The 72,089-nt window shown below is 43.0% G+C and overlaps 1 long non-coding RNA gene across 2 annotated transcripts; it reads right to left on the bottom strand.

The window, feature by feature from the left end:
* Positions 1 to 21,097: 21,097 nt before the first annotated feature.
* On the bottom strand, positions 21,098 to 24,605 carry LOC147654625 (uncharacterized). 2 transcript variants are annotated; one of them, XR_015282757.1, is made up of 3 exons: positions 24,305 to 24,605; positions 24,097 to 24,146; positions 21,098 to 21,664 (listed from the first exon to the last, which is right to left on the bottom strand). It is a non-coding gene; the product is annotated as an uncharacterized LOC147654625 (long non-coding RNA). The 2 variants fall into 2 exon arrangements; XR_015282756.1 differs by having other exon boundaries at positions 24,375 to 24,602.
* Positions 24,606 to 72,089: the final 47,484 nt, after the last annotated feature.

Genomic DNA, 72,089 nt, shown 5'->3' with positions numbered 1-72,089 from the left:
TTTCCTTTAAGGCCATACATTTGTGGTCACTGATGATGCCTGCTGAATGTCTCTTGTGAAACACATGTCCAAGGCTACATTTAGGTTTCCTGTTGAGATCTCAGAGCTGTTGATTCCTGGGTGATACTTGCCTCCAGCCCTCCCAGGTGTTGCAGGATGTTTGTTCATCCTGCATGGTGTGGATGCACACAGTGCTTGCGGGGCACCGCTTGCTTGTGACTAGCGGTGATGCCCTGATCCTTTTTTATTAACTCGCTGCTTTACCATCTTTGTCATCCTGTATTTTTCCACTGTCCTTTTGAATTGCATCCAATTTATTTTCAGCTTAATTTTTTTTTTTTCTTGTTTGGCTTTCTTTTAATGGAAAAACATAAGCTATATAGCCTGAAAATATATGGTTGTAGTACATATAAGGAAAGAATAACAGTTTGCATGTCATTCTTACCTTTCAACTGATTCAGCTGTCTTCTCTGGAGCTGCATGAAATTGTTGTTAGCCACATGGAATATTCCATCAGAACAGTGCCAATTTCCTTCTGCAGCCTCTCAGAAGAGCTGTGTTGTAATTAAGTTGTACTTCTATTGCCCTTTTAACCAAAGGTACCGTAACCGTGCTTGCAACTGGAAATTCACAAGGAAAGCTTATACCTGAGTCCTGGGTCAGTGATATCCCATATGAGGTGCTACTGAGAGGTAGTGATGCTGGAAGCAGCGCTGTCCTGTGGGACTGCTTTGGTGGGGGGCATAAGTGAAGGGATGCTCTGGGTGGATGGGTTAACCTTGTGCTATGTATCACATCAGAGGGAGAGGTACTGGCTCTGTGGACTCCTGTGTCTGTGCTTGATTTTCTGTGGTAGGGAATGCCTGTACCACTATGGAGCTGAGCTCAGCACCAGAGGTGTCTTCCCAGTGATGCAGTCCTTTAAAGCGCACACCGTACTTTCCTGCTCTTCTCCCGTGGCAGATGCTGTCTAGGCTTTATGGAATGTGTGTGCTGATGCTGTGATTTGGGTTGCCACAGCCCACAGGGAGCTGTTTGTCTCATAGCCCTGGGGGGCAGGGAAGGGTACAGGCTGCATGCCTGGTGTCCCCTGTGCAGGCCAGGGGCTGTGGTTCCGGTGCCAGCAAGGTGGGGGAGTGCAGACAAGATGCTGGGAGGGGCTCAGAGATGCATTTGTGTTGGCTGGGGCCTCTCTGCCCTGGGGCAGGCACTGAGGCAGGTATGGATGTCTCCTGCAGGAGTGGGCAGCAGTAGAAGAACATGAAGAGATGGGCACTGAGCATTCCAAGGAGCTGGGTGTCCTTGGTGGGTCTTTCTTCAGCATCTGCAGGCATTTTGTGGAGATCAAATCACTGGTGTCTCCTATATCATCACTGGAACAATTCAAGCAGAGCCTATGGAGCAAGAGGCCAGGCTGGCCACGATTGCTTTTGAGGCCATTTGGCTTAGCTCAGTCTTGGGAAGGGGGAAAGAAAAAGCCAATGGAGAGGTGGCAGATTCTCTGCTCCCATCACTTCAGAGTTAGATTAGATAATAGGAAGGAAGAAATTCTCTATTGTGTGGATGGTGAAGCATTGGAACAGCTTGCCCAAAGAAGTAGTGGAGGCCCCATTCCTGGGAGTGTTCTAGGCCAGGCTGGATGGGGTTCTGAGCAACCTGGTCTAGGGAAGGCATCCCTGCCCACAACAGAGGGATTTGGACTAGAAGATCTTTAAGGTCCCATCCAACCTAGACCAATCTATGAAACACTGTCTAACTCCTGCCTCAGTTTCTTGAGCACATTAATTTCCCAGGAGTATGGAGAGACCTAACTGTTACACAGATTAAACCAGATACAGAAACAGCAAGGGCTGGAGTGATGTGTCTGTTCAGCAGAAAGTGGGATATGGCAGGAGGCATAGAAATAGCAGTTTTAATTATAAATGAATTTCTAATGCAATTTGCACTTAATACATCTGGCACAATAATTTTTCCATGGGAACTTCAGGATGCTGGGTTGAACAAATTGAATGCAGCTTTCACTAAGTTGTACTAAGTTGCTCTAAACAATTGGATTTGTAATTCAGCAAATTCCTGACCTTTGGTGGGTGAATAAATTTGGACAGTAGGATAAATGCACAGACACAAAGATGCTTTTTGCTTGACATTTAGATACTATTAATGATCACAAGTAAAAGAATAAAATTCTAACAAATGCAGGTAATTTTGGTAATTGGAACAGTAATGATTCAAATTTTATTTTATATTTGCAAGTTTATCACTCATGTGAAGCTTTCTAAAGGAAATTGCAAAGCCAGACACCAAATTAAGAGTAGTCAGTTGGCTTTCTGTATGAGACACTGCCTGGAAATCACCAGACAGGAGAAGTTTAAACTCAGCCCACGAATGCAGGTTTCTGGCCTTCCCACAGTGTCATTGATCTTCCAGGTAAGAAGATCAATAAAGTCTAGTTTCTTGTCTCTGAGTTCAAATCTAGTTCTGGCTGTGGTTGCTAGTGATGACATTTTTGGGGCAGTGGTTGTACTCTGGTCAAATGGCAGATCTTGGGATCAGGCACCAGTTCTGAGGTTGTTCATTTAAGGTCAGGGACTCTTTGCAGATTGTTTTACCAGCTAGTAAACTGCAGAGAAGTACTTTGTGTTTGCTGATTTTATTTTTTTTTTAATGGATAGATGAAGGTGAAAAAGATGCTGTATATTTTCATCTTATATCTTAGATCCGTCCCCAAAAGTTAAGCTATAATATAGGGTATCAGAGAAAGGTGTTTATTCACCTTTATCATCTTTCTTAGAGATGGTGTAAGTCCAGCAGAACATAATGAATTGTTGTTGTTGAATCTATAGCAAATTTAACAGGGAATGAGGCATTTCTCATGCTGCTGTAAAAAGCTAGTTTGGTTAATTATAAGAAGGAAATGAACAAGAAATTGAGGAAACAACCTCCCAAGTTCATCACACTGGATAAAACAGCAAAGCAGATGGAGAGGAATGAGTACTTGAAATACTGTTCATGGAGAAGTTTAGTGAGTAAATAACTCCACTATCTGTAGACAAGTGTGAGCAGATTATTTTTATTTGGTTTTGTTAGGCAGGTCAGAAGCTAGAGGAGGATAAACTCTCCTGTGGACATGGATTTGTGATTTGCATGTGTGTCATTGCTTCTCCAGCCCCTCTGTGACTGGGAAGCATTTCTCAGTTTTTCCTTGCAGAAGATGAAAACAATGACAATTGCTTAACTATTTGGAAGCTGCAAGACTCTGTAAACAGGTAAACCTTTTTGTTTTTTACATAAAATATCCATGCAGCATCAGTCCCGAGTGAAGCTATAATGTGTTTAGTTACAGTGGTTGCACAGTGCCTGTTTAGTCTGATTACTTCTCCTGCTCTGATTGTCTTTTGCAAGTGGCAAGGAAACTTTCCATTTGCTGCCTAAAATGCAGGACTCCAAAGTGGCCAGCATCAAGTCTGTCTTCTTGGTGGTGCCTGTGTATCCTATGTTGTGTCCAGACTGGTCCCGGTCTGGGATCCCTGGAAATTGCCATCATTTAGTGCTGACTATCAGACTCTGCTGAGTACATCATCTTCAGGATACCAAATTCTGACATTATGCAAATTTTTATAATGGCTCAAGTCTTAATTTGCTGGCTCCTGTGTGCAATGAAACTAAGGGCTGGGAGCAGCAAACCCTGATCCTGGAGAAGACTCTAGGAAGTTTTTACCCCTCTCACTGTAGCCCATTAGTCCTTTCACAACACTTACAAACTGGTCTGAGACCATTTCAGTAATTGTTTTGAAATTATCTGGCAATGTGGCACCAAGATTTACAGCACACTTGTACATTTGAGCTGTGTCAGATCTTGGCAACTTTTATCAAAGTATCTGTGGAATAGGTGGGGTGCTGGTGTAAGGACTGTGCGTGTTAAACCTCTGTGCTGAATAATCTCTTCTGTATCAGTGCCTGGTCACTGAACTGGGTGTGCACCCATCCAGGGGAAAGTTTGCTGGAGCTTAGAGGGGAAATATTTAAAAGTCTTGTCCTGAACTCTGCTGTTTCACTGACCATAGAATTCCCTTCTGGGTTATGTCCGTTCCCAGGCTCTCTTGAGACTTACATGATGATAAATCATTCAGGACTTGTGACATGTCCTAAGTACTTGGAAATTACTCAACTACAGTCTATCTAAAATTCTGATTTAGTTTAAATGCATGCAAACAGTGGGAAGACAACAAAGGACATACCTTCAGGTCATTCACTTTTCTTAGAAACCTCCAGTAAATCCTCTTCTGGAAGAGCCTTTGATTATTAGGCCCCTCTCTGACCAAGTGAGAACCTTTTGGGGAGAGAACTGATGATTCGGGGAGCAGAGGATCAGGGATATGCATAATTCCATGAGGCTTTTTTGTAACTTGTGTGGGGTACTTCTGAGGCCTCCCCTGGACATTTCAGTGTAGCTGGTTTGATTCAGGAGCTCTTAGATACAATCACAGAAGCCAGATCCTGATCTGCAGAGTTTCCAGCTGTAGGAGCAGCAAAATTAATGTTTAAATTGTTTATTGTTAGAGGCAGACAAGCAAAATGCCATGTATGAAAGATTTCTTATAAGGGTCATGCTGAAGTTTTGTGGGCAAACTTGGAAACTTATAATTGCCTTGTAGATCAAGCCCCTTCAGCTGATTTTATTTGGATACCTCCCCCATTCCTGAAGTGCTCCCCTTGGATGTTTCCGTGGCTGGATGCAGCAATTGTCTGTCGATTGCTCAGTCAATAGGCAGCCAAAACAGCTGCCCTGTGCTGGATGCTAACAAGCACAGAGGCTGATCTTGCAGACCCTCCTAATTGAATTTTGCTTACAGCACAACAATCAATCAGGTAGGATGAGACCTAAAAATGGTCCCTATGCCTTTTTGTGTAGCTGTTCATAGATACAAAAACTGTGCTAGGGGGTGATGTCCTTTGCAGTATGAGAGAAAGACTCAAAAGTTGTGGGGATGTTGCTTGAATAAATGAACTCCAGGGTTTTATATCTTTCACCAAAAAGTCTGTCTGGATTCAACAGGGATAAAAGTAATGGTGAAAATAAATTACATAATCTACATTCTGAGGCAATTCTGTTCTTCACATGTGGTTTCTAGATCATCCTAGAGAAGAACTGGTTCTCCATTAAAATCTAAAGAATATTGCATGTGAGATGTGGTGTGTAATGTCTGTGGGCACACTGATGAAGGCAGTTGGTAGCTCTCCTGCAGGATCACGGTATCTTGGAGTGGATGGAGGCTTTCACAGCCCGCAGGGATTTGCTGTACAATGACTCCCAGTTGGAAGATTTAATCTGGGCTGATGCCAAAATATCCAAGAGATCACAAAATCACAGAATCCTTAAGGTTGAAAAAGACATTTAAAATCAAATCCAACAGTTAACCCAGCAGCACCCCCATGTTCACTATCAAGTCATGAGAACTTTGATTTCCTCCCCCTTTCAAATACTTTAGTCTATTTTTTAATGAACTATAGTGACTATACTAATGTGCAAAGAACAGCCCAAAGGCCTCCAGTTCACAGTGTCTTTTGGGTTTCATGGCAGAAATTGTCTTTTTCTTGTCTTGGACAAATGCCTGTTGTGTCCTTGGCACAAAACAGGTAGCAGCTACTGTGAGAATGCAGACTGCAAGTTTCTGTCCATATAGAGTGTGAACATTCAGCAAAGTTCTCAACTTGCAGGTCCCAGGGTCTGACCTCTTAAAAATTTTTTCCATCACTTACTCAACAAAATACCTTACCTAGAAAATCCAGCACATGCCAGGTTTTGTCAGAGCAACCTACACAAAAATTGTTAGGTTTTCTTGATGTAGTATGAACTAGGTTGAAACATTTGAGAATTTACTTAAAAGATGATAACATGGCACATTTAAAAACAAGGATTCTTGCTCTTCTAATTTTAGCAAACGAAGCTGCTGCCCAGGAGCTCACAGTAGGCGATGACATTTTCTTGAATTCTCTAGGTCACACTGCCCTGTTTTTTAATTGGTACCAAGCTGGGCTTCTAGAAGCAGCCAGGTATTTGGTCTAAAAACCCCCACAAAAGCTCTTTACCAAAATTAAGTTTTATTTCATTAAAGAACGTTGCCCAAAGTAGCACTGATGAGAAAACTGATAGTGGAAAAGAGCTTCTTTGGTGTTGATTGTAATTAAAGGCAGCTACATGGATGGCACAGCTCTTTCAAAATAACTTCTTTAACCAGTCTGGCTTTAAATCTGTATAAATCACTGAAAGACAAAATAAACTGTGTTTAATTAACAGCTTCTAACACAACACAACTGCTTTGGAGTGTTGCACCTGAGACCCCTGTGGCTCTGAGACTTGGGCTCTGTGGGAGCCTGACATGCTTCCAGTTGTTATTAGACTCCTTTTGAATCACTGATCTCCTTCCAGAGCTTTCCAGCTGTCCCATTTCATGTCATGTGTGATTGTCCAGAAGCTTTGGATGGTCAAAATGAGCTGGGTTGGGGGGGTTAAAGAAACCCTAAACCAAGACAGAACAATTTATTTTCCTTTAAAGCTAGTGCAGATCACTTGATTAAACTGGGTTTAGGGACTGATTACATGAGCTCTTATGCTGGAGGCTTGGAGGGAGCAGACAACTTCAAAGGGGGTAAGAGATGGGGTTGTGTGGAAGCTGACATTGACAGGAGGTGACTGACCAGCTGAGTGCAGTGCTGGGGACCTGGTAAGATGCCATCCCTGAGCCAGCCAGGACAGTGGGCTGGATCTCCTTGGGGCACAGCTCCCCGTGTGGTGCTCACCCATCAGTGAGCAGCAGTCTGTGCCTGAGGGTGGATGGGTGCTGGGGACAGCTCACCGCTCCCGCAGCTGTGTGCTCCTGCCAAGGTGCTCTGTGTGCTCCTGCCAAGCTTGACCAGGTCCCCTGGTTTGACATAACCAGCTGATTGTTGTCTGAAGCAGATTTTAACCTTCCCTCAGACTGCTCTGCTTTCTGAGGAAGATGAAGTAATCTGGTGAGCAACTGGGAACTATCTCTGCTGGTCTCACTAGAGCCAGGAGAGGACAAATTTTAATTGCTTTAAAAGCCATTTGAGCTTGTACCTGTTGAAAAACTCCTGGGTGCTCTCCCTTTTACTGTCTTTTTTGCTTTCTAAGCTTCTTTTCCTCATCTCAATGACTTCTGTACATTGCACATTTCCTTGACCAAAACATCTCTCTTTTTTCTAGACAGCACTGCTCTTCTGGGGTTTGGAAGGAAATGTGGGAGCATCACTGGGAGAGCATTTCTACTTGAGCCAAGTTGTTTACCAGGAAAAGAAATGGGGCTTGTTCTTATTCTGTCTCTCTATTCTACTTAAAACATAAGGAGCAAATGCAAACCTGAGCAGCTCTAGTAGTGAGACCCTCCCATCCCTACAGGGAGACTGCTCTCTGCTACTTCAGTGAGACTCCAGGTGCAGCTTTGCCACTTTGGAGGAGATAACCACAGTCTTTCCCAATCTTTGAGTTAATGGAGACATGCATGTGTGGATCTGCTTTGGGATGTCACTGTGATTTTTGTGTTGATTTCTCAGGAAGGATGGCAACTTGGGACAGCCCAGGATGTTTCTGGCAGCAATGGCAGATGGCAGCAGGTCCATCGGGGCAGGGTAGAGCTATGGTTTTTTCCTCATGAAAGAATGAAAAGCTGTGGGGCTATCTGAGCAGAGCAGCCATGTCTTTACTGCTTTATCCAGGAGTGAGATTTAGAGCAGGATTTGGGTAATAAATACAGGCTTCATGCTAGCTATTAAAGCAAACACAGAGTAACAGAGATAAGCCCGCTGCATTTATTCATGGATCAGAACGTAATATAGAGGAACACAGAAATACTTTGTCAGAGGAAATCTGCTCCTCTGGAGAGTACTTTTAATTGCAGTTGCTTCAAGGCAGCTGGACCCCATTTATGAGGTGCTGCAGGGGAGAAAGAGCTTGTGACCTCTTTTGGCCAAGATCAAGGGCTCAGACTCAAGTGACTGCCCCACAACAAGTTACTGCTCCTTACCTTCTGGTCTTGTTCATGTATTTGTTTTTAGCCATGGCAAACATGGAATAATTTAGCTTAATTTAGAGCCACATGTGAAATCTAATTGCCACATGTGTCCCAGAGGCTTGGAGTGAGCACAGGCTATTGCTGGGGCCTGGAGGAGGCTTGTTAAGCACAGCAATGACAAGCACAAGATGACCCTAATGTTTGCTTTGAGATGAGATAGGGCAAGGTAGTGCAGCAAAAGGAGGGTGCAAAGCAAGAGTGATGCTATTTAATCAACACCAGCCACCAGCTGTCTGACAGAACAATCCCTCTGCTTTGGGGCACAGGAGACTTGCAAGGAGAAGCTAATGTAGGATTTAAAAAGTTTGACTGAGAATTCTGTGTCCAAGAGACCGTATGAAAGAAGCAGAACAGGAAAAGAAGAGCTTAAAAAAGTGAAGCAAAATATGCTATGATTTTGATATGATGGAAAAAAGGATCTGTCAGGTAGGAGCTAAATGGAGAACGAGGCTGCCATAGTACAGCATTCAAAAAAATTATGGAGTGAAAGAGGGAGAAGTGGTATGTCTGAAACCAGCAGTCACCAGGTCGTGGTGTTGTCCATGAGCACCTCAGCTTGGGTGAGGTTAATTTTTACAGTAGGTGAAGAAAGAGCACTTTAACTAGAAAGGGAGGAATGCACTGATAAATCATCTGGGAAGGTTATAAAACATCAGCAGAGTTTTCAAGAACAAGCTACATGAACATGTGCCAGGGACAGGCTAGGATCCTGTGCGTCCCTGTCTTGGTGGGATCACTTAAATGATTTTTACAGTGTCTGATTCAGCTGGAATGAATATCATCTTTACTCCTGTAATCAGGAAATGAAATCATTAGTCATGGGAGGTCTGGGAAGACAACCTGAAATAAGACAACACTTATTGTCCTGAGTCTGTTTCTGCTGCTGAGGGTGTTGAGAGTGAGAACCAGAATGGTGGTGGTCCCTACACACAGGGGAAGTCTGTGTGGGTTAAGGAGGGAGCTTTGAGCTGAGGTTTAGGCAAAATTTTGACTACTGATGCAGTAACATGCATGTCTGTCTTAGTAAATCCTCCTCCCCATCATTGCTTCTGGTTGACCAGGGGCAAATGGAGATGGAGGGGTAGTTCTTTGGGCTCCTTCCATGAAGTTGCATCCCAGGTGGCATGGTGGGAAGGGATTTCTGGGGGATTTCATATGTGCACTAAGTGGGCTGTGACTGAGTGTGTTAACAGAAATAAATCCAGATTGTCCTTGAAAGGTATGTATTACATAGCTTCTGCCTCTCAGGTCCTGTCTTATCTTTCAAACTTGATTCCCAGGGCAAGTGGTGGGGCTGATCTCAGGGTCATAGCCTCTGCAAGTAGGAAGGACTGAACTCAAGCCCAGGTTTGCTTTTGGTTTGCAGTAGATGATACACAGTACATGTTGTCACACTGCACTGTGCTAGATTTGGGTAAGCAAGGAGTAAAAAGGTGCAACAAAGGCACCTATGTAAAGATAGGTATGCTTTGAAGAGAGAGCAGCTACAAGAAACACCCTTGTCAGTTTTCTCTGTTTCATGTATATGCAGAAGTAAGCAGTGCTTGAATGACTGGTAGGATAGAAACACCAAGCTATCAATCTTTATTTGATTTAATATGTCTTCCAAGCATTTGGTTTAACACTCAGGTGCACATGTAGATATTTCTGAAGTGGGCTGTTAACCTGAATCTTAATAAGGTTAACAGTCTTAGTGTAATCCAGTAGAGCAGTACAAATGAAAAATGCTCATCTCAAACTGTCTTTATTTTGTCATGTTGTATGTCCCAATCACTCAAGTTTGTTCAGTTAAAAACAATAAAAGGCAGCATGAAAGAGAACTGTTTTCTTGGAAACTGCAAAAGGTTGTGTAAAGCTGTGAGTCTGTGAAATTCTGTCCTGGATTGAAACTAACTCCACCCATGGTCAAAAACTCTCAGGTGCAATGTGTTGTCTCACCTCAGTAAGAATGTAGTCTTATTTCAGGTCCCAGCTCTTCTAAGGGCACCTCTAGTAAACATCAGTAAATTAGGATGGTTTTAAACAGCTGAGATGGTTTGGAAAAAGGAAATATTTCTGGCCTGTTTGTTTTTGAAAGCAAGTGCCCTACTCTCAGCAAAACACACAGTTTTCTGCACAGTTTCTCACATTGGGCTGTATTTTGGGTTTGTAGGGAAACAAGGTTAATAGCACCAGGATGCTTTTGCTATTTTGCTATTACTGCGGAGTGGGGCTCACACAGAGCCGAGGCCTTTTCTGTTCTTCAGCCCATCAGTGAGTGGGATGGGGGACCACAAGGAGTTGGGAGAGGACACAGCTGGGACAGCTGACCCTGACTGACCCCAGGGATATCCCAAACCATATGGCCTCACGCTCAGCATATAGAGCTGGGGGCAGAAGGAGGAAACAGGAGATGTTCAGAGTGATGGCGTTCGTTCGTAGAAGCCTGTGTTACATGTGATGGAGTCCTGCTTTTCTGGAGATGGCTGAACTCCTGCCTGCCCATGGGAAGTGGTGAATGAGTTCCTTGTTCTGCTTTGCTTGTGCATGACTTTTACTGTTAAACTGCCTGTATCTCAGTCCTGAAGTTTTCTCATGTTCATGCTTTCAATTCTCTCCCCCATGTCATGGGTGAGGGTGAGCAAGCGGCTGTGTGGGGCTGAGCTGCTGGCTGTGGTTAAAGCATGACACACCAAATACTTGAGGGATTCAGGTTTGGTGGAAATAGCTGAGAGGACATGCAGAAATAGTATCTAGGATGGCTGGAATGGATGCTCACTAAATGCCTCAGTCAAATCTGTAAAGGGCAGTGATGAGGGGAAGTCTCTTATCTGCTGCCATCACCATCTGCTGTTCTATCTGTTTCAGAGTCCCACCTAGAGATGTCCCCACAGACCTGTCAGAGCTAAGGATATCTGGGCTCCTCCATGCTTTCTTCCTGTCTCATTCCATGTCAGTCTCCCTCTAGTATGTTTTTTAATAAACAGTGTCTGGAGGGAGAGGGATGGCTAAAGATGGTTTTCAAGGGAAAGATGATCCCTCTGGGGCAGCATGGTCAGAGGACCAGAGGGACTGATCCCAGAGTGCTGCTTCAGCTGTCTCCTGCCCCCTGGGAGGGAAGGACAGGAGATGACAAGCTTTTACTTTGAATTCTCCTGATCTTTTATGGTATGGATATGTTAATGTGCTTAGGAGTTAGAACCAAAGAGTTTGCATAACTAATACCATGTCTTTCTATTGCCTTTATATGTCATCTTGTCACCACCAGTTACATGAAGATCACATGCAAACAGGATGGAACATCAGCTGTACTTCAGCAGGATTTATTTTTACAGGTAGATTTTAATGAAGATAGTGCATTGCACCAACACATTTCTGGTTATCACTTGTCTTTCCTGCATTTCAACGTGTTGCTGCTTAGGGATAAAGCTGTTTAACTGATTTCCAGTTGCTCTTCAGTGTTTCTGTAGCATTCAGCAATGTGTATTACAAATATTTTTCACCACCGAAGAAGTGGCAGCTGTAGCAGATTAAGGAGCTGGGCTGGTATGAAAAGAGACAAGGGTGGAGAGGAAACATGCTTGGCACTTGTGGTTTCTCACAAGTCTTTTTTAGATGGAAAGCTGATTTTTCTCTCCTTTTTAGTGCTGCTCTTCAAGTTGGAATGGAGAGCTGGAAATAGAGAAATAAGTGATTGCCTTGGAAAAATGCTCTTACCCATTTGTGATTTGACCTTGTGCCAGTGCTGCTAAGCCATTAACCAGTGAATTGACTAAAATGAGTCCTATGAATCACTGAAATCACTGTTAAGATGGCAGCTTGATTTTCTCCTTTGTGCCTTGCCTGTTGCCACCTTCCCTCGGACTCTGGCTTTAAGCTGTAGTGCTGTAGCTGTCTGCATGTCGTGACAGCCTTGCCTGTGTGACTCGAGACCCAGCTGCATCCTGGTTACTGAACAGGGGTAAATAACAGGTAGGAAAAAGTGGCCCCCATTGCCAAAAAGCAGAGTAGACATAGGGTGTGATGATCCCCTGCAGCTGACACCACAGGGGCTTTGTGAAAGCAGGCTGGGGCTGTCTGATTTTCAAAGGAGCTGAGAAAAACAGGCTGGGAGACTGGTGTGGAGATACTGCATGGGGGTGCTGAAGGTCAGCTTGGTGTCCTTTACTCCTCTTCCTCACCCAAGAACAGGGGGAATGCAGTGAAAAGGGAGGTTAATGTGTCTAATGGCAGTGAAGAAGCTGTTTCTTAGGTCTGTGTACTTTGGGCCTTTACTGAGGCCAGGAGCTCAGTGTTTTCCAAAAACATGGACACCCACGTGGCTGATGAAATTCCCCATTTCAGGGCAGAAAAAGATGGTATGGAGTTTGTGTGTATCCTATTTCATGGGAAATGCCAGTGAGGGCAGATGCTTCCCTTTGCAGGAGGTTACTCGGGGCTGGGGCTTCCCAGACAGTCTCCCAGCCCATCCCAGCTTGGCCAGCTGCTGTGGGCCCAGAACCACCTCGGGTGGCCAGAGACATGCAAGGCCCAGTTAACCCATTAAATCTGTGTTATCTGCTCAGTGGAAGTCTAACAGAGAGCAGAACCAATGAGCCAGATCTCAAAAACATTTAAAATACATCTGACCTTTTACAACTTCTAGCACAACTCTTTTTGTCTCAGCTTTTTAGTGGCCACTGTGGCACTTGAAGCTCACTGCACCTGTGATCTGGCTCAGGAAAACAGAGTTTGTGACAGGCACTTGTCTGCAGAACCCATTTTAGCTGTTGAATCCACCTGCTTCACCCCTTGGGAGCCTTTTAAGCCCTAAAGAAAGGAAGGTGATTATTTGGAGACTTATTTAGTAAGCTAGATGGACAGACAGAGGTTTTTGCAGACCTCTGTCCCAGACCTATCACCTCAGGCTTGATGCAGGGCCACCTCCCTTCAGAGAATTGCTCAGGACTGGTCATATTTCTCTTTCTGCTCTGTGCTGGATCAGGCAGAGATCCTGTGGCCATTCCCTGTGATCCCTGGGCAGGCAGTGAGTGAGCTGCCTCCTTGCCTGCAGTGGGTGCTGATGGCACAGGAGGACTGCTTTGATAGATGACATCTAATTTTTCCAAACATGGGTTAAAAAGTTTCACTCAGAATGCAGTATTTTTCTGTCTCTGCTCCAGTTTTTCTCTCTTTTCCCTTTTTTCACCTTTGCTGCCCGTTTTGTCTCCGAGCTGGAGGGCTGAGGCCACGGAGAGCTTTGAGCTGGTGTTCAGGCTGTAGTGCAGCCCCTGTCTGTGCCAGCCATCCCCTGCGGGCATCACCGACAGATGGATGATGCCTAAACTGCAGCTTTGTGCTAATTGAGTTAAAAACCAGCACAATCTCGTAGAGCAAACAGGATTTCTTAGCTCTGGAACTACTTTCTTTACTTGTTCTCTCCTCATATTTTGTATGTTTTGGTTGGAGAAAGAAGCAGAAAAATCAAAACTCAAATTGACTCAATTTTTAAACTTTTTTTTTGGAAAAACACTTCCTTTTTGAGGTAAAGAAAAAAGCAAATGTTTCCACTGACAGCTTGGAATAGTGTGATTTAGCTACTTCTAGAAAACTTTTAACATTCTTTTGAGCTGTCATAATTTTTTTATCTAGTTGAGCCAGGAAAGAGTGAATTTAGTTTTGTCCCTTGATGTATTTGCCGGTGTGGTTGCCATTATTTTCTCTCTTTGATAGAAGCAATTGTCATGTTACTTTGTGCCCTGGGAGGCCTCAGCTGCCACAAAGGGCTGCAGTCTGATGGGATGTCAAACCTCATAGCACTTGTTAAGCTCCTGTGACTGGCAGCATCTGTGCATTTGCAATGACATCTCTAAATCCATCCAGGATACAAAAGTACTCTAAAATTGTAGCCTTTATGTGTGTGTGTGCTGTATGTTTTATTTATAAAGCTTTTAGAGATGGCAGCTTGTTCTCTAATTTATTTTGGGTTGGTGAGGAGGAGGAAATCTCATTGGCAAGATAGAGAATTTGCATTCTGAATTTAAAAGGAATGTAGAAAAAAAAAAGGAATTAATAAAAATTTCTAAGGTTCTGGGATGTGTTTTTGTGAATAATAATGCTTCCAAAATGATAATGGATTGTGTGTCATCCATTTGTAGAACTGTAGAAGCTGCTATGATAAATAAAATATGTCACATTTTAAACAGCATGGGGCCTGTGAGTGTCACTCATCAGATACAATTAAACATGAGAATAATTGCCTGCCTGCTAAGTGAAAAGTGGCAATGTCACAGTGCCATGTTCAGCTTTTGTTTGCTCTGGACACCCAGTTAAGGGCCTGGCCATGTTTGGTGAGGAGCTGTGAAGCCAAAGGTGGGTAAATCTGCCAAACTCTCTGAAGAGCCAAAGCTGTGTTGTTATAATTCAGTGTTTAAGACCTCTCTTATGTATTTGTAGGGGCTTGACCATGGCTGACACAGCTGCACCCTTGTTCCCTGCTGGGTGTGGTGTCCTTGCAGCACGAAGCACCAATCCACTGTTTCTCCACAGCAGTCAGGTACATCTCACTAGGATGGTGTTGTTGGGTCTTTCCAGCCTGACAGTGAAGTCTTGCTCTTGAGTGATGTCCTAATTTAGAAGAGGAAGAGATATTCAAAGACATGGCCCCAGCCCCTGGGAACCTCTAGCAGCATTGCACAGCTTTAGAGGTGGATCAGGATCTGCTAGAGGAGACTGGGCTTGCCTTCAGCAGGGAGAGAGATGCAGACTGGCTGATCTCTGGGGTCACCACCGTGTCTGTGTTTCTGTCCCACACCACAGTGTGACTGCTGCTGCCTGGAGACTAAACTGGTGTCAGAGACGTGGCAGGTGGGATGGTTTCTACAACTGATGGAAAGGCAGCAGAACATCCTTTTTTATTCAGCCCTGGCCTGTTTCTCTTTGCTTCTTTTTGTTTCCAGTTCCTGGCATGCGATAGTGCTAAAATTAGAACTCTGAATTGCTGTCTGCTCATTAACTAATAATAGACAACTCCTTAGATGCAGATCATGGACAAGTGCCTATTAGCCATTCTGGGTTTCACTGTCTGCAAATACTTTACTGGAGACAATAAATGTTTCCATGAAATTGCTTGAAAATTGCCTTTGGGATCCAGGTGTTGTAGACAGATATGAGGGGAAATGCCTATTTTTTTTGTTTGTTCTTTTTTCCTTTGACCCGGTCTTTGTTGCTTCTAAGTCTTTCTGTGCAGATTTAAAGTGCTTTCTGTTCTGTGTGGGTCTCTAACACAGCTCTATACTATATGAAGATTTCCATCTGCATGAAGGTTTGATGAAAAACACAATCATAGTGCTAAAATTCTCCTTGCATTTTGGGACTTTAAAATAAACATCAGTCTCCTTTCAGGTAATGAAAATTCCCATTTGCCTTCAGCTACGTAGTAACCTACTGCCCAAGGTTATGCTGGTCCAGCAGAGGATATGAACACTCATATATCTTCCTGGTTTGATGATAAAAGTATGATGAAATCAATTACATTGGCTTTAGCAAGAATGTGTTGTTCTGCAGGGTGCATGAACTTAAACTTAACTCCTAATCATAACTTCATGATGGGCACTGTGCTCAGAAGCCAGGCTGGCTACAGCCAAGACAGTAAGTTAATGTTATTTTAATCTCTTGTGTGTTCTTTCTGTGTTGAAAGGTCCATGGAGCACCAGTTTCTCGTGTTTGGCAGCGAGGGCACACAGGGCTTGTAGACTGCTGGGGTATGAAAACACAAGGGGTCAGGGCATGTGATGGACTGCCACTGGAGAGGAGGCCAATGGTGTCAGTGGCAGCAGCCTCAGTGCTGTGGTGCTTCATCCCAAGAAGACTTTGCATCTCTGAGCCATGAACTTCACAGAAAGCACTGCTTGGACAGTTTACTTCAACATCTTTCCTGGGTGTTAGAGGAATAAAATAGAACTGGTGGTGAGCTCTGAGCCAGTCTAGATCCTTTGGTCCTTTTGCTTTTCAGATTTTGCCAGTGTAGCTGAGAAGATGCTACTGCTGCCCAAAAGCTAGCAGCAGCATCTTCCTTTACTGAACTGTTAGAAGCATCCTGATCCCAGGGCAGGACAGCTTCCTTGCTCCATCCCCACACAGACTCGCTGCACATCTATGGCTGGAATGCTGCTTGGCCTGCTGGGAGTGCCACCAATATTGCTCAAAGTGCTTGTCAGCCCAAGATCTGGCTTTAAGTGTACAGGTCCAAATATCTCAAATGCAGACAGAGCCATTAACCTTAAAGGTCAGCACTGAAGCCTTCTGTATACACAGTGCAGGAGCTATCTGTGTTAGGAAGTTCTCATAAAATTAGAGGGTGATAAAATGAGCATTAGCTGGGGAGTAAATGGGTTTTCTGGATTGTACCCAGTAACACAGTGAAGCTGAGGCTTGTGTCTGAGCAGTGCCAAGCTGTCCTAGGGCATGGCATTATGTTCTGTCAGCCTGCTCTTCATCTGCCACCCCTAAGAGTCATTCCTCCTCGTGTGCAGCATGGCTGGGGGCCTGTCTGGGTCCCCATGGGCTCTGAGCTTCCCCAGAAGCATGGCTTGTGTGCAGCACCTCGGGGCACGTGTCCGCGTCCATCGGCTGACTCAGCTGTGGGCACTGATGTCACTGCACAGGAGGCTTCTCTTGGTCTTGATCACCATCCCTGGGGACTGCTGCACCTGGATGCAGCACTGTGGTTTGGCCCAGGACTCAGAAGCACCAGGGCCCTCCTGGATGTACTTTATGAGAAGATGGGGGCAGGGAGCTACTTGAGCTGATCCTGCCTGCCCAGCTGTCCACTGCAGTAACTGTGTCTGGCTATCACCTTTCTGTGCTTGGCTGGACTGTTCTAAGCAAGATTTTTGGCTGACCTCCTGTGGAAGTGAAGCTGAGAGTTGCAGTCTGTGCCAGAGCATCTGTCATTTTGCTTGGAAAGAAGAAGCCCTGCACATACACAAAAAAGCTAATTTCAGTTAAATTTTACGGAGGGGCAGTGGTCAGTGGTCTCAAAATCGTAATGTCCCAGCAGGGCCAGGCATGGAAGAGCTGCTCTGATGTGCTCCCATAAGGGCAAGACTGCACTGAGAGCTCATCTGTATCAGATGAGCCTGCCACAAGGGTGTGGTTATGAAATTCCCAACCTTGCAGGAAGCTCTGAATTTGGAATCATAGTGTTACTTAAATTGGAAAAGACCTCTAGGATACTGAACCCAATCATTAACCCAACACTTCCAAGTCTACCACTAAAACATGTCCCCAAGTGCCACATCTACGTATATTTTAAATACCTCCAGGGATGATGACTCAATCACTTCCTTGCACATCTTACATGTTGTTAAGCCATGAGGGAGTCCTGCCATAGCATAGCAACAAAACACCTCTGGTTGGGGGCTTTGTTTTAGGGTATTTTCCTTTCCTGTATGAGATAAGTCAAAATCCCAGTGACAGTGTGCTCTGAATGCTGGCTGAGCTTGGACTGCCTGTGCTGGGGGTGGCTGCAGGGAGAGCTGGCCCTGCTGTGGAGCTGGGGCTGCAGCTCTGGGCACAGACATCAGCAGGTGACATCAAGGGTGTGCACCTGAGGGAGGAAAAGTCTTAGAGGAGAACCTAAGATCAGGTCCTGTTGATTTTCAGTAAGGTCAGGTTGGATTGCCATATTTTTTAAGTTTTTTTCCCCCAGAGAAGAATCACTTTTCCATCTCTTCTGGCTGCTCCTATTTGTAGAGCTATGCTATCACAACCCTAAGGAACCTGAAAAAATGGATATTTATTTTTCTTCTTGGAGATCCTTTGTCTTTTGGAAAGCCCAGACCATTTCCATGATCCTGACTCCATCATAGGCCTGTGAAAACTTGTGTCTGCACAACCAGAGGGAACATCAAGCTGCAAACATGAGAAGCTGGGGACAGCAGAGGGGAGAGGGCACTGGGCATTGCCAGCTGCCTGTCAGAGCCTGCTGGGAATGCAACTGAGCTCCCAAACTGGTCAGAGGACATGGCACGGGCAGCATCAACTTCAAGTTTTTGAGCTGACTTTAAGAGAGACCAGTTCTGTCTCAATTTAGGGTTGTTTGGACAGGTGGTACTCAACTCCAGTCTAATGAATACAGATACAAAGTTCTCAAAAAAAATTTAAGGAACTTGAAACTTTAGATGTGAATTTGTACCAAACTGATGGGGTGATTTTGCTCCTGGAACTCCTGTGTTCCTGTTGGAGCCCTGAAGCCAAAGTTGATGAATTGGAGAACAAGGTCTTCAGCATTATTACAGAAGAGGATTTAGGTACCTAAATCACACTGCTGCTTTCAAAACCTTTCTCCTTGTTACTGTGTGGTTTTGATAAATTTAGTCGTCAGAAAACTGAACTTTTTTTTTGAAAACACATTCTGAAAAGAAGAAATGCCCTTTTCTTCTGGAAAAAAAAGAAAAAGGCTGGAGATGAGTGGAAGGAAAAGTCATAAAATACTGACAAGCTCTGTTTTTAATGCTGATAGAATTCCTCCATGCACAAAGCCATAAATCATATTTTCACCCAATTTTGAAAATCTTGATGCTTGAAACCTGACCTGGGGAATAGCCATGCTTTATCTGACAGAGGAATTCAAATGAATGTGTTTCTCCTCTTGATGTCGCCAATGACCCTTGAGATCAAATGCTATAAACGTCGGTTTGAGGTTTCCAAGGGCTGGATGATGGTGAGAGCAGGGGATTGGGGTTTGGGATGGAGAGTAGAGCGGGCAGTGTGTGTTCTCTGGGATTTGGTCCTGCATGGGAGCCTCTGGGGGGACACAGTCCCTCACCACACACACCAAGTGAACTTTGCTTTGCTATAAGGAAAGCAAAAAACAGAGATGCAACCCTTATCATAGCTTTCAACTGTCATAAATGTTCCCTTCTGACTTGGGTAAAGGAGGGTTTGGAGCAGTTTTTATTCACAAGGCTCTGCTGGTCCCTGAGAAGTTTTCTATGTGAGCATCCTGCAGCAGGCATGCCAGGGAACAGGGCACATTTTTCTTAATGTCATGGGGATCAATGAAAGTCACATTTGAAAAAAATGTGTGAAGATAAAGGTTTTTCAGAATTAAAGGTCAGGATTAGGTGTGGGTCTTCAAGTCACATCATCTCTCTGAATGTTTTCATGTCAGCAGAAAAAACAAGAGTGAGGCTTTCTGACCTTGAAAGAAATGCCTGAGGGAAAGACTCCTTCATGAAATTTTTAATACTCTTCCTAAGGACTTTTTCTTTTTTTCCAAACTGCTGTAGCACGATACAGGTCTGAACTAATGAATGTCACGCTCATATGGGGCAGTTCCAAAAATGAAAGACCTTGAGTGACTGAACGCTATTATTGCACTATTTGAAGATGTTATCAACATCACCTACATTTCTGACTTTCAAGTGTCTCGGTATCTTATAGTTAGCCTTTCTGATGGATGAGAGGCACAATCTAGATCTAGTTTTAAAGCCATCACACAAAACTTTACTCAAAAAAGTACATAAAAAAGAGGATTAAATGCTGATTATTTTTTCATTTAATTATCATTTGCTCTTTCATTTAAAGTAGTATTGCTAAAGGCTGTTCTCGACAGCAATGTTCCTCCCAGATAGGATGAAAAGTAGGGATCATTTTCAGATCCCTTTGAAAACAGGTTTTTTGGAGGTCTTTGGAAGACACCAGATTGTCATTGTGATACAACCGTTCTGTGCCTTTAGCAAAGCACCTCAGTCATACCACTTCTCTCCTGGAGAGGGAAGACATCCTTCCTATCAAACATTCCCCATAGTGGATGTGTTAACTTTTTGAGGGAGGCAGCAGACACCAGGTCAGGTCCTCCTCTGCTGAGATGTTCAGCTCAGGCACTAAAAATTGATATGATCAGCAGCTCAAATGGGGCTCTATGGCCATCAAGACAGGTGTTAAGGCTAGAATTGAGTCCAAGTAAATGAAAATATATTTCCTGATCTCAGTGAAAACAATGTTATCCCTCTCTGTTTTGGGTAGGAGTATGAGAATGTAGGGGTCACCTTCCAAACACAACAGGCAGTATGCAAAAGGCACTGTACTGGGCCTGGGCCTGTTAATTCCAGACTCTGCCACTGGCTTTCTGGAGCACTGAAATTAGGTTACATCACTTATTTCAGTCTCAGTTTCTCCAGAAAAATTTCTCTCAGTGTAGAGAGATTCAGCCACAGTTGCTAATTCCCAGACTATACAGCTTCCTCGATTCATGCTAATTTTTTGCCTTCATTTCTGCTTTTATTTCAAGACCACTGGATTAGCTGTGTCTCTTTAAAAGTCTCCCTGGCTATTTTTTGTCTTGAAGTCGTGCAGAATATCTCTGTACTAACATTAATTTTCCTCCTCCATATCCCTTCCCCTGCTGCTTCTCGGGTTAGCAAAACTTTTCATGAATATCAGTCAGGATTTAAAAAGCTGGAAGAAAATGTGTCCTGCCTGAAAGCTGCTGAAGTGATTGGGGGTTTATAGAACTGGATAGAGCACAGGATACTCAGGACAAAACTGATCTAGTTCAGTGATGCAGAGGCATGTGCCAGCTGGGGGCAGGTAGCTGCTTTGGCGAGCTGCAGTGTGATCCCTGGACACTCGTGTCAGGGAGGGGTGAGCTTGCAGAGTGCAGTCAGGTGTCACAGACTCTCCTGCAGCACCACTTCAGAGCTCCTCTCTTTGAGTTCACCTCAGTTATTTGGCCTGCAGTTCTGCAGTGATGTGCACAAACTACACACCCACGCCTTAGCACTATAAAAGAATAAGATCTGAGGAGTATTTGGCACAGATGTATATGACAATGGACAGTAATATCAGCAGCACCACAGACTTTGTAGTCATGAATCCCCTCTTGCTTTAGGAGAAGAGGTGCTTAACCTGCTGTAGCAAGTCACAGCTGACAGTGTACCAGCTTTATTTAGGCGGTCTCTGCTGTCTGGGACTCTTCCATGACAGAACTGATTCATCTGTGGTCTTGTACGGTATAACTTGAAAGCAGTGAGAGGATGTTGTAGGACACACATTGACTTTTTATTGACAGAGGAGACAGAGTTTAGCAGAAAGCTGCACCCAGAGCCTTATGGACAATCCCTTCTTGGAGATGCTGGTGGAGCCTTGCCCAGGGCCCACAGCCTGTGGCTGCACAGAAGGTCCCTCCAGCCTGTGGTCTGCAGCTGCTGCAGCAGAACCCAGGCAATGTGCTCTCTGCTTCTGCTGCTAGGAGATGTTACTCTTCCCCCTTTTAGTGCCATTACCATCCAAGAAGGCTATTTCAATAAAATCCCTATGTCAGAGGACTCAGCTTATATAGCAGGGCTGTTGTGCTGGGGCCCTGAGCCAGTGCTTCCCAGTCTCATTTCTGCTGACCAGCAGGATCTCTTCTATTACAGAGACACGAAGGGGCCTTGGGTTTTTCTTGGCAACATCTCATGTAGCAGCCAATGCAGGCTCTATTGTCAAACCCCAACCACGGCCCCCTTTTCTTGGTGTGGCTGCCCAGCAAAATGTCCCAGGGTGGTCTGGCAGGGTTGAGGAGTTTTCCACCAGCCATGTCCTGAAGCTGTTTGCAGCTGGAGCTGGAAAATTGAATTAAAACAATGAATTAAGCCAACTATGTAAAACATCTTTCTAGAGGTTGACAAGGTGGTTTTGTGATGTGAGTCTTGGACTCTCAGTTCCTTTTTATTTTCATAAAAATGTGGGATCAGAGAATCACAGAATCATTTATGCTGAAACGAAATCTGAGATCTTTAAGTCCAGACATTAGCCCAGCACTGTCAATTCCACCACTAGACCACATCCCTAAGTGCTACATCTTTTAAATACCTCCAGGTATGGTGACTCCACCACATCCCTGGGCAGCCTGTTCCAATGCTTGACAGCCTTTCCAGTTAAGACATTTTTCCTAATATCCAATCTAAGCCTCCTCTGGTGCAGCTTGAGACCATCTTCTCTGGTACTATCGCTTGCTACTTGTGAGAAGAGGCTGACCCCAACCTTACTACAGCCTCCTTTCAGATGGTTGCACATAAGGTCTGCCCTGAACCTCCTTTCCTCTGGGCTAAATGCTCCCAGCTCCCTCGACTGCTCCTGGTAAGACTTGTGCTCCAGCCTTCCTCCAGCCTTCCTACCCTCTCTTCCTCCAGTTCCACATCAGTGTTGGTCCAGCCTGGAACAGGCTGTAATTATTTAAGCCCAGCTGGTACAAAAAATGAAGGCTGTGACTACTTGGGAAGCACTGGGAGGGGGTGCCTGTTCCCCCTAGAGCAACCACCAAGGATGTGGTCCAGCCCCTTGCTCAGACAAAAATCTTGCACACATCTTCTTGGTGCTCACTGATTGCACCAGGGCTGGCATTTTCGTCTTGGTCAACAGTTCAGAGGGGTCAGCCCACAGCCACAGAGTTTCTCTCGTTTTGTTGCCTTTCATCAACAGCAAAGTCCTCTAAAGATAAGATAGAAATTACCAGGGAAAAAAAAAAAAAAAAAAAAGGGACTTCAGAATCTGGTTCAGTCATATCTTCCTTTTTCTATAGTTTTCCTCTGAAATAGCTCTGGCAAGAAATTTAATCTTAGTCTGCACAAGCTGTGGTTTTGTGTAGAAAATATAATTCAACAAAGAGGAATAAATATCCAATAAACTTGTTTTAAAATAGGCACACAGACTGGTTGTACCTGGGTTATTTTAGACTGTATTTTTCAATACATTTTGCAATGGCAGAAGAAAGTATGATTTATAATTCAATGAAGATTGTTTTCATCCGAACATTTCTCATTTATTTAAAGTTTACCAGGAAGAAATGCAACTTTAGTTTCCTTCATTAAATTGAAAGTCAGGTTGGAAATAAAAAATATTGTCAAAAGGGGAAAAAATTCAGTGGTTAAAGAACTTCTTTATCAGAAAGAATTTTTCCTGCATACAAAATAGTACCTACTGATTTCATAAGGAATGAAAAATATTAGATACTCTCACATTTAAAATTCCTATATTTGCGAATGTCTTTTCTTCACCAAGAAATAAATGCTAATGGATATACTAAGAATTTGGTTACTCTGCTCTCTAATGCCTCACTATTCCAGCCAAGATGCTCAAGAGCTTGTGCTGCTAGTAATAAAATAGCCCTGGCAGTCCCAAAAATTACAATGCATTATCAAATTTCACAGTACAGTTTTATAAGATAAAATTCCTCCTTCCACAGTGGAAGGTCAGCCTTTCATTAGTCCTATGAAGAAGGCAAATATCAGAATTGTTTCAAGGGTATAGAAACTCTGGACAGATAGTGAGGGTTTTTTTTGTGGGTGCAAGAGATCGTACCCCGGTTGGACACATTTTGTACAAGCAGGAGATAAGTTCCACAAGTGGTTTCATAATCTGGGTACTTGATAAGTGGCTGTTTTTCAAAGAAGAAAAACTAATAATGTGAAAAGATTATTTGAATACTTGAAGAAAACTGTTATTTTGCTCACTGATAAAAATGACTTTGGTTACAAAGTAGTTCTGGTTAAGAGGTGGTGTGAAAAGTTCTGTAAACAAATCAATATTTAATAAGAGTGAAAGGGAAGCTGATGGATGTAAGTAGCTGGACATTAGGAAATGCACCAGTTGTTGAGGGAAGATAAAACCAGAAATTAAGAAAATCTGTAAATGAGGTTAAGGAGCTGGCTGCCCTAAAAAAGTAACATTTATGTCTTAAAACCTGATTAAATGACACCTCAAAAATCTATTATCATTTTGCAGCAGTGATCAGCTAGGATATGATTTTTTCTTGGCCCAGAGTTAGTGAAGTTTTAGATCAAACATCTAACATGGTGTCTGATACCTGCTGAGATGAAGGTGCCTGTTTCACATCATTGCCATTAAAATCAGCTCTCAGTGACAGACAAGACAAATGCTGGATAAAGCTGAGATTAATCCCTCTCCTACAGCATTGCCAGGAATAAGAATTCTTGGGCCATTATGAATTTGGGCTAAAATCCAGATTTTGGAGGAAAATACTAATGATGCTCACCTTGGTTTCATTGGTTTGGTTTGTTTTCCTCATGTTCTCCAGGTTTCTTCCTAGGCAGAAAGGACAGAAACTTCCTTTAAAATAAGAAATAAAAGCTAAGGTTTTCCCTTTAAAGCTTGGAGCCGCAGCTTAATTTTTTACAGAAAAATCTCTTCTGCTGCTGGCCCCTGATTAAATTCCAGTGCAACCATAACACCTCTCTGTTCACCTGCAGTGAGCGTGGTCTGAGGGTGCCCAAGGCAGGGGTGAAATCTGTCTCTGCCAGCTGTTGTGTGTACCTGGGAGAGCACAGGGCTTTCCACATTAAAGATGGGGGGTGCAGGGGCAGGAGGAAGTTCCCTATGGAGAAGGTGACACCATGGGCTGGTGTCCTGCTGGGACATGGTGCCAGAGCTCAGAGGTGTAGCAGGGAAGTCTGAGCCATCTCAAAGAAGATGCAGTGTCCTAAACACAAGTGTCTCTCATCACCTCAGTGGTCCTGGGAGGTCCCAGGGTGTCTCTGGCAGAACACAGGTCTGTGCAGACATTGTGACATCAGCCCTCTGCAGACACCCTGAGGACCCTCAAATGGCACTTGGTGCCCATGAGTAGAGAACTAAAATGATCCCTAGAGCACCACAGACTGTGATGGAAGTTTACACACTCGGTGTAAATGTAAACATCTGAAATTTAGGCTTCTTAATCTAAATCAGGACCAAGCTCTCACCAGCATCATTCAGCAATGGGCACAGCATGACTACTGTGGTTAAGTGAAATGTGCTGTGTTTGTCAGGAGACCTAAGTGACTTTCCAGACAAACCTTTCTCCACTCCAAGCAGTAATCCTGTCAGCAGGCCTATTTCCAGTCCTGACTGCTGGATACTTCTCAGCTGTAAGACGGGAAAGGGAAAATCTTTCTAGTGTGCCCTGATCAGGAAGGGAAACATGGACTCTGACCACCTGGCTTATCCCAGCAGATGCTCAGGGACTTGTGGCACAGTAGCTCTGTTTTGTGCCCTCACCTCTCTCTTACCTTGGTCAACACCTGGCAGCTGGACACGAGGGGTGGGTGGACACCATGGGGCAAGCAGAACATGTGGGGTGGAGAAGGAGTTGCTTTGTATGAGCCACCATCTGAAATCCCATAGCTCTTCAGCTGATCTGTGATTAGCAGCTGTAGTTCAGATTCTTTGTCAAACTTTAGAAATGTTCTTAGTCTCCTGGAAAATTACTTTGTGGGGTCAGTGCTGCCATGTTCCCTCTTCCCCTGAGGCATCCATGTGAGGATCCTTCACCCCAGGTACCTTTTTGGGCTCTCCCTGTGTGGCAGATGGAGTCCCAGCCCTTTTCACAGTTTTTTTTTTTTGTCCCTTGCTGCACACTGGCCTTTGGCTCACTCAGATGCTGTGAAGTGTCTTGTGTCTCAGTGTTTCACTTGGATGAGCATATGTGCATGTGTGTGTGTGCATGCAGGAGGGAGAAATGATACTTAAAATTCACCAACTTTGAACTTCATATCACTGCAGGTAAAACAAACCCAAAAATCCTTTATTTGTAGGCTCCTACCTTGATTCCCAGATTTTGATTTAATCTTAAAATATTTAATCATTTCCTTGGCAAATGACACTGAAATTGGACAGATGGTTTAAACTTAGCTCTCTTCCCTGGAGAAAAGCTGCTCAATTAAAAAAACTGTAGCTCTCACACATTCAATTCATCCTTATCAGGCTGTCCCAATTAATCCTTTAAATGCAGTGTTACATAACGTGGGATCCTCTCTCCCTCATTTACTTTTCCATCTTGTCATTATTTCCTCCGTGTTTGCTTACCTGCGCGGCGCTCTTGGGAGTCAGGAGAGGGCTCCTGCTGGAGGAGAGGTGTGGGATATTTCCAAGTCACATCTGCTGGAGCAAAGGCAGGGATGTGCATAGCCATCACACCCAGTTGTTCATGCTTTTACTCTCTGGTATTCTTTTTCTCCTTGGGTAAATGATCTTTGCAAATCCTTCAAACAGCAAATGTTTTCTGAATAGCAACTTTTTGAATATTCTCCTTCCGCTGCAAGTGCAGGGAGTGCTTGCCTTACAAGGTATTCACTGCTTGCAAAAATGTGTTTCTGTGTGTGCTAGGAGAATGCAGTTGGTTTGGCTGCTGGGCTCAAGCACTGTCAAAAATGGTCATAATAAAATCCCACTGGAGACTGGGGGATCTAACACTGTTAGTCTCACCTCTGTGTGGTGCTGCCTGCATCAGTTCACTCCACCAGAGTATTAAGAATAATAATTTGGATTTAATAGGTCTGGATCTAATTCATGCAGTCAGAGAGGGCAAAGTTCTGCCTTGAGGCGCCTTGGTGCTTATTCCATTGCTGTGATCCTGTGGAGGGGTGAAAAACAGGTCTGGGAGCAGGCACACACACATCAGGTCCTCCAGCTCGCTGCTGCTTTATCTTGGCTGTGTGCTGGGCTCAGCACAGTCTTGGGTGAGTTGGGTGCAGGGCAGCTGGAGGTGGCTTGGGCTGCTGTGCACCCTCTGTGCCCTTCACGTGCTCCATGGGCATCCAGCAGTGCCAGGGTGGGTCTGGAGAGCCTGTGGGCAGGCTCACACTGCACCCGTGTGGAGCATCACTTGGAGTCCCTGCTGGAGAAAGCCTCGGGACCAGGGAAGTGCAAAACTCATACATGGAGTGGCTTTATTCAGGCTACCTTCAGATTCTAATGGAGGAGACTGCCACAAAGTGGCATCTGTGGCCACTGTGGTTGTGCTCTAAATGTTACAGCACCACATGGATTTCTGATACTGGTCCAGAGCTGATATGCAGGGTAATAAATCCCGAGATTTGAAGAACTTTGAAGCTAGCCCTGTTTTGAGTTGGATGTTGGTCTGAGGATCTCTAACAGTTCCTTCTAGATTGAATTTTTCCATGATTCTACCGTCAGAGAATATTAAATGAATTTATTAACACAGACAATCATCAGGAAATGCTTAACAAAATTCACTGGTTTTCCTCCAAATAAATGACTAGAATATGGCAATCTGCTTTACATATTTATTTGAATACCTTCCTAGAGTATTTGTGTTTCTCCTGAATAATTCCTTTGACTGCTAGCAGTACTGGACAAATGGCTGAGTGGGGAAGGGAAAACCCCACATCTTCAAATATCTGGGATTTCCTTTGTATTCTACCGTCATTAAACCAGGTTTTGTTAGTTACCTGGAGCAGATGTTTTGTTATTATTTTTATGCAGGACAATTTAATTTACGTCAATTCAGAGTATATTTGAATTCTGAGCCATGAAAGCAGAATAATCTGTTTGAAGAGATTTGTGGGGAGCCACTGAAAAGTAGCAATGTATCAAGAAGTCTTTTACTCAATCTCTCTATCAAAAAAGGGAGAAACTTATCTAATACTGAGGCAAGTCAGAAATAGAAAATATTTATTGACAGGCCAAAATTTTTTCACTGCTATTTGTTTTTCCAGTCATACATCCAAGACTGTAATTAAATTTGGAAGTTAATGGGAGACTGCTTACCTAGGGAGTTATTCCACTGCTTCATTTTCCAGGAATTCTTCTGGGTATTAAGGGAAATGTCAGGACCTCTTAATTCCTTCTTATTATTTTCAGATTTATTTCTATGTGTCAAATACTGAATCATTAGTATCTCTTAATGGCATACACTTGAAGTAAAAGCAAACCAAAGCCAAGGCAAATCTTCATGGCCTAAGACACCTGTGATCTTTGCCAGGATTTCTGATACTTGAGAAGGTCTATGCACTGATCCTCTTTAAATCCAAGTAATTACAACTATGCATACAGTACTTCTTTGTAGTAAAAAGTTTGATGCTATTATGATTTGGCAATATTTTAGCAGGAAAAACATCTTTGGCATTTAAAAAGGGGAATTCTAAAAATATGAATTGAAGCATTGATCTTATTATCATTCCTGTGGATTCTTCTCCTCTTTTGACAAAAACATTTTGACCTAATTTTTCCCTGCTGCAGTTCCTATTACATTACATTATATGAATTGAAATACTCACTTTTTGTGTCTTTCGTTTCCCCAGTTGTAGAAAAATTATTTTCTGGCCATGGAACAGTGTTGGGAATTTAATTTTGTTTAGATTCACCAAGGGCCCCGAGGTCCCCAGTGAAAATGGGTTTTGAAGGTCTCAAATCTTCTTACTGCAGCTGGAACAACCAACTTACAGATATTTTAAAATAAATTAATGTAAAGACAAATTCACATAAAACCCAGACTGTTTCATTCTAAGCAGCCTTCTCTGAATGCTTTTAATTTGTGGAAATTAATTATGAAACACAACCATATGTCCCTGTAATTACAAGAAAATAATGGAAGATGAGGAGACTGACTGCATCCTGTGCATGAATAAATCTCCTCATCAAACATCATCAGCTGTAATCCCTCCCTGGGGAATTCAGTCCAGCCACACACCCATGGGCTCCATCTGTGGAATCCTGCCACACTGCCAGGCATTGCTGTACCATGGAGCTAAGCCTTCTGGAGAGGTATTTACAATAATAGGCTGGTGAGGCTTTAGTTCAGAAGTGGAGGAGTGAGGGCTGGTTTTGTGCTGGTGGCTGAGGCACTCGCCCCTTACTCTCTGCCTTTCCAGAGGGACCATCCTCTCTCATGCCCATCACCTCTGAAGCCTGGGGAGTAGTAGGAGAGAGCCAGGTTCATAGTGTTGAAGCTTCCTTTTGGTCCTGAGGTGCTCAGGCAGAGCAGAAATGGTTCAGTTCCACCCTGGCATGGAGATGGCCCTGTGGAGAGCAGTGGCTGGCAGCTGCTCAAGGGATTGCTGCCAAGGGATCCTGGAAATTATTACTCAATACCTTTAGGTTTTCTGCAGTCAATAGCATTGACAAAATGTACACATCTGACTCAGCCATTGTGTTCCAGGATTAATTTATTGACTTGTATGGATTACTACTCCTAGTCTGCACTGATGGGAGTGGAACAGAGCTCCCAAAGGATCTTGGTGAAGGTTACAGAGAGGGGAACCATACCTGGCACAGCTAAAAGGTAGTTCTTTTCTTTTGACTGACTGTGCTGGAAGAACAGCAAGGTTGTACTTTTCAAAGTCCAAGTCAAAAAGAAAGCCTAACAACTAATCTTGACCCAAACAACAGTGTGTGTGAAGCTCTTTCAGGCTTTCATTTGATCTCTGGGAGAAGATCCCTAGTTATTGAATTTATGTCATCATCCTGCTCTCCCTAGGACACTGCTGCCAGTTTTCATCAGGTGGTGCTTTCAGTTAAGTGACTGTCAGGAAAAAGGATAGGAAGAAACCTGAAGCTGTGTTGCTCATGACAGGCTCAGCATCACAGTATCCTCTTCAGGACTGTCATCACCCTGCATGGAGCCTTTGTTATTAGAGATGATTCCCTGTGACACCATGTCATTTAAAAATTATTGCATACACTCTGACATTGCTTTGCACATCTTCTGTGTGGCCATCCATCAAAGAAGCAGCTTGAAAGATGAATGCCCAGCTGAACACAAAAGCATATACAAGTCTTACACCAAATAATTTTGTATGAAAAGTTGTGAATGAAGCTCTGCTCCCTTCTTACCATTTTTTATCTCTGGATACTATGTTGGTTTTGTATTTTAAAAGTGCTGTAACCACTGTAATGTATGCTTTACTTATTAGATTAACAGTTAAATGTTTATACTCTTTTTTTACAGATTTTGACTACAGTTAAATGACTGTTGTCAACCATCTTTCATCTCCAACAATTAGGCTGAACAAATGATGCAAAACCAAGTATGCCTAAGGAGCACAGAATTGAGGTCCAGAATTAAAAGTCTTCCAAGAGGAATAAAAAAATCTGGTGGGACCAAAGAAAGTCAGGAGCCCTACTGTGCTTGACTAACAGAGGTTCAGCCAAGGAAATTTTTGGTAGAACATCAAAAACAGAAATAGATTGTTTTCTTTTTTCTCTGGACTGCCTGCTGACTTCAGGACAACCCATTCTTCCCTTTTTTATACTTGCAGTTCCCCAGGTGCTCTCTATGGTAACCTTTCACTTTTTGTATCCAGAGAGCAGGATGTTTCCTGTGGTGTGTCAATAACAATTTGGTTTTCTCTGATACCAAACTGAAAAATTCAGCTGACAAGCTCAATACCTGTGACTTAAGTATGTGACAAATGTGAGCTGACTTGAACAGTCATTTCAAGTAACCTGTCAAGATATTGAAGATCTCGGGTCAATTTGAAAATGAGAAAAAAAGCCATTAATATCTATTAATGCAGAACTAGCATTGACAAAGTAGTATGCCTTGAAATGTGTTACAGAGAGGCATATGACTGAAGTGCTTGGAAACAGTTTGTGATGTCTAGAGCAAGGTGAATATTGAATACATAGCTTTTTTTTTTTTTTTTAAAGGTTGAATTTTTTGTTTTGATATACATTATATCCTTCATTTCTAGTAGCATTGCATGTGATTCACAGCCCCAGAGAAAACCATGCTCAGTTTTTCCAGCAGTCAGGTTTGATGTTTGTACTTGAACCTATATTTGAAATTCTCCAATTACAGAAAGGATGGAGTCAGAGGTTGGTGTTACACATACCCACCAGCTGAACTGCAGCCCATTGAAATGGTAAGTACTGTGAGACATTCTAGCATCATGAAGTTTGTCTCTGTCCTTAATTGGGGTGAAAAGCTGGAATTTTGAAATGTTTTGCAGAAGAGGAAAGCTAAAAATGTTTCTGGTGGAAACATGAGACAAATTTCTTGAAATGCAGCGTTTCAGCGGGGTGTCAAACTGTGCCATGGATGTCAAGGAGCTTCACCTAATAAGGTGAAAAATATATTCCACCCTGCCCTGTTGTGCTCTGTTCTACTGTCAGTGCAATGGGAAGAGAAAAGGACAGTTGGACATGAGGGAAGATGACAAATTTTGATTTTAAATTATTCAGAATCTTTTTTCCGTGGAACATATCAAGATAGAACTCTTTCAGAGAAGCATCAGAATACTTCTTTATACAATGCCATTTTCCATATAGTTTAACAATGACAGATAAAATATGCTCATCTTCCCTGATCACTCATCCCTGCCAGCAATTCTCTCGTTCCATCATCCCTCCTCCTGCAGCCACGGCCACAGCTGCTCCTGAGGTTGGCTTCTGGAGCTGTGGTTGGTCTCTGCTGGGATGGTCCCATCAGGACGTGGTACAGCTGTGCCAGGCAGGCAGATTCTCCTTAAATAAAAGGGCAGTTTTTATATCCAAGGTGTTCACAGCCTAAATCAAGCTGAGGACTCTGTTAACCCATCTCATGAACCTGGATGATATATCTTTGAAAATGGAGGGCTGTGGCCTAGGGTTGTTGTTTTTTGCCGTTGCCCACGTTGAGTGTGGGCTATTTTGGGAGGGATGTATCTCTCACTCTTTCACATGGAGGTGGTAGCTATGTATGTGTCCTCTTTAGAGGGTGGCTGGGCAGGTTGGAGGTGTCACATGTCCTCTGCTGCTTTGGACAGGCTGCCAGAGCAGCAGTGCAGTTGCCCTGCAGCCTGTGGCCAGTAAAATAAGACTGTCACTTGAGCAGTAGGTCTAGTTAATGAAACAGCTCCAGTGTCAGGAGTGACAAGAATCCCCTTGTGGTAGTCTTGGCAGTCAACACAATCACAGGAGGGAAGGCAGTCAGAGTTTTACCAAGAACTAGATTTTAATCAGAGAGAAAACAGGACATGGTGGGATTCCTGCGTGTGCTTCAGGGCCTGACTTGAACACTACTGGGAGTTAACCTCAGTGTGCTACTAGAACATCCTACAAGCTGTCACCCTGCACATTCAGGAGATAAATATGAAAAATGTGAAAACATGATTGATTGATTGATTGATTGATTGATGTGGACTCCCAATGGGCACAGCGTATTCCTGGCTTTGGAGATGGATCCTCCATTTTTTCTCCTGCTTCGGCTCTTCTCAACTAAAGAGCTAAATGTTCTAAAGTGAATTTATCTCCAGCTCTGTTTTCTCTGAGTGTGTAGGCATGGATGAGCACTTGGCTATGGAAATTACAGTGAGAGTTATTCAAGTGTTTTAATTGTAACATTAGTCTTGTGGAATTTGGAACACTGTCTTTTTAATAAATTGCATACAGAAGCACTAATTAATATTCCAATGGGGTGCTGTTTGTGTGTGTGCCTATCTGCCACACAATGTCCTGCTAACAAAGCACAACACTCACATCTGTACAAGAAATTAATCATTCTTCAGTGAGAGAAAATGCTTCATTTTAATCTCTGTGCCATTCCACACGTCCCATTAATTAGCATTCATTAAGCACCAAGAGCATGCCTGGTGCTGTGTGGTACAGAGCTTGCAGACTGGGCATGGGTAAATACACTGAGGCAAAGGCCACACTGGGAGAAGTGGCCACCCAAGACCAAGCTGGGGATGGAGACTGAGGATGGGAGATGAAGCTTCGTTCTATAGACAAGACAAGGACAAAATGACTGCAGATTTTGTAAATTCTAGTTAGCTGAACATTTAAATGCATCTCAGGTAGGAGTCCTCTTAGTGTGATAATAGGGTATGTGGGATTTCTAACATGGCTGTTTTGGGGGAAGGAGCAGAAATCATCTTGTTTTCACTAATATTGTGGTATATATCAAGTATTTGAGTCCAATGCTGGCTCTGCATGCCCTGAGTCTCCATTTTGTGCCTTGGTGGTCGGTGGTTATGTCATAAATGGAAAGCACAGCGGTGGATGGCAATTGGATGTCAATCCTTCCTCTTGTTTACTCCAGTTCAGCTTTCATCTCCATGAGGGGTTCATAGGGCTGCAGCAGAGCTAGACCTCTATTAATGACAGACATTGGATGAAAAGATTGTGTTTCATTAATCTGACTGTACATAACCACTGATATCCATTTTTTTGTAAGCCCAGATGCTGGTGACTGTAAGGGGAAAAACCTTTTGGCAATACATGGGATTAAATGAGAAAATCCCATCACTTAAAAAAAAACCTGGAAAGATCTGACCAGAAAAGGGAAACTGCAGTATCATTGGGTTGTTTGGTTGTCATGCTATTGCTATATTTTAATCTCAAATTCAGAAGTAATTGCAGGCATTATATATTATATAGGGTGAAGATCTATTTTTTATTCTTTCAAGCACTGTTTGCTTGTCAGGGGATGGACTCCATTGACAGATGATTTATAAACTCTGATCAAGAACACAGAAAATCCTCTTGCCTTCTCTGGCTTTTTGACAATCCTCCAACAGAGTGAGGCAGCAGAATCATAGAGTAGAGATGGAGATGTGCTGGTGGTGCTGTTACGATGCTGCCCAGCTGCTGACCTGGACACAGATGGGCTTGGATGGGTCACAGGCAGCTGTTGGATATGTGCCCACCCTGGGGATGGGCTTGGAGCACTGCTGGAGCAGGGTCATGTCTGCAGGGGATAAGCCAGAGAGCAATGCCCAGCCCAGCGTAGCCTTTCACTTTGGCTTTGAGGCCAAGCTCTGGAATTAACAAGCTGGTGGGTTAATATGCTCCCTACACTAACACTGTACTCCTTTGCTGCCCAGGCTGGCTTGAGAAGGACAATATTAATATTGATGTGGCACTTATTCCTCTTGTGTGACATTCAAAAAATGAATGTATAATATACAGAGGTCAAGGTAGGCCACTCCTGATATTTCAAAAGGAGGAGGAAGTGAAGACAGAATACCTCTCCTCTTCTGTGAGTTCAACATTCCCATGACCATATTTCTGATTTAATTTTTCATCACTGCAGGTGATTTGTAGGCATTTCTTTAGGTACTTGTACACACACATGTGCACACAAATATGCATATATATGCATAAACCCCACTATAGCTCAGGATATTGTCTTGGTTGACTTGCAGTTGTACACTCACACACATAGGAATACGCTTTTTTTGCAGATACTTCATCAAGGAGCAATCACTAATAAATCCCTGAACCTGGCTCAAAGATACTAAAATGATAAATCTCTTTTCTCCAGAGATAAGAGGTTTAATTTTGGCTGAACAATCCTCTACACATTTTGGTTCCCAATGATCCATTTGTAGCTTAACAATTAATTTTCACATTTCTACTCTGTGAAGATGTAGAATTCATTTCCTGCTGGAGAGGTTACTGGAATGATAATGCACAGGTGGCTTGAGATATAGCATAAATATATTATGCTTTAGTATGTCTCATTAATTATGTAAATATGGAGATGCTCAGTGAAGATGAAGCAGTTTGACACTGCAGCAGGGCGGTGCCTTGGCTGGCAGACACTGTGAGACTGTTCAATAATGCAAATCAAGCACTGACCACAGAAGCTGTGGCTTCAGAGAGAGTGCCCTCCCCATGGAAGCTGGAGGGTGTGAGGCTGTTATCATTGTTTTATTTTGATGGCATCTACAGCTCCTTGCAAGCAGTGAATGAAATGCAAGGAAAAGGATGTAGGACCTCTGCATATTTTGAGGGCTGTAATGACATTGCATTCTTGCTGTCCTTGGAAAAGCCATTTATTTACTGATCTTTCCATAGCAGCCCTCACCTAGTAACCTTGGAGGAACAGGGGAATATCAAAGCACCACAATTCAGTGGCCAGATTGGTGTGGGGGCATTTGCTCACTGATTGCAAGACCTTTAAGGTGTTTTCACTGGAAACATGGCCTGTCTCAATTTCTGTTTCCTGTATTTTGGGAGAGAGATTCTTACTGTTCTAGGAATTGAACCCAAGGAAATCCTAGCTACAACGAAAGACTTTGAAGAACAAGACTATGTTATTTCTCCTGAGATCATTGTTTCAGATGGGCTATGTCTGCTGGTTCCTGTATCCTGCAGCTGTGGTATCATGAAAACATCACTGTTACATCTCAAGATGGCATCAGACTTGGTCATGATTTTCTGAAGCAGGAGCCTCAGAAAAGATGCAAAGAAAAATAAAGACAAGGAGGAACATTTTTTGCCCCACGCCCCAGCAGTTCATGATACGGTGTTTGGGCTTGATGAGAGGAGCTGGCCTGTCCCCTGGTGCTGGGGCTGCTTGTTTACAAGCTGCAGGATGTCACTTGGCCCTGAGTGCTGCTCAGGTCCCATAGGGGCCCTGGCTTTGGGTGTTGGGAGTGGCTCCTGCTCTGGATGCTAATACTGGGCTGTCAGTGGGTTTGGTGTGTTAGGATCATGTCTCCAGGAAATACTTTATACCACCATGACAGTTGGTTTCCCCACATTTTTAGGTAGGTGTATCCATAAAGCAGACACTTTGTGAGAATTCTCTTTGCACAGGGATTGGCAGCACTGCCGAGGGACTTGCAGCTCAAAACGATCCTCTCATTTTGCCTTTTCTTTCCAAACCGCACGGTTTTGCATTCAACTATACTCAACAAAAACGGCTGAGACAAATCTGCCACTGCTGCTCAGTTCACAATGATTTGCAAAACAGATCTGAGCCTGAACAGTTGTTACACAAATTAGGACTCAATGTGCAAATGAAAACTAGAAAACAAACAAAATGCAGCACATTGTTTCTCTACGTGCCTCTCCACAAGACAGGTTTGAGGAGGGATGTTTGCTCTTCTTTTCCTCAGGAAAGCAAGGTTGCCAGCTGCTTTCCTTGTTGACAAAACAGCAAGCCTGGGAGAGGCTCATTTTGCCATCAGATAAATGGGAGTGCTTCCCACTGCCATCATGAGTGGCAAAGTGCATCCTATGAGGGCAGAGTTTGGCATCATTATAACTAAAGAGTAACTCCTGGAATTTTTCCCTCCACTGGCAGTTGACAAAATGTTAAGAGACTAAGCTTTGTATATGCCTCAAGCTTTGAATGGGTCAATAAATAGATAAATATTCCTCTGCAAAGAAAATGCTTCCCAGAAATCAAGAATTGCTAATACAGTGGGGGATGCTCTGAATGTGAGTTATGAGGGGAGGAAGGGGCCATGTGACAAGCAGATGGGGAATTGTTACCATGACCTTATCTTACTTATACTTAAAAAAAAATAAAAATTCTCCTTTCTTGCATGCCATGGAAACAGTAGTATCTGCCAGAATAAACACTGTTCAACCCAATGACCATTCTCTTGAAAATACCACTATAAAAATTTCAGCACGTGTGAGCAGTTTATGAAGTTCTGGTACAGCCTGACCTAAAAATTCAAATCAGAATAGTTTTTTGCCAATTCACTTTGACTGAAGGGCTGATGCACAGCTGTTGGTTTGGGAACTGGGTGATTTTTCATCTCTTTCAGTTAATGACCCAAACCCAAAAATAGTCAAATGACTATTTGAGTCAAATGACACAAGCCATGAGCTTCCTTGTACAGCCTTGATCTTGGTGAGCCAATAATCTTTGCTCTTCTCTACTCAGATTCAGACAGTTTCTCTGGGGGATAGTCCCATAAGTGTCAATCACAGCTTAAATTCAACTTTCATTTTGCAGCACCCTGCCTTTGCAGCTAGATGGTGGAAACATGAATTAGATGGTACAGGAGGGAGAGGGAACGTCATGGTTTCTGGTAAATCACACCCAAAACCAGCAATGTGATTGCATGTTACAACAGCCTTTGTGGTTCTCTGTCCACAGACAGAAACAATAGGTGATGCAGAGCAAAGGAAAGAGCTGAAAGCTGTGGTGCCAGGTGAGTCTGTACAGAAAAAGCCTGGTCTGGAAGAAGTGATGGTCATGGGTATGTGTGAGCCAAAAGCAGGAGCTATTTCCAGCTTTTTATGGGGCAGGTCTCAGGCCCTCTCTGTGTCTCAGCTTCCCAGCATCATCAGGGCTTGCTGAGATGTTGATCAGCTCCTGCAGTTCTTCCCTTGCTACTGTCACACCTGCTTTTGGTCAGCTTTTCCTCAGTGAAGCACAGCACTTAAATAAAATTGCTATTTCATAGTGCTTGTTTTGGGATCTGGGAATTTTCTGAGGTAGGATATGAGCTGTTCTTTAAACTCTTGTGGATTACACTGTCATTGAAATAACAAGTAGAAGTAATGTAAAGGAAATTCCTTTATCCTTTCAGTACATCTGTGCCCTGCTCTTCTTGGGTTTCTCTGGAAGCACTCAGATTCAGGAAAGAAACTTGTGATTTAGTTGTTGCAGGCTTGTATAGGCAAGAGGTTTATGTGTGCTGCTATATGGAAAGCTTACCTTTTTCACTGGTTTTTGAATTATTTAGGTTGGAAGACTCAATCCTGTCATAAACCTAACATTGCTAACTCCACCAATAAACCATGTCACTAAGTACCTGTCTACATATCTTCTAAATAAAAGCAATGGCAAAATCATCTGAACATGGGCTGTCAGGGAGTCTATGCATTTTGAAAATGCCTGTGTTGGGGGAGGAGAGTGTACAAGTGCAATTTTGAAATGTAAACCAGAATTATTAATGAGTTTATAATAATCACTCATGCCTCTCATCCAGAGCTAGTGGTTCTCTGGTGGCCTTCTTTCATCCCTCTGCAGACAGCAGTAGTAGCAGAAAGTGCTATTACTGTGCACAAGCTTTCTATTAATAATGCATATATTAAAAGTGCTTTTTTGAAGGTCTGCATGCCTTTTCTAGAGAGTAGGAAAGTCGTGACAAGCGTAATTTATGCCTCCTCTTGTAGGTCTTTGCTTTTTGCCTCATGAGGTAGGGAGAGAATTGCCCATGTCTCTCCCTACCCCCAGAGCCTGATGGATGGGGGAGAACAGGTATCTTCTTGGCTGCCACCAGTCACAAAACATCACTTAACCCTTGTGTGGGACGAGTGGGAGTGTCAGAGGGAGTGAACTGGATTTCAGTTGTTTGAGCACAGCACAGAAGAAAACAGTGCACAAAGTCAGCATTGCCCTCTGTCTGGCTCTTGGCACTGAGGGAGTGAATAGTAAAACAGTAAATGCAGTTTAGTCATTGCTGGTGGCCCCACTGGTGTTGATGTATTTTCCTTCTGATCTCAGAGCATTCCTGCCATGGAGAATCTCTCTGTTATCAAATTAGCTATTGTGATACAATTGGTTTGGGAACAAAAGATTTTGTTCCTACAGAAAACTGTGCCTTTTGGGAGAAATGGCAAATTCTGAAACATTCCAAATCAAAGTCAAACATTTCCTCAGCTAACAAGCCAGGACAATAAATGTCAGTCCACGTCTGAGGAGTGGGACAGACACCACTTCCTGAAATAGCAGCCCTCTCTCTTCCTTGTGGAATGTGTCCACAGGATTGCAACAAGTCAAGATTCAAATTCCCATGTGGCACATTAGTGCCACCAGGGTGATTGAAAGAGGTTTCCAAAGACTTTAGGAGAGCAAATGTATGCCAGATTGTTGTGGTGCTATCCAGAGGGACCTCAACAGGCTGAAGAACTGAGTAGAGAGGAACCTTGTGAGGCTCAGCGAGGGGAAATGGCAAGTCTTGCACCTGGGGAGGACCAGTCCTGTGCCCTGGTACAGACTGGGGGCTGAGCAGCTGGAAAGCAGCTCTGTGGAGAAGGATCTGGGGGTCCTGGTAATCAGCAAGCTGAGCATGGCCCAGCAATGCACCATTATGGCAAAGGCCAGCAGCCTCCTGGGCTGTGCTGGGAGGAGTGTTGCCAGCAGGTAAAGGGAAGGGACCTCTCTCTTCTGCTCAGCATGGGTTGGTACACATGAGGACTGCCAGGTCCGGTTCTGGGATCCTCAGTACATACATGTGGATGTATAGGACTAAGTCCAGAACAGGGCCATGAAGATGATGAAGACACAGGAGCATTTCTTCTGTGATGAAAGCCTAAAAGAGCTGGGACTGTTCAGCCTAGAGAAGGCTTAAGGAGGGCATAAATACCTGATGGGAGGAAGTGAACAAGAGTGAACCAGACACGTCTCAGAGTCTTCTTGACAAGATGCACTGGGTGCAAATTAGGAGTAAAAAGGAAAATTTAATCTGAATGCATGAAAACAGTTCTTTCCTTTGAGGGTGATCAAAATGGCATATGGCTGCCCAAAGAGGTTATGGTGCCCTCATCCTTGGAGATATCCAAACCCCAAGTGGGCAGTCTTTGTGGACAAGTGGGAAACCTGCTGTAGCTGGCCCTGCTTGAGCTGGAGAGTTTGACAAGACAATTTCAAGAGGTGTTTACCAACCTTAACTGTTCAGTGATTCTGTGATATATCAGCTGTGAACATCTTGTTTAAATAAAAGTTGGAATAAAATGTTTTGTTTTAAATAAAAAGTGCTTTGATTGAAATGATTACTATAAGTGTAAAACCTAAGATACAAATAAGAAACTCTTAAAGGAGCCAATATATTGGACAAATCATTGGTCAAATATTCACTGGTGATGAGACCTGCCTGTTTTTAATGTTTTTTAAATTGTTACCTGGCAGAGATTAGAGATCCTCATCTGAAAGCAGTGACATTTCAGTGTTGCTTATATGATGATAAATGGAAGCCTGACATACCTCCAGACACAGGAAAATGTGTGTTCCTCAGATAAAATGTCTTAGTTATTTTCTGAAAGCAGCACAGGGCAGTTATGTATATGCAAAGCCTAACAGACAAAGAACATTTTAAAATTATTTTTCAAGCACCATTTTTTCCCTAACACATTATAAATGAATAAACCTGTCATTGAGCTGAGATAAATGACTTGAAGTTCCTGGGAACTTATTACTGGCATCCCTTGTTTCAGAGCTCTGACCTGCCCTTCCTAATGTTTTCTTGTTCGTCTGCAGTGTGTGGTGCTGAGGCCCCTCCTGGTTGGCTCCACTGTGGCTGCAGCATTAAGCTCAGAGTGCTTAAGCTCAGGATGCCACGTTTTCCTCTCACTCCAGCTTGCATATGACAGAAGTATAGCTGTACACTGTTTTACAGATCGACTTTACAATTTCCATCTATTCAAGAGGTGGTCTTTTAATTTCCCCCTCTCTGTCCCCCACCATTTCAATCTACATTTATAATTTGCCTTGGATAATCATCAGTCACATATTTTATTTCTCAGTACTGGTTGTTCCATCACCCAGGCAGGGAATCACTGAAGCAGTTGTTCTGTGTTGGATGTTTTTTTCACCTGCAGTTATTTACATAGCCATACAAAAGGTATCAGGGTGCACCAATTATAGTCACTACCAAGGCACTAATTCTTAAGCCCTACTTTTACTAGAGTAGTTATTGGAGGAACACTGGCATCCTTCTGCTGTTTTCATTGAAATCCAGGGTATGATATGTGGGCATAAGACAACCCTTGGGTTTACTGCCTTGCCAGAAGACAAGTCTTGCATTTTCAGTACTATGGGACTGACTCATATATTTACAAAAGCCTCACTCTGCCCAGAATAGAGCAGCAGAAACAATGCATGTCAATGGAGATTAAGAGGAGGATATTTGAAAGTGCCCAAGTCCTGTTTTGAAAGGTGAAACAGACTGTTCAGCTTTTGACTCTCATTATAACTCAGCCTTCATTAGCCTTGGAGGTGTTTAGATCAACTTTGAAAATGAACCTTAGGCTCTGAAAGAAGAGGTGTATTGTTGAAGTATTGGCTTTGGTGTTGAAATAATGGGCCCCTATATTTACCTGCCAAACATGCAAGTTAGCCAAGCCAGCGCTCACACAAATGCCCCTACAGGGCAGCGGATTCTGAACTTTTGTGATTACCACTGCAGTGCAAATGAGTTTTCCTAATTATATGTATAGCTATGTTCTGAAACTCCAGCATCTCCAGTTTTGAAAATTTATCCAAACTGTCATAGTATGAGAAGTCTCTCAATACATTTCTCTTTTTAAAAACACTAAACTATATTTTAAGCCCATTAATCTTCCTTCTCTCCTCTAAAAATCCTAACTCAGATGCTGTATCAAATCCACCCCACTATTTCATGCCTTCTTTCGCCTTCAGACATGACATTTCTGCTTTCAACCTGTTACATACATGACCTTTATCAAGACTGCAAGACACCTTGTATTTGAGGGGCAGCAGAGCCAGCTGGTGCATCTCACAAATAGCATCTCTACACCTACATCTGTTTGATGGTATTTTGCACTGCGTATACATAAAAATGCGCACCACTTGTTTCTCTGTTTTTGAAAGAAGGCATAATCAGCTCTGAACAGTTCAGCAAAACTAAATAACTGTTATTTTTAGGTGCACTGGTTAAGGGAGGCATTCAGACAGTGTGAAGGACATTCACATGTCTGAGTCAGGTTGAAAGTCAGTGAGAGTTGAGGGATGACTTTCTCTGCCCACCCACCCTCCAGTCATGGCTCTATGTCAAAAGTTTTTCAGGCTCTGTTGGACCTTGCTTATGTGAGTATCTTCTGAGGAGGAGTAGGGCTTCTATCCTCTTCTGTTTGGTGAGGTGTGTGAGACCAGCATCCCTGACTTTTCAGGTGTTGCTGTCTGGGCAGTTGAGTTCCTCCATGTGGTCCTGTGGACATTACCTCAGTTTGCCTCCCTGCCAGCAAACAGGTTGCGTCACTAAATGCCTCATAGGTAAAACCACTTGTGCCTCCCTGCAAATAGACACAATTTGAGTCTGTCCCCCTGGTCCATGTTGTGTGTCATCTCACTCCAGGAATGGCCTGCTGATGGCCACGAGAGAAGAAGCCCGAGGTGTGTTGGGGCAGACCCTTCTGCTTTTCCCTTGTGGTGCAGAACAGGAGGTGAAAGTGATGTAGACAGGGCTCAGACCTGGAGCAGCTGATGAAAATGATTGGTTTTACTGTTCTTTGTGGACTTGTGGGGCACAAGGTTGTACAATGATATGGTCGCCCTTCCTGGAGCAGCTTGTCCATCTGCTCCAGACAGAAGTAGACAAGTAAATAACTGGTATCTAACACTGAGTCACCTGAAAAACTGACCCATCCAATGAATTTCCTACAATAAATCCCAGTGTTTCCATAGAGATCTTCAATTTTACTTCTTAGGCATGTCAAATGAATCAGAAATAGCTGAGTTGTATTGTGCATTTCAGGCCTTTCATCGCTTAATAAAGCAGAAAGAATATAATGGAAATAGAATAGATTAGAATAGAATAGAACAGAATAGGATAACTATTTCAGTAAGAAGGGACCCAGAATGATCATCTAGTCCAACTCTAGTCCATGTTATTGTCAACATGTCTATCACAAGGGCAGAATCTCACTAGTGAATTTTTCATGGCCAGGTTGGGATGGGACAGTTTCCAGGACACTGATCCTCATGAAGTAGCTTCTATTTCCCAACTCAGAAAGCCCTGCAATTTGTTAATTTGAAAAACTGGCATTTTAGCAACCACTCAGAGCATCCCAAAGCTCAATACTGTGGACTGTGGACACAACACCACATGACAAGGTTTCATGTGCTGGTGCTGTCCAGCTCTTTCCAACAAGCTGCATGGACGTACCGGTGCTCCACTTAGAGCGGCATCTCCCAGAGACAAATTGTTACAGAGCATCCTCTTGTCCTGTAGCTGGCAGGTGAGGACCTTAGCTGGCCCCAGCAAGGTCTTGCCAGCTGCCCAGAGCCTGGGTGCTTGGTGGGGCTGTCTGACCACGTCACTGACTATCACTCATATCTGCATTGACGCAGTCAAGGTCTCAGTCAGATAATCTTGTGTGGTTGCCCAGGAATGCTGGGAAGGAGCTAATCTGTCTGGCAAGTAAAAGGCACTTCTGCAACTGGAACTGCTACCAATCAGTTGGCCAGCCCCCATGGAAAAATCAGATAAGACAACAAACTTGTCCTTTATTAATAAATGCCAGGTGACAGCTAGATAGTGAGACAGAAGCTTGATTAATTCATTGCTCGTGTTTCCTCTTGAAAGTGACAACACCTTCTTTCTCTGACATGCAACAACCATGAAATGAAGGTTAAAGCATATGATCAAATTTCTTATTTATTTTCTCTGGTTTAGAGCCAACACTAACCTCAAAACACTTGGATTTAACTAATTAGAAGTCTTATGCAGGGAGTGCTAGAATGAGAACTGGAGCAGCCTGGAGCTCAAGCCAGCTGCTGGCCAGCTCCTCTCATCTGCCAGGCTCTCACAGCTGAACATAAGGTGGAAAAGACTCCTTCCTCTCAGAGCTCTATCTCCATCCTCACCAGCTCCAGGAGAGAGGATATCTCCATGTGCCCAGAGCTGCAAAGCCGGCTCTGGCTGGAGGCAGCTCAACTTCTATTCCAAAGGTAGCTCCCAAGGACATGGAGTTGGGAGAAAAATTCTGCAGGCAAGGGGTTTAGATGGTTTTAAGACCAGAAGTCCTCACAATTACTGCAACTGCTGAAGAAAAACAACAACAACAACAAAAAAAGTGCTACATTTTCCAAAAACCTGTGAAGTGTTATTCTGGTGCCTTCCACCCACCTCCTTTACCCCAGCTGGCAGTGGGCTGAATTCAGGTGCTAGAGAGAAAAATAGGAACTTTAAAAAGAAAACAGGCATTTTTGCCTTTGCTTTTCCTTGGTATGGAAAAATTTATAATTCTGGCCAAAATGTTTATGTGATTTTTCCCTACGAATTAAAAGAGAAAGGATTTTACTTCTTTTCTCTTGCTAATAGGTATTTTATAATTCCTTGTATTAGTCAATTATAGACTCTTTAAGCAAAACCTTCCTTTTGCTTAAATGTCATTTACTTCCAGAATTGAATTTGTCCCCCACATAGTAGAGATACAACAGGAGGCAAAAATTGCATTTATTCTTTGTACAGTGTAGCTTTGTCTTTACCAAATAACTGTTTAAGATGTTGAGTGACATTATTGAAAACTAAATAATAAATTTTCAATTACTTAATAATAATAATATTAGCAGGCTTTTTCAACCATGATGTTTTATGTATTTTCTTTTAGAGATCCAAGACCACAGAAACTAGTTTAGCCCATGTAAGAACTAAAAATGTTGCCACACCATATGTAAGGAACCAAGGGCCAAAGATGCTGCAGAAATAAATGTTTGGAGCATTGGAGTTTTGTTTGGAGCATGAGATATCCCACGTTTGGAGATTGTCTTGTAATGTGGCACTTCTTCTTTTCTGTCTAAACTCTTGTGGTTTCTCAGTCCTCGACATCAGATTTCAAGATCTTGGATTCTGGGTGCAGATTTATGGAGGATATTACCAAACAGAAACAGAATCTGTCAGAAAAATGATTGTTTTGTGATATTTATGAAACATAGATAGGCTCAAAGGCTCAAGAAGTGTCATGCCAGCTTCAGTGCTTTAATCAAAAGCATCTTCAAACTAATTGAGCTGCTCTTGTATTTTTCATGTGCTCTTCTTTTATACTAGTCTGCCATCACCATGAAATCATGTAATTGCATAATACATGATAACATATTTCTGAGAATACCTGGTAATAACTAAGTTTTATAGGGGAACAAATCTTAGCATTCACAAAGGCCACTGCCTCTGCCATTTGTGTGTCTTGAATTTTTGGAGCTAAAATATGGAGCAGTGTGTTGTGATATTATTTACGAGGCCTTGGGGATAAATTTTAAATGATGGCTCTGCCTGCGATGAAGTAAACATTAAAGCTGGTGGGGAAAAGATTCTTCCCCCATCATGAAATTTCTGGTTAAGAATCTTATTTAGCAGAAATTTATATGTAGTCAAGTAATTATTATTCACTGGAAAATACTATGACAAAATTTTCAAGGACACTCATTATGAAATAGGTAGCTCTGGATGTAAACAATGTATTCAGCTGAATAACATAGGAGTGAGCCTCTTGTAAACACATCTGGTGCATGCTCAGGTGAGAGTATTCAGATTTTTGGAGGGAATATTTGCCTTTTTTTTTTTTTTATGAACTGGTGTTGTGATGTATAGTTCTGTAATCTAACAGTGAACAAAGAAGATGTGGTGCATCAGTAAAACCAAAGAAGGGAATAATGTGAGTTTCCCATTTTTCCTTTTTTGTTAATGAATTCTGTTGTTTCTGCTAATGTGGGATACCTGTAGAAATCCTACATGAGGCAATGGTGATGAGTGGTGGGTTCACATCACAACCAGTACTAGGATGCACAAGGAAAGTCATCAACCTGGATTTGCTCTTCAGTGGTGTACAGGGTCTTACCTGGGAGTCATTAGTGAGAGAGGTGGTTATGGATGCAACTACACTGAAAATACTTTTAACATTGTGGTGAGAGAGCAGGACAAATTAATTCAGCATGCAGATGTTCCATTCAGAAACAAGGTGTGATATTAAAAAGCAGTAATTAGTAAAAAAAAAAGTCATACAGAATAAGCTCAACCCCCCAACCCCCTAAACAGTCTGAAATGCTAGAAGCACAGGTGAAATGTGTGCCAAAACACAAAAATAAAAAGTGTGAAAATACACAGCGTGATTAACAAAAAATCAGGGTGGCTCTAAAGAAGAAAAAGATGAGTGTCCAAGAAAAAAAATTCTTTTTCTACCTAAAAATAATGGCAAGGCCCATGAAATATGTGAGCTGAAATGTAAACAGGAGAATAAGAGGGCTGAAAAAGGCATTTGGAAAACACCCCATGAAAGTCACTCAAGCTAAGATTAAAAATGTTCCTTAGATACACCTAAAGAAACACAATGAATTGGTAGAAAAATATAAAAGGGAATTTACCGATAAATGGGACTTCACAGACAGTAAGACAGAAGAACAGCCCACTGGAACTTTGATGAACACATTGCTGAAAGTGTTGAAGACATTCCCACACTGGGTACATTCCTCAGGGCCTGTGGGTCAAAGGAGTGAAATCAGTGTGAAGAAAACATGTGGGAAATATTAGCTCAAATAGCTGAATTAGGTAGTGCTGGCCAAGGTTTGTAACCTCTCTTTACAAAGTGCCTTTTTGCCTGATAACGGATGAACTGGCAGTGTAATTCCCGAGGAGCTGTAGAAGAGCTCATGGGGATGATGAACCAGTGAACCTGACTTCCATCCCCTATGATATAGTGGACTTCATAATAAGGAATAAGTCTTCTGAGTATTCTTGAGCTGAGAAGTTGTCATGTTCCCCTAACTCCTGAGAAGGAGTTGTCATGGGAAGGGAATCGTGCCCCAGCATCCTGCTGCAGTTTCGGGAAGCTGCTGGATAGAGGGGATCCAGTATACATCATGTGTTTGGTTGGGTGGATATTTGGATGAACACCAGCTGTTGCTCAAGGAAAGAAGCAGCTTCAGCACTGCTTACAGGAGGAAAGTCCTGGTATGGGGAGAAAGCTGGTTAACTATTAGCAAGGTTATTGGGGAGGTAACAAATGGGAAAGCTGTTCAACAAATGGAGAGGAGAGGATAGGGCCTTGTGGTCACTTTGCAGGATGGAGAAGAGTTAGCATGGGAGTGATGAAGGCAGTGGATAAAGTGAAGACAGAACTACAGCTCCATCAGCAAACAGTGGACATTCAGAATGGATAAGAGAAAGTGGTGAGGTTTGCATGCTGTTCCTAAACAGCATTTCCTATTGGGATCCCTTGTCCTACCCATCATGGCCTCTCTTCTGGTGCTGCACCCTGCCTAGAGATAGGCACAATATGATTATGGCTTTGGTCTCTTTGGGCTTTTGAACCCCTTTTTTACTTAGTGAGGCAGGCACCTCTTTGTTCAGGAGAGAGGGTGATGGAAAACAAGGCTATGCCTTCTGCTCCTGAAAGATGTTGCCTTGTTTGAGAGCTGGGGGTCTCTCACTTGCTGAGGTTCAGTCCTGGGGCACTGCATCTTGTGGAGGAGGAGGATGCTCAGAGTCTTATGCTCTGTGGGAAGAGATCAGGAATGATTTCAACTCAGAAATATTGTATTGAAGCACGAGGTGGAGGACTGTGGGGCAGGATGAGAAGATAATGCCCTCCTGGGTGTTAAACAGAGATCATTGGAGACAATAAACTATAGACCCTCATGGCTTCTGCTGGATGCCCAAAGAAGTGTGAGTTATCTGAGATCCCTGTGTTTGTATAACACTGTGTGTCTGACAGAGCCTCATTAAAGAAATGTCACTTGCTTGGAAGCCCTTTGCCAGCACCAGCTTCTCCTGCTCATTTCCCATCAGGGCAGGGGGTGGTGCCATGTGGGGAGCACACACACCTCGCCTTTAACTATGGCTAAGGAAAAATTTATAATGCCAAAATTTATAATGCCATGCTTGGTTTTCTGATCTGAGGGAGGAAACAATCAGAATGAACTTCTTCCTGACAAGATTTATTGTTGGGAAAGATGAAAGTTTAGCAAGAAACTTTCACAGATATGTTGTTTGGCAGAAAGCTGTCTGAATGTAGAACCTGAAAGTGGAATACAGATGAAAGCAAGTTTTGATATAGAAGAATAATAGATGTCTTATGAATTGCTGAGCCAGTTGCTGCTGGACAATTAAGAAAGCAAAGGTTAAGTCAAGCTGGGAGGTTTTATGGCTAGAGCAAAGGATATGTTGACCACAAACAAAAGAGATGTTTTTACCAGGTAGAAATAGGTCTTAGGAAAAGCAGAAGATACCATAGGCAAACAAACATGCCAATGCAGCAAGTAGAAAAAAGGTCTAAGGAATTTCCATTGCAATAAAACAGAAAAACAACTTGAAGCTTAAACTGTAACATACTGACTCATGTGGTTAGATAGTAATGACCATAATGTGGTAATGGAAGTAGTTGTGATAGGCTATAGGTAATAGTAAGGGAATTGTGTGTGATGCCAATTGGTTGTTATGTATTACGATGCTCAGCAAAGAGAAATATATAATGCATGTAACCAGAACTAAAGGGGCTTCAGGTTTTCCTATAAGCTGGAGCTGGCAGCTTTAGGCGTGGCTCTGTTACCCACAACCCATGAATGCTATAAAATCATCTATCCAATAAACAGCTTTTTGAAGAGCTGCATTATGTCCCACATCTCTCATCTCAGGCTCTTACAATTTATTACTGTGTTTGCTGCAGTTCAGAGGCTAGACTAGTAAATCTGAGCACATTGATAAAACAGTTTTAGCTGATATAATTTCTTTGGTATGTAAGCTGACATCTCTGGAGGAAGGGCTGCAGTCTTTAATGGAAGGATGCAGTTAAATAATGTGGATTTATTTTCCTGGTAATGCACTGGATTCTGAAATAAATTGTCTATTTTTCATGATTTAGGACATAGTGGAGAAAAAGCGAGGTGTGAGATATTGGTTAGAAGAATGCATCAATGTATAAATTAAAGTGCAGTATAAACTAATGATGACTTCATTCTGAAAAGTTTGGAAAAATTTTGGTTTCAAGGGTCAGAAAAGCATGTAAGCAGTTTAGGACAAAAATAAGGAACATGCTAAAAATTACCTTTTTGTTAGCAGAGAAGTGGTAAATATTTTTAAAAAGTAGTTAGAAATATGACTGTAAGAATAGATGTACTGCTTGGCATTCAGCTGTTGAAACCAATTCCTGCTATTTGTACTGTATGAATACAGTGTTTAGCAGTAGCTTTTTCAGTATTTATTCAGTTAGCCCTGGGTTGTATTTGAAACATATTTCTTTTGTTATGTATTGTAAATGCATTCCTTGGACCCCCAGCTGGAGAAAAGCTGAGCACTTTGAGGTCACACATCTCTCATCCCTTGGCAATCACTCCATTGTGTCCTTCAGTGAGCTCCTTAATGGTATCACAACAAGCTGCATATGGCTCTACAATAAAGGGAATTATTGTATTAGTGGAAAGCACTGGGCTATCAGAAATAGAGTCAGCCCAAGGCAGGAAATGAATGTATCATTTTGTTTCAAAATACTTGCAAATGATTTATTTTAAAACATAACAAAGGAATGCTATGTGTATTCACACTCAAATGATCAGTGAAAAAGGCCTAAGATACCACTAATCTTAGTTATTCCAGTAAATCATCTTCCTTGCCAATAATAAGATATTTTTTGTTTATATTTGTTTTAGAATTGTATTCTTAAACACATTTTTAAAGGAAGTACTCTGGAGATTTTACAGAAGAAGCAGCTCGAGTAAACAGGCTAGTTTAGTGACCATAAACCTCCCATCTTATCTAACTGAAGCTCATTAAAGTCCAGAGTCTCAGCTTTAGCTTTTCAATTCCCTCCATGAGCATAAAATGTAAATAAGAGTGGATTTTGTCCTTTGATTTTTATCTGCCATACACACACACATAAAATATCCACTTGGGCTTTCAGCTCATCTCCATTATCTACCCCACTGGTTTGCCTCTGTTTTCAGAGTGGGTGCGCTGAAGCTCCAGGGATGCACATGAACACTGCTCCTGGCATGCTGCACTGCACCCAGTGTTTGTGGGGAGCAGCACCTGTGTGCAGAGGACAAATCAGGCCAGGTCATGGCAAGCCCTCAGGTCCTGATCTCTCAATCGTCTCTATCAGTAGGTTGGCTGAAGTGCATCTGTGCAATCTGATTTTCCTCCCATTGAAGTCTGCTCATGGGAGGCTGATTCACAGCCCGTCTGTATTTCATCCTGCCATCAGATACAGGTTAGAGAAACTCCTGGGTCTTGCTATTCACAGTGGGTAGAGGTGCCCAGTGACTCTGTTGGTGTTTGGGTCAGAAGCCTTGTTTTAAAGTCTTGCTGGGATGAAAGAAGATATGCTGTGATCAGAAGGGTGGTGTCAGAGGGAGAGCTGTCAGCCATGGACGTAGATCAGTCTCTCTTTTGGAAAAGCGAGCTGGTGGTAATAGCTCTACAATGTACATAATAGCACTCAACATTTCTGGCAAAAGTAATCTGACTTGTGCTAAATGCTGTCAGGGAGGAAATAAGGGAGACAAAAAAAACCCCCACCATTAGGAAATGCTCATCAATGAAAAGATTAATGCAATGTATAAATCTTAAGATGGTTTGAGGTACTTCATTTAGATGGGAAATGCATCTCAATAATGCCAAGATTTTTCAGGTGCTTGAAAGATGAGAAACATAAGTAGCTGTGTTGGGTGCAGTGGTCAGTCCATTTTACTGATGGTTCAAATAGTGTTATTGGTACAAAATAGCCTTAAGCAAGAGACTTAAATAGACTTAAGTGAGAGATCTGTGAAAAGACCTCTTCCTAAATAAGATTTCTGCCCAAACTGAGGGAGTTCAGCTGTTCTTGTATTGGGTAGTTTCGTAAAATTTCTGTGTGTCAAGAGGTGGTTTAGCTAAAACTATGAATATTGCTTTGGAGTTTTAGAATATTTATGATTTTTCAAGGCAAAGGGGAGTTATATATCTATATTTTTTATTTCAATTGATCTTGTGACTTTCCTGTCCCAAAGATGAAGATAAATATTTTGTTGCAGCTATGAGACAGATGTGTTCTGTGTATTTTCAAGTAAGTCAGATTAAGAGCAGCCCTTTATCTAACCCTACAGCTTGTCCCTCAAAACCATCTCAATCAGTGGAATTAGAAGCTGCTTAGTCCAGCTGCCAGCACATTACAAGAAAATTCCTGTCATCTAGTCTTCCTCCTGTAGCTTTCTTTATTAGATTATTCCTTTATTTTTAGTTATACTCTGGACAGCACAAATCTGCTCACATATAGGCACTTTTAGATGGTGTTTTTGTGACTCATATGGCTTTATTTGAAAAACTCTGTTCCTTGGAAGGGTCCCATTTCCCAAAGGGCTTGCAGAGGTACAAGAAATACTCAGAATACACCTTCAGGAAAAGCTTGTTCTTATAATCCGAGTTATTCCAAACTAATATTTTGGTAATGTCCAACAACCCTAGTGACAGACCTTTTTTTGCAAGAGGCTATTGATTGTATTGGCTGCAATCACAGACAGTCCTGACCACAACTGTGCCATTTGAGGTCTGTCTACACTGCAGCTGATTTGGGCATTTCCAGACATGGTGTTGCCTACCCAGCTCCCAGGCATGAGCTGTGAAACTCACCCAGCTACTCCTGCCCAGATGCTGCAGGGAGACAGCAAGGGAATTCAGGGATGGTGATGCTCAGACAGCCTGTCTGAGTTCAGGACATGACTGAAGGTTTGCTGGCCTCTTAGTTTTCCAGCCTGATCTCTCCATTTTAGAATGCACAACTCAACTCCTTTTTTATTTAATAGAGTAGCTGAAACTTGCAGGTATTTCATTGGAAAGTAGATTCAAAGACACCTAAGAAGTAACTCTGGAAGGATGCTCTCAATACCCATGTAGGGTGGACCCGGCTCACATGAGCCTGGGAAGCCTAGAAGGAGCCCAGAATGACAAGAACCAAAGGCACCCATCCCTATCTAAGACTTTCTGTAGTCCTCTGTTAAACTTGGCATAAACAGCTTGCCTGAGATTCATAGGAATTCTGTGAGAGGTGAAAAAACAACACTCAAACCTCCAGGCAAACCATTCCTTCCCAAACCCCTACTATTGATTGATGAACATTTTCCCTTTGCGCCCCACACGTAAAGAAATTTCACTTGTCTGTGCAATCAGATATCTCCCTTGAAATCACAGCATCAACGTGTGCTGATCACTAGAGCATCCCACAGGATGCTGGGAATGCTGTGTGATTGCTCTCCTTATTTGACTCCTGTGTTGATGACTCCCATGATTGCTGGAGCACAGAAATGTCAGCCACGGTATCTCTGCAGTGGATTTTGCCAGTGATGACCCTTTGAAAAGCTGATGACCAGAAACAGGAGATATGAGGTGACTGTCTAGGTTGGGGGGTATGGATGGCTTTTCTATCACAGTGTTCTGGAAATGTCAGCTGTAATTGAAACTTAATCTTCCAAAAAGTTTCATCTGACTGTTATTTGCAGACAATGTGCATGTTGCATTTTAATAAATGGCATCTAAACTAAAAGATTCTGTTGGTGTGGTCTATATTTTCTTTTCCCAAAAAGAATACTGACAGCTGGGGTGTGGGTTCTAGATTAATTTGACTTTCACAAATCAGATACTTCCTCTTCTCCAAGTATAAATTTTAAAAAATAGGGTAGTAAAAATCCAACATCCCAAAACTTTGACCTACCGTAGCAGGATAAGTAATGCTGATACCATTTGGGAACTGGCAGAGCTGAATCACAGGAGCAAAAAGAGGAGTCTAAACTTGAGTCTGCAGCTAGCTGGTGGATACTGCCCAAAAGCAAGGACCAGATTTAGGTCAGTGTAATCAGAATTTATCCAGAACCTAATTGCATAAAAGAAATAAGATATATTTCTTATATATGAGAAATATATTCTTATATTTTTATATAGGATATAAATTGTGCAAAGACACTAGAACGTGAAAAGTTGGAGAGGAAGCTAATCAGAAATATGAAACTGTTTCTATAGCAGAAAACACTGAATAGACTAAACTTTCAACATGAAGAAGAGATGACTTGGGGTTGATGTCAGATGGTTAGAAGAGGTGAATAAAGGATAATTACTCACTATAATTTATAATAGAGTGTCATCAGAATGTAAGGCATTATTAGCAGAAAATTTCACACAAGAGAAAGGAAGAAATGTCCATGATTGAATCATGGAAGTTGTGAAAAAATATTGTAGTGGCAAAAGGAGAAAAGAAGCTGGAAGATATGGTTGGTTGTGTCAATCAAACACAAAAGTCAAGTGTAGCCCTCAACCCAAGTATTTTCCAAAATGTTAATTGCTGGATGAACTGTAACAGTGGGAACAGTGCATACTTCACACAATTCTTACACCTTCTCATTGCTACCTGTTGCTATTCAGTATCAGAAACTTGTGTGTCAGCTCTGCATGTAATAATAATATCTGACTTTGACTGGTTTTTGAGTGGCAGGAGCTCCTCCTACCCTCTTGGCATGGATTCCACCACTCTGAACCCCGTTCAAGCCTTGGATGAACCTGTCCATCAGCATCCCAGAATGTTCTGTACTCATCTTGTGTCTCAGGATAGAACCTCTTTGGGTGACTAATGTCATTTGCTCAGGGTTGAATAGATGTGCCAGTTCACAGGAGCAGGTCACCTCAGAGGATTTTATGATCCAGGGTTGGACAAAGAGCTACTTGATCTTTCCTCAGAGCAGCCTAAATAGACGAGACTGTGTAGTTGGACTGTAGTCAGATTTGGGGTAGTGACAGATACTTAATGTTACAGCACCTGAGAGATTCCTCCAGGGACCTCACTTGTGGGGCAGTTATATGACGTAGTACCTACCCCAGTACTTTATAGCCGTCCTGACTGCTGGCTGTCGTGATGTAACCCAGAAGGCAGCTAAGCACTACACGGCTGCTCCTTCACTCCCTCCTCCCTCCCTGCAGTGGAGTGGAGGGGAAAATTGGGAAAAAAGTCAAATTCATGTTTGAGATAGTTTAATAGGACAGAAACAGAAGGGAAAATAACAGCAATAATAACAATGATACAGGAATTAGAGTATACAAAACAAGTGATGCACAATGCACTGCTCACCACCCACCCACTGATTCCCAGCCAGTTCCCAAGCAGTGGCCCCTGTCCAGGTTTCCCCCAGTTTATATGCTAAGCATGAAGCCATATGGTATGGAATATCCCTTTGGCCAGTTTGGGTCAGCTGTCCCAGCAGTGTCCCCTTCCAGCTTCTTGTGCACTCCATCCTACTTGCTTGTGGGGTGGGGTGAGAACCTGAAAGGTCCTAGACTTAGTGTAAACAGAGCTTAGCAACAACTAAACACCATTGTGCTAATAATAATCATCATGATTCTCATCCTAAATCCAGAACACAGCACTATATTTGCTACTAGGAATAATATTAACTCTATCCTAGCTGAAATCAGAAAAATATTCACTCCTTATTCTATACAATTTCTGTCATGCCCAGGTCCCATGCTTTTCAATAGATCCCAAGTAACCACCATCACTTTTCCTGTTTTTTGATATATAAACACAGATGTCATTAAGGAATCTATGTGCCATCCCCATAACAAGTCACTGACTTAATTTAGTCCATGACTTTGGGTTCCATCTGTCATTTTAGTCCTTTGGGGCAGGAGAGGTGGTGTGTGGTGTTGGATTTTTGTCTGCTGAAGTCAGTTCTCATTCCATCACTGCTGTGCTTGTTCAGTTCAATCTGGGCACTTTGCCCAGTTTCATCAAAGTTTGTTCTTCATTAATTTGGGTGATTCCTACTGCAATACCCTTGATATTGCATGTAGCCAGCTCAGCAGTGGTGACATGAACGTTAATGGCAATTAACAACCATACAACCCAACTGTGGCTATTCTCACACAGAACCAGATCCCCTGGAAGCAAACTTTGGACTTCCCTATCCTCCCACATTCCCCACCAAGTGCACCCAGCTCCTTGATCAAAAGCAATCCTGTGGATGGTTTTGTCTTTGCCTGATGCAGGAATAACTCAGATTGTTTTCCCCAGAAGCTTTTCCGTGTGCACTACAGGGACTTTACTCCCTTCTACACTATGTACAAGTTTTGCTTGAGCACAGCTGGCCCAGCTGGCAGATCCTCTAGTGCTGACTGCCCAGGTGGCCTTTGCTAAATGTGGATCCCATTGTTCAAAGGTCCCACCACCCACTGCTCTCAGTAACAGTCTGTTCCATCATTCAAATTTCCTGGAGACTGGCACATGATAGGGCAGGTGATAAACCCACACAGTGCCATGCTCTTCAGCCCAGGTGTCTGTGAGGTTGTTTTGGAGATGAGTCCCCTTGTCTGGCTCAATTCTTTCTGGGGTGCTATGCTGCCATAAGACTTGCTTTCCAAGGCCCAGGACAGTGTTCCAGGCAGTGGCATTGGGCATGGAATAGGTTTCCAGTTATCCAGTGGTTACTTCCACCATCATAAGCACACGGTGCTTGCCTTGGTGGGTTTGTGGGAGAGTAATAGAGACCATCTGCCATGGAGTACCTTGAGTATTTACACTTGACACTGTTCCTGACAAAGCTGGTCCCCTTTGGAGACAGGTGTGCTGAGTTCAGGTGAGGGGCAGCCTAGAAAACACGTTACTTGAGCCTTGGTGTTGGGCCCCCTTCGAGAAGGAAGGGAGCTTGACTGTTAACCCTGTTTTAATTGTGGCTACATATGAACAAATAAATTGATGGGCCAGAGACTGTTCTTTTGTATTGAACACAACTGGTGGAGCACAGCTTTCATTCATACATCTATATTCCCTTACTCTCCAAACTGTGAGGGCTGCACCTTGACATATCCTATTCCATCCCCAGGCCATGCCTAGGTGCTGTCTGAGAAAGTTCTGATCCCCTAAGGCTGTGTCTGGGGAACCACAGTGAGAATTTGATGGTGAGACACACTCAGGCCACGTGCAGTGTGTGGTGTTATTCAGACTCCCCTGTGTGAAGGGAGGTGTCCCAGCTGCCCTCCTCCAGCCCAGAGGAGGTAACATGGAGCTGAGTCCTGTTGAGCTGTGTGCTGTCCATCCTCCTGGGTGGTCTCTCAACCTGCAGGACTGTGACATGACAGGACGGTGTCCTCCTATCTGGGCAGGGCTGCCTGTATTCCTCCCACATCTTCAGCAGCCCTCCCTCTTCTCCTCTGATTCCAAAGAAAACTCCAGAGAGGTGTATCAGAACTGTCTTCTTTCCTCCCCTCCTTCCAGGCCAGATGCCTAAAATTGCAGCGGAGCTTTGCCTAAATTACTCACCTAAATGAGACTGACTGGAGCCTGTCCAACGTGTCTGTTCTAATGGGTGGTTTTATTGCCTCAGCCTCAATTGTTTTGGAATGTGCTTTGTTTATAGCAATAATTGATCATGCTTTGTTACAAGTGAATTAGTGGCAGCTGGAAGATCTAAGCTCTAATTTTCCTTCAAACAGGAAGAAATTTTATAATGTCCATTGCTCATGTATAAGAAAGCCCCTTTTCTTTTTTTCCTTTTATTTCTCTAATTTTGGAAATATATTTCCAGTGTGCAACCCACAATGGGAGTCCATCATATACTCTAGTGAGTTTGCTGCTCAGGACATGTCTGTCCTGGTATTTTTGATTTAAAAAGATTGTTTGATGGTTTTTCATTAGACAGAGTCTAACAAAATACTTTACAAATATTGCTCCAACATAATACAGCATTCACAAGGCAGCTGAAGGGAAATATTCCCAGATGCTTCAAGGAGAAACTTGGGTGCTCGTTATTACTGGCAAGGTCAATTTTGTATGCATGAAGAATAGGTTGGTGAGGGGACCAGGAGGCACAATCTACAGCAAGTGTACCCACTTGAGCTCATCAAAGTCTGCAGGATAGTTAAAGTTTTTTTGAGATGGATGAAAACCTTTGAATAACAAACCTCTGGCATTTGGAATAGAGTATTTTAAAACTGTCTTCCAATTTAATGGTCACAGAAAGCAAAGTGAACTTTGAAGAGTCTAGCTAAATAATGTGGCAGTTTAAAAGCCACTTTAGGCTGTGTTCAGACCTGCCAGAGTTCTCCAGTGATCCCAGTTCTGAGCACTTAACAGTGGCCCTTGGTTAAGCACATCTCTCAGTTCTGGCTATATCTATGGTAATGGAAAGAGATGGTCACTTTCTAAGCCGGTCTCTGTCTTGGGAGAGCTGAATTGTGCTGTGGAGTTCTTGGTTTCCCTATGCTTGTTCCCCACTGATGCAGATGGGATGAGTCTGTGCCCAACTATCCCTATGGGCTTGGAGGAAGATGTTTGGCTTTCCTGCCTCCATTAGCCTGCCTTAAAAAGTCAGCTTAAATAAAAGTATTGGCTGTACAGTTCTGATGTGAAAATTACAGGAGATTTAAAAGGCTTGAACAAACAACATGGTTTAAATAACAGATGGTTTTTAGAGCATTGGCTGATGTTTCCAGTAATGAGGGATAGTGACTTTAATTTGGAGGAGGATCAGCTGCATATCTGATTTTAGGTCTGAAGCATCTAAACTGATTCCTCCTCCTTAAGCAGTAATAAAAACTTTTTCTGGGCTGGAGCAGAAAACAACCAGAAGCTAATGACAGCATAAACTAACCTGCAGATTCCATCAGATAGAGGGAATGAGCAGGTGTCAAATCTCTCCTGATCTTTGGTGCTTTTGCTTTGAATGTTTCACAACAAAAAATGCTTAAAAACTCTTGAAGGCTTTTGCTGTGTTACATGTTATGCCAAGACAAGAATGCTGCTATGGTCTTTTCTGCTGGCAGGACAATATTAGACAAAGCAGCTGTTCTGGTGGCTGTTACTGTGAGTTTAAAAACATTGTGGTGACTAATCTGACATCTTACACTCACACTCTCATCATATTTTTGTTTGCAACAACAGGTCCTGGTGGAGAGTTACTGTTTAAAGCAGTGGGTTCAAATACATCCACCAGGCTTATTGACAGTGGTCTTTTCAGCTTTAGAGATGTAGTTCCCTGGCAGAGTCCACTATACTCTGTTCATCTGTTCTCCTTAGACACCTTCCCCAGAAACCCAAGCTGTCATTTTAGACACCTCTACAAGTGTTTCTAAGCTTCACAAAACCTGAGCTTTTGTGCATCTCTTGGCTGCTGCCCAAGCCAAATGTCATTGCCGGTCCCGTTGATGTGAGACAAGCACTGACAATTTGCAACAGTTCGTGCCTAACCCTGTGCACTAAGCTCTTCAAAATACGGAGCTTTTATTGTTTGTTAACCTTTTAAAAATAGCTTGACTTAGAAGCCTGAGAGACAAGGTCACCTTGAAAATGGGTGCTTAGTTGTGAATCCAAACCTGACCCAAAATTTATGTATTATTTGGTTGGAAGATACTGATTGCTCTGACCCAATTCCTGAAGATAGACCAAGAGCTCTTTTAAGAGTTGATCACAGCTGTGAAAAAGTTTAGTGCACATCTCTGGATATTTGAACAACTGATTGAAAGATTTAAACTTAGGCACCTAATGCCAGCCAGGGAAAGAAAGATCTCCTACAGAAGATCTGCTGGAGCTCCACACTTTGTCTCTTGTTATGAATCATAGAATCAAAGAATATCTGGAGTTGAAAGGGCCTCACAAGGATAATCAAAGTCCAACTTCTGGCCCTGCAAAGGACAGTCCCAGAGTCACATCATGTGCCTCAGAGCATTGTCCAAATGTTTTTTGAAATCTGCCAGGCTTAGTGCTGTGACCACTTTGCTGAGAGCACTGTTTCTGGGCTCTGTTGGGAAGATGTCTTCCTCCCACCACTAAGAGCAGAGAACCCAGCTTGTGAATGGAGCAGGCAGTGTTGGATTGTCCTGCTTGGTCCTGAGGCATTTATGTCCTTGGTTACCCTCTAAATGGGTTTCTTCCTTTCTTTTGCAGTTGGGATTAAACCAAATGAAAGAAACTGTGCTCTAACTTTGAAAAATTGAAGGCTAGGGTTGATTTTGAAAAATGAGTCTTTTGCATTTTTTAATAGACCTCTTTTTATTCAAGTTTAATGAAGGCAAAAGAAAGAGTTCTGAAAAATGCAGCCAACCATGACAAAATGCATAAAGCCCTAGAGACGCCGTGGCTTCATGTTGGAATCCAACTGTGTAGCAGTATATAAGAAAGTAGAAGGAAAGGAGGCAGTTTTATCGCTATTGACAGGTCAGAGAGACACATAGAACAGGTTTAACTCCTTCAAGACAGATACAGAGGTTTTGAAGCCATATCTTTAACTTAAAATTTTCTTCTTATCGCTCTCTCCGTTTCTACCAGGCAGCACAGTCATGTTGCCAGGTTTGGGTGCGTTTGGCTGCCAGCACTGCTCACACTTGCTGCAGCTGCTGCTGAGGGTATCCTGCTGGGCAGGACAAATGGAAAAGGTATTTCCAGTTCTGGGCTCTCCAAGAGGCAGTGTTGAGAGTGGGGGTTCCCCTTCCTTCCCTACCTCTGTCATGATATGCAGAAAGGTCTGCTTTCCAGTTCCTGGGCAGGCTTTTGCTGACCTGAGTTTGGTCAGAAAAAATTGGCACAGTAATACTTGGCTCTGAAACTTGTAAACCTCCCTGAGGTGAATGAAGTGTGTTGGGCATGTGAGTACCTGCAAGAAGGTGTTTGAGTTCTGCTTCTGTTTTGTTGAAATCTAGTATTAAACCGAAGGCTGTGCAAGATGAGCTTGGTCTCTCTTAAACTGAGGTGCTCAATTCACAGATTGCTGTGTTCTACTGCACCAAACATCTGTGCAGATATTCATACATGTGAAAAGTCCCTGCTGTATGTACCTCAAAATTAATTTGTATCCTGAGCAGAGAGACAGCCAGTCAACTTCCCAGACAGCTTGCTTTGAGGAAGCTGTTCTGTTGCTCACATGGTGAGCAGCATAAGGTTTCTAACAGAACACTTGAGCATGTACTTTGTTTTAAAACCACAGGCTGTCCTGAGGACCCCTTGGCCACATGGACTGTGGTGGGTTTGCTGACCTGTTCTTCTTTCCTGCATGAACCTTCTTTCCCCATGTGGAAATTTTTCCCTTGGTGTGGGTCTTGGGGTGATGTCACAATAGCACAGATTTCTGGCTCTACATCCCACCCCGTCCTTGCAGCAAACCCTGTGGCATGGTGCATATACTGTGCATTGCTTGAGGGGTACAAGCAAGGATGTCACTCTGTTTTGGTGGCTGCAGGGATCCCTCCTGCACATGTGGGACACATCTAGCACTCTAGGGGGACTTCCCAAGCACATGCCCCTCACCAGAGGCAGGATGCTGTGGTGAAGCAGCCAGAGAGGTTCCTGGGCAGCCTGCATGAACACATCTCAGTTTAATGCTCATTGGCATTAAGTCCTTTGAACCCGAGGTCTGGACATGGATTTCTGCCTTGGCACTTGTTACACACCTTTTATATAGAGGCTTAAGTGTCCCTTTACAGCACACACTTTGGAGCTTCTGCCAGGCTCACGTCAGGCTCCTCTTGTGACCAGGACCTGCATATTTGCTTAAAGTCTTATTTGAAAAGTTATCTTCATAAGGAAATGTAGGATTTCCTCTATTCCTGAGTGCATTTCTCACCGAGTAACAGCATTGTTTGTCCATCTTATGCTCCATTTCCCACCATGATCTTATCAAGTTTCAAGTGGGAGGGAAAGGAAGCAGTTGAATGCAGCAGCACAGTGATACAACCAATACAACCCTGGAGCAACACAAGCTCATTTTGAAAAATATTGCGACTCCTGGCAGCATTTTGACTATTGATAGCATTGTATAACAAGCTGCAAGTTGGAGACTTCTCAACATGGCTTTGCTTCTGAAGGGACCCTTCTTGTTCACATGCCCCGAATGCTCATCACTGCGTTGTGCTGCTTGTACAGACATTCCTGGAAATTGTGGGTTGTGCCTTTACCAGAGTTTTGTTTCAGCACAAAACCAGAGCTGGAAGTGGTGAACAATAATCATAGCATGACTGGGTTGTTCCATCTGCAGGATGGATTACTGAATCATAGCTCTGGGCCACTTTGCTCAGTGAGAGATTCTTGAACTGGTGCTTTGAAGTTTTCTGGGGTAAAAATTAGGAAGAGCAAAATTTTCCAGGTATTTATTGTCTAAGTAAAAGGAAATGACCAAACAGAAAATGAAAGCTGATTTCCAAACTTAAAAAAACCCCCAAAATCTTGCTTCAAACTGTGTTTAAAAAAAGATTTTAAACTCGGAGGGTTCTAGTTCCAGCTTTCTGTATTGAAGTTAGTTTCCATAGAAGCTCCTTAAGACTTCATTGCAGAAGATATAGTTTTGCCAATGATATTTTTGGAGACATCATGCTAGTCATGGATATTACCTTTACAGCATCTAGTTTTGATGCTGTTACTGAGCTCCTGATACATGTTTGTATTTTGTATTCTCATCCATCCTAAAGATATAAATCAAAGGTGTTACAATTTCCTGCCTCATTTGAATTATTAGCATGAAGTACAGGTACTTCTTTTGCTGTTAACTGCTATCCTTTCAGAGTAGATATTAGGAAAATATTTTTTATTAATATAGCATTTTATTTTGGCTTACCTAACAACTAAGAGCAACTAATGGCAATCTGTTTTGCTGGGCATGCTAGCTGCTGGTAAGCTATGGCCCTAAGAGATGAATTTCAATTTATACTTAGCCAGTTGGAAAATATAATCTTTCCCTGAGAAGCAAAATAATTTATTTTTCTATTAAGCTAGGAGTTTTTTGGACCCAGGACTGGTTTTCAGTACTCTCTATGTATACATCCCTACTAGTAAATAAAAGAGAGTGAAGAACTGATCTTTGTGTGGGAGGCCAAGGGGAACAAACAGGTTCATGTCTGTTCTGCTCCCTCCAGAGCGGACTGGCTGCATCTACACTTAACAGCACTTGGCCCTGGCTCTCCTCTGAGCCCCACATAAAACTAGGACTATTATTTTTACTGTATTTTCCAGTTTCACTTGTCTAAAGGAAAATGAGTGAAGTGTTGCAGCCCACCACAGCAGTGGGTTCTCCCCATGATCCTGGTGGTGAGTTTTGCTGCTGTTTAGCACAAGGACATGTGAGGTTGCAGAGCCATCCAGGATAGTTCTCAAGAGGTGCAGAGCGAGCCAAACACAGTGCTCTCTTCTCAAATCAGTCACGCTAAAAGTCACACTGGGGAGAGGTCCTGCAATGAACCATCTCAGCATGCATGTCCAATCCCTGCTTTGCAGACAGCTGGTGGGGAAGATTCAGGGCAAAGGAAGAAATTACCTGAGTGAAGCAGAGCTTGATGATCAGGAGCTTAGTGCTGGCCTTTTCCCCCTGTCCCCCTTACTTGGGACATAGATACATTCTATGTGACAAGCACTTTCTCTAGGGAGCTTTTAGTAGGAGTGAAGGCTGGGGAGTGTTGGAGGGCTGCAATTTCCCCCTCCCCATCAGCACCACTGCTTGCTGCAGTCTGCAGCCCTGCCCATGCTGTATGATCTGTGGCACAGACGATTGCTTTGAGGATGGCAGCTCAGTTATCGCTGGCTAGGAATGAAAAGAGCCACCCTAAAGCCATGACAGAGCCTGGCAAGACTGTCTCAATGGGTTTTTCTGTCCAGCTCTTAGAGTCACAGGGTGCACCTTCTCTCCAGCCCCAGCCTCAGTGGGCTCTAGGTGAGCCTGACCTGGAGAAAGACTGTGCTCTCCTTTCTTACCTGTGGACTGGGGAGAGAGGAGGGCATGGCTAGGACTGCCCAGGCAGGGGAACCGTGTGGCAGCAGCAGGATGCATCTGCAAGGCTCTGGACTTGCTGTGGGAGTTGGGTTAAAGTCTCATTTTCCACTGCTGGTCAAACAGATGCTGGAAAAGCACAGCAAGGACTAGGATGCAGTGTGGCTGAATGCTGCTGGTGGAATGACAGAGCTGTATATAAAAAGCTGTTATTTTTGCAGATATTGTGGCTTCTGTTTTGTCTCCATCATCTGAGAAGGCAGCTCCTGGCATTCCAATAAAACTATGGAGTTAATTTTAATTACTGACAACTGCAGCTTGGGTTGCTATGGAAACACAAAGAACTGCCACTTCTACAAGTTCAGTCTGTAACTTGCTGTCTGGAAATATCGTATGGGGTCTGATTCCTCTCCTCTGTCTATCAGTAGCAAAAAAAAGCATGGCCATGGTATCAGCCCAATTTAAACAATGCACAATCAGTTTAGGTAAGAATAAAACCCCCACCTTTTTTCTAATAGGTGCCGCTTCTCTCTGGTTCTAAAATAAAATTGGTATGTTCCTAGTTTCCTAATGACTTGAAAAACAGTCCCCAGTCAGTAGATGAAGGAAACTAGAGCACAAAATCATTGATATTAGAATTGAGAAACAGCTATTAGGTCACACAGTCCCCATACAAAATTGTTCCTATGCTATTTTTTCCTACTACTTTTCACTGTCTAATTAAAAATGCAGCTGCATTTGTAATAAAACCTCCTTCAGCTTTAGTTTCAGGGCCAGAATATTATACCTAAATCACGAGTTACTGGACAAAGAAGGTTATTTCCATTCTGAGATTTTCAGTTTGCTGCTGTTTTCTTAGCCTGAAGTGCCTTGTTTTTACTCCTGGCCTTTTTCCTGGGAGTAGCTTTGAAAAGTCAGAATCTGTACACTTTGTCTTCCTAAAAACTACAGAAAGACCTTGTTTATTTTTTGCATCTAGTTCACTAAAAATATGGTGTGTTGAACTGAGAGCTGGAGTCAGTGCTATAATTTATTGAAATTAGTAGAGTTAAACCCATTAACTCCTGAGATTCCTTTCCCTCTGGTTATGCTTTACATTATAAATTATGTGAAGTATCTCAGCTGCTGCAGGTCCTAGAGGAGCTGGACTCTCCTCACACAACTCAAAGTTCTCTCAAGTACTCTGCAGAGCAGGTTTGTTAAAAGGAAATGCTGATGTACTTTTACAAAAGGAATACTGAATGGGATTAGAGTTGTGCCTTCAGCTTCCTCACAGTAAATACATTACAGATCTCTGTGGTGTTTATAATTTTTTATCCCTACTCTATGGCACATGAACACAATTCCCACTGGTTTCAGCTAATTGTCCCATTTTGATGGCAAGAACACACTGTCCCCTTTGAGCAGGCACCCATCCCCTTTCCCAGAGGCTGCCCCAGCTCCAGTATTACCCTGACCAGCTGCTTCCCTCTCCAGTGTCTGCAAACCCTCCAAACCATGCTCAGCTGTGAGCACCTGACTAAACCTTGTGTCCACCTTCATCTTGTGGACTCTTCCTAACCCATCCATCTCAGGAGTTCAATTGGCTCAGACTCCGTGGGACAAAGGGAGAGCAGGTAGGCCCAGACTTGGGCCTGGGGAGCATGAGATTCCCTACAGAAATGTTTTCCTCTCTGCTGGCTTTTTAGGGAGCTTGGGCTAGTGAATCTCAGGGCTCATTGTTTGAGACTCACCTCAAAACAACTGAACTGTTTGGACTCACCCAGGGCATTTTGACCAAAATGGCACAGGGATCCCTCCTAAGAGCAGTTCAGACAGCAGGAGCAGGCCTGGTTTCTCCTGGGATCAGCCTCAGGCAGCACCACTGGCTTCCACTGGGAATGGGACACATATTCCCACAGCTTGTCCCCAGCAATGCCAACTTGCTGCTACCCTTTTCCTCATGACACACAGGACTTCCTGGATTTCAATGCTCCAAACCTTCCCCTCCAAAGAGCTGTAAAACCATGTGCCACTGTCCTGAGTAGGGTACCTAAAAATTATGAGCAACTGGAACTGCCTTAAAAGCCGCCTTCGTTCTCTGATTAGGTTCCAGCTAACTATTTTGCTTTAAAAATTGGAGGTTGTATAACTGATGCTCTGGACAGAAGCTTTGGAAGTCTCTGAAGCACCAGGGAAGTGGCCTGGGTTTGAGTGCAGGGAAAGTCAGACACAGGGTCTCAGTGGATTTCTTAAATGAGAGACAATCATTCCTCTTATGTTTTACAGTATGTCCTGCTTTGAACTGGAGATTTAGGAGAATGCAAGAAGGTTAATTAATGCTCAGCTCCATCTAGAACTTTCCTCCAGTTTGTCAAACTAGGCAGAAAGTTTTAATAAATGAAAATAGTGGGTCTGACACATCTCTACTGCTATACTTGGAGAATGGATAAAGAGCACAGACTGTGCAGCAGCTTTTGTGGAAAACGTTCAAATGGCTGACAACTCACATCTGAGCTGATGAATGACTCAAAAAAGAGCTTAGCTCTCAATCTTACTGTTGGCACCCACAAGGAATCTGATTCCAGACACGTGTCCTTTTGTGGTTAGGAAATCCATAGCTTTCCCCTGTGCTCAGCTGTTGGGAGATCACAAGAGGGAGGATGTAAGTGCACCCCCCTGCCGAGCCATGTCTGGCTTTCAGGGGAAGCTGCCAAGGACATGAGGGGGCCAGGTACAGTCCACTGGTCCTTCTTCAACAGTTTCTGTGGCCAGGATGCCTGTGCCCCACCTCTGACAAGTCAAGTGGTCTCCTTCTCTTGTGTTTGGGCTTTTGAAGACTCCTATATGTAATATATGGTATGTGGTTTGAGATAAACCACATTGTTGACTACTACTTGACTTTCTTTTGTAAATTTATATGGTCCTTTCATGCGGGGGAATCAAAAGCCATCATGAAGACAGTTAGTATGCCACTTCTACGCTTTGGGAGTTTTGTTGGGGGGTGATGGAGGCAAACTTCTACCTGCAGGACCAGATGTAATTGACTGTTTTCCACTGTAATGAGCCACTCATTTGGAACTTGTTCCTTTCCTTCAATTTTTCTATTTTCTAGACCCCTGTACAACCGGTTTGTTCAAGATCTGTTTAAAGTGAAGATACTGTACTGTTTTTGTCTGAATGCTTCTTGTACAGATAGTGCTTTCACATAGTCTGGGCTGTCTCTTGATAAGATTCCCTATGGCATCATGAAGCAGGGCAATTTTTTCAAATGATCACAAAGATGGCAAGATGCAGTCTAAGTTTTTTAATACTTCCATTGAAAAGATAAATTTGCTGGAAATTCATAATAAAGTACTAATGAATAATGTTTAATAATTTTACTATTAACAGTAAAATAATTAATAATAATTAATAATGTTTAATAATTAATGTTTTTAGCTAATCAAGGACTCTCATTGCAAACTCTTTAAAGTCAAAAAGTTAAAAATGTCCCATTAAGGGAAGAGGTTGACTGTAAGATTATTCAATTGCTTTGTTTGCAAGTGAAATGCAATCCTGACTTCTAAAAGTGAAGGGGGGAAAAAATCCCCAGCAACTTCCCAGTGTCATTGTGAAACAAAAAGGAGATAAAGAAAATCACGGCTTTTGAAATTGTGAAGGATTTTTCTGAGGAAGACTTTGAGACAGTCTTAGAATAAATAACAGCTGTCTGTGACAAAGGGCATGTGATGCACGCACAACAGGAACGGGTCATGAACCGCATTGAATTGTGCCACATAACTACACTGCAGAGCAGCTACAGCAGCGAGGGAAGACTGTGTGGGATGAGCTCTGACTACTTGATGCAGTAGGAAGCATTGGCCTCTTGTTCTCCAAGAAGAGTTCTGCATTTGGTGTATGTACCTCTGAGGTACAAGGGGTCAAGGGAATTAGCTGGGACATAAGAGGGAAAAGGGGCCACTGTGAAGGAGCATCAGCTTCTGTCTGGGGCAATTTTGGGTGTGCTGCTTCTAGGGAGGTCCAGAATCAAGAGCTTCAGATGGAGAAGTTTCACATTCCCATCTTGGCAGTGAGTGAGGCTAGAGGGTCCTCATGTGCGGTGGAGGGCATGCCCGGAGGTTTGGGGACTCCAGACCATGTGGAAAATATAGCACAGATTTAGACTCACCTGAGCAGAAAAAGGATTTATGCCAACCTGGACAGCCAGACTGGGGGACACATCCTTGAAGAAACCATGACAGTGATGTGAGCTGCCTTGCCTGGTCTCCAGGTGCCAACGTGCTCAGCAGCAGTTGAGCAGTTTCCAGAAGGTCAACCTGCCTCTGCTTTGATACTGAGGGCTTGGTATGTCCTCCCCAAACATGCTCAGCAGACAGTTATGGCTTTTGTGGGGGTCTAAAATGCACTTAAATGAGGTAGAGTGCCATTATCTGCCATGGATTAGTGGGCACCAGAATAAGCAGGGCAGCCCTTTAAAATTCCCTTGTTTTATTGCAGGCTCATTTTATTGCTGTGCTACATGGTGAGAGTCCAGTTGCTACAGTGACTGGTTTTATTTGGTGCATTTATCCAAAATGTGCTAAAAAGTAGAGCAGCTAGAAAAATATTCCCATGTCTCCTTCCCACCTGGAGTGGGTCTCCTCCAGGGACATGCCAGCAGCACTTCCACCTCCCCTCTGTGGCCCATCCCATCTACCAAGCTAGAGGCATGATAAAGTAAAGGCAAGTTGGTATCAGCGAAAGTCATGCTCTTGTTACACATCAGAAACTCCCTCTCTCTTTGGGTCTTGTACTTGTGACCTCTCAGTGTGCATCACAGTACATTTTGTGCCCATTTCCTGGCAGAGATGACTCATGTGGTGGAATGTCATTTTTCTCAGTGAATGATGGCAGTAATTGAATAAGTTTAATGCCTCTGAATGCCAAATTTTTTGAAACATGTTTCTGTTTTGTGTGTAGTAGACTCAATGAGAAGGCTGAAGCTGTCATGTCTTCAGAATTCAACTTCAGTTGCTGATTGTCTTTTTCCTGATTTTTCTTTTCTGATTTCCACTGGTAGTCTATAACCCTTGAGATATGTCTGAGCAATGATTCCTTTGGTAGTAGTCCTTCCTTGTATTAAAGTGCAATGTTTTTGCATTTTAGAACAGTTTCTAAAATCTAAATTGCTTTTCCTGGGTGAGATGCCTTCCTTTATTTTCCCCTTCAGTGTGTTTAATTTGGTGGCTATTTGCTACAGTATTGTTATACAATATTGTTATTCTTTCCATGGTTTGCATGTTGATTTAGGAATCACAGAAGACATTTCCTTTTTTCATAAGATTTTATCATTGAATTACATACCAGTATATACTACTCTAAGTGTCAAGTAACATGGAAGATGAACTGAAGTGGAGGGAGGCATAAGCAAAGTATCTGTCATACTCGGCAGTCTTGAAACCTTCAGTCTCTCATTTCATATCCCTGAACTAATGAGAAACTCCAAAATTGAATTTGTGCAAAGAAAATGCATTGACTTGCTGACTTTGATGCATCTTGAGTGGCTTTTTGGGAGAAGAAGAGCTGGCAAGTATTGGTCTGAGAGGTATTTCACCATTTACCCAGAACACCCAACTACTGATGCCCAGGCGAGGTTCTGCCTATGCCTCCTAAACAGCACATGGAAAGCAACAATATCCCCCAGGAGCTGACCAGAATTAGGGGCTGAGCTTCTACCCTGACATGTGCTCTCCTTTTAGCACAGAAATGGCCAGAGGGAGGGAGGGAGGGAGGGAGGAGAGCCTGCAGGGGACAGGAGCTCCCTGTAGCACCCAGGGTTGGTCTGGGCTTAGAAGTGGGTGCCTGTGATGCTGGAGAACAGGTGGAAATATAGGAGGCCTTGGGCCTCCAGGGCAGAGCTCAGGCAGCCTTGTGGGCTCCTACCCTTGCTAGTGCCATAGCTTGGAGAGCTTTCCAGCTTTCAGGCTCTTTGTGATCTTCATTATTTTCTTCAGAGGGGTTTATCTGAATGCTGCTGTGTGCCTTGCACCACTCAGGGTGCTCCCAGTAGCCTCCCAGCCAGGAGGAGATGGATGTACCCAGGCCTGAGCTTGGGTTCAGTCTGATTTGGCATTGGCAGGACAGTTCCTTCATGGGCATCTGGCACTGCCTTACCTGACCCTGTATCTACCCTACAGCCAACCTGCTTTTCTTTCCCATGGCACTTTGTCCTTTTCCTTGAGGGACTCTGACTTGCTGAGGCTTTGCTGATGAAGGAGGCTCTGTATGCTTGAGCTTATCCTTACTTTTATTTCTGTTTCATCCTTTTAGAGCACATACTCAAGTTGAATCCAATACTCCCATGCTGAACTCTGACTAAGACACATAGTTTAAGAGAGGACATCACAAAATGGAGAATTTACAGTAATGCACTCTCAGGTTTCATCATTCAGGATGAAATATATGTGCCTTCTTTCTTATTTTAAGGCATTTTCTTTTAGCTTTGCATCACTAGTGCCTATTATGTTATCCTCTGCTTGTTGTACCTTCCTCTTCTTTCCTTCCTGTCTTTCATATTCCTTAATTTCTGCTAAAATTTTCAACCTTTTTTTATGTGTTTTGCTTTTTGCTTGTAAGAGCAATCACAGATCAGCATCAAACAGAAGTATGAGTTCTATAACTGTTTTTATCTCTAGAGATTTTAAACTTTGTCAGAACATCCTGATAATATACTGATTGAAATTCCCCTCTGAAGTCTCAATTTAATACACACTGTTGTTTCCCCTGTAACTCTTTGCAGACAGACACTGATGTTTTTTATTTAACCTCTTGAGAAGACACAAAATGGGAAACAAGCAAGTAACAAGCATTTCCAAATCCCAATGCTATAAATCTGTTTTGTTTCCCTTCTGCTAACAAAAGTGGCAAATTATTTATTTTATTATCTGATATCACACCAATAACAAGAGGAGTCTGTTCCATGCAGTCCAATTATGAAAAATTGCCTGAGATAAAATGACTCACAGTGGGCCTGTTTTTCATGGCACTGTTTCAAGGAAATATTTACCTGCCTGAAGTAAGAAGAATCTACACTTCTGCTGGCAGCTGAAAATTTCCAATCAGAAAAAAAAGAAATTGCCAGATAAAATGTTGGTCAGTCACTGTTGTTTGTGCCATTTTCTTGATGCATTAAGTCCAGCTGGACCCCAGATGTGGAATTTTTCTAACTTCAGCCAGTGGTAGGATTTAGGGCATTGGGATTGGAGGGTTCCCTGAATTCCTTTCCAAACTGGTTTTCTGACAAGCTTAGTACAAGTCTGACTACTCAAATGCTTTCTGTTCAGATGTGAGAATGTGATGGGATTTGATTCTTCTGGGTTTGGTGTTTTAACTGGTTAGTGGTAGATCAGCTAAAAGACTGCATCATTCCCTGGATGAGTGTGGTGGAAATGTTAGCAATGTATATCCATAATATGATGAGAGTGTCGATTATTTTATTTGGTTATATTCACTTCCAAATGGCTGGATCCACTCTTGTGCAGCATCACAAAATGGAACTATCTAGAAGAAGCAGAGATCAGACTTCTTTGCCAGAAAGCCCTGTAACAGAAGATTACTTATTTTTTCTGTATTATCACAAAAAATCGCTGATGTCTTGACCTCCATTAGAAGTGCAGACCCTGCTAAGGCTTCAGCCTTTAGAAACGGCTGATGAAATGCGTAGATTCCGTTCATCAGGCTTTCATATCAGAGTGGAAATATTCTGAGTATCTGTACATGGGCGTATAGACAAGTAGAGAGAGAGAACGACTGCGTTGGTCTGCAGCTGCTTCGGAACACTCTGTCCCATCCTAACCTCACTCCTGTGCCTCCCACAAACCATGGGGGCTGAATTTTCTGTACCATCCTGGCTGCTAATATGGGCACAGATGCTGCACTGGCTGGGTGTCCTGTGTGGAGAGGGGAGGTGGTTTGAAGGACATAAGATCAGGAGCCTGCGGGGGCCTGATCCACTGCTGGAAACAAAGAGCATTGCTCAGCTCAGCAGCATGTTAGTTAAGATTTAATGCTCAGTGATGGAGGAAAACAAATTGTTTTGTAAACATGTTTATGTGACATGTGGGATATGGCTGTCACTTTGGGTGCAGACAAAGTGTATGGGTTTTCTATTCACCTGAATGGTGGCACATGCAATTAGCCCTAAGGGTTCCATACATAAATTTCCACTCCCTAGCCTCCCCAGCCTTGCCCAACAGCCTGGTGACAGCTCCACAGCCATTCTGGGTACTGAGCATGAAAAGAGAGCAAGGACAGTGCATTACTGGGGCTTTCAGTAACAAGCAAAGCAAATTTTGGCTTTTTTCTCTCCCCTTTGTCAGTTAGTATGTTCTTGGGAGAGAAAGTGCTTTACTTCCACATGTAGTGGTTAAGATTAATGATTTATAGCAGGGGGACATGGTTTACCAGGATGGGCTCCTGTCGAAACAGTGGTGGTGGTAATCACATATACATGTTCATATATGTAGTATTTTTGTGTGTTTTGTCTGGATGTGTTGCTGGAAGTTTATACTAAGACTGTCTTCTTTGAAATCAGAAAATAACCCTTTTTTGTCTCCTTTGTGTCTTAGAGAACAGCAGTAGACACATTCCATCCTCCTGAAAAATTCATGCTTGTTCTGGGAATTTCTTTGGCCTCAAGGCAACGCATTTAGAAATGTACTTTTAAAAGAAGAGCAAGAAAGATTTGCTGAGCCACCGCCAAGTCTTGCAGATGTCCTGGCCCTGAGATGGTCCTTTTCCCCCAGCTGACCTCCATGAGCCTGAGCTTTCCTGCTCCACTCAGACCAGCCTTCTTCGTGTTGTGGTGCAGCACACTTTCCTGGAGAGGAAGCCTCAATGTCTGATACAAGCCAGTCAGGATGGTTTGTCATGTGCTGTGGTTTGCCACATACTATGGTTAAAAAAAAATAGAGTAAAAACAATTCCTTCTCTGCAGAGCGCAATCCTGCTTTAAAGCAGACATGCAGATACATGAAGGTCTCACAGATTGTGAGGGTGAAAAGGAGAGCTGTTAGTGAAAGCAAGAGCATGCAGCTAACAGGATCATTATTGCCTGGAGCAGTTATAAATCATCAAATGGAGACGTTAAAAAAAACAACCGTGCTGCAGCAGTGATAGAGTGCCTCCAGGGTGCCTCAGGGTCTGGAGGAGGGCTGCAGGGTGTCCCAGGAAGATGTCCACCCCAGATGAACAGACAACTTCATATTCAGGATGAATATGACCCCACCAGAATGAAGCAGCAGGGCTGACTGAGATGCTGAGAGTTCATTTACCATTGGGTAAATGAGAGGTTGACATCCTCTCCTGTACCAGGTCTGCAAGCGCTCACAAAAAGGCTACTACAGGTCACAGATGAAGATGCTCTTCCTCTTTTTTTTTGGTCTATGAGACAACTTCTCTAAGAAAAGTTCTTACTTTCTTCCAACTACTTCCGACCTTTCTGATACTAGAATAGCAGTCTGACCACTTCAGCCACCAGATGTTTTGTGATGGTCATGTGCTCACATCAGTATGGTCTTCAAAGGCAATGAGACCACACAGTTTCAGTGTCCATCCATCCATCCATCCATCCATCCATCCATCCATCCATCCATCCATCCATCTCGCCATCTGTCAGTCTCTACTGCCCAGCAAATATCAAGAAATTTCAGTTCTGATGGAGAGGTTTCAAAGATGATGTATTCATATTTATGCCATGACATTTGACCTCTATCCACTCGCTGGAAAGAGAAGAGACACCACTTAATGTCCCTGCACACTGAGAGGTTGCAGAGAGAGGTCAAGTATATTTGTTATTTGGAATCAGCTCAGCAACTGCTGTCCTTTCTTCTGCTGGTAGGTGGGAGCGTGGCAGGCTATAATGATGCTGCTAGACTTGTGGTGGTGGTGTGCTGGCTGGAGACCTTTGGGAGGAAGAGCACTTCTCTGTGGAAAGCCAGTGAAAAGATGGATGCATTTTACTCACAAAACACTTAAAAATAATCCATTGGAAAAATAAACCAGATTTATATATATAATAACAAGAAAGTTCTATATTTGCAGAAGCTGTTCACAGGAAATGTGCCAGGCTATGTCTTTCTTAGAGGCCACAAACTAATCTGTGCTCCATGAATTGCCATCCTGCCATT

This window comes from Cyanistes caeruleus, chromosome 2, assembly GCF_971803275.1.
Source record: "Cyanistes caeruleus chromosome 2, bCyaCae1.hap1.1, whole genome shotgun sequence".
Taxonomy (NCBI): domain Eukaryota; kingdom Metazoa; phylum Chordata; class Aves; order Passeriformes; family Paridae; genus Cyanistes; species Cyanistes caeruleus.
The sequence above is the reverse complement of the archived record's forward strand: the minus strand, read 5'-3'. Positions and strand labels throughout refer to the sequence as shown.